Here is a 72,089-nt window from a genome sequence, read left to right as displayed (position 1 = left end):
CGATGCTGTATAGTTTGCAGCAAGTTGTCCTGCACCGTACACTCGTCCCTTTTCTTTCCACCAACGATGTCGATCCAGCACTGTGTCCTACGGATGTCATCTTCTGCATTATTGGCATCATCCGGTGTAGGAGCTGACTCATGTTCAGATCTAACCTGTGAAAGTCTCGTAGAAATCATAAACCAACCCTTACTGTTTCCAATTATGCAGTAAAAATAAACCATCACACCACCAAAATAAAGATTCAAAGTAAGTGAGGGACATCAACAAAACCAATTCAGACTTTAGACAATGTACTTATTAGCTTCTAATCTTATCAAAATCATTTTAGAGATTAGAAAATTCAAACAAAACCACTTGTTTCATAAATTAACCAGTTGAGTAGTTTTAAGTATGGCACTATTGTATCAGCACCTTGAGAAGTTCACTGAACTTAAAGTAGTTATCCTACCAAACAAAGAGGTTCACATATAAGGGTAATGTATTATTACTATACCATGAACTGGATATATTTTCCCTAAAAGCCACAGTCAAATATGTGACTTAATATTTGTGTTTATTTAATAAACAAATCGGATGTCCTTAAGGGGAATTCTCTATAATTGGCACTTTTCATAGTTCTGGGTTTTGTTATGTATAACTAATTGACGATTTGCATACTCTATAGGTATTAACCATGTGTGTGTTTATGTATATAATTCAAAATTATTGTGTACAGGTATTGGGTAGCAGTCAAACAGTAGTAGTACCATTGACTTAGAGAGGCACAAGAGTGAGGTTAGAAGATGCAGAATTCAAATTTACAAATTACATCAACAAGTATGGTATATGATTAAGAACTGATTTGATAAGATAACTCGTGCAGATTTCAAATTACTCACAAAGGCAATGGTCCAAACCTAATTTTACTTCATATATTCAACTTAACCATCCAAATTTTGATTCAGAAATTGAAACAGGTTACAAACCAGGTATTTGACTCAAACATACCACTCAAAAATTACTCAAATAAGCATAATGACAGTATACATGGCTACCAATGGTCTAAATGCTACAGCCAGAAATTTAACACTTTAGAGATTGACCAAATATAAAGCAGATCGCCCAACTGCTATACCAGCAATTTTGAGCTATTTCTCAAGGTGCAACCAACCTCTTGCTTTAGGAAATCATAGCTTAAATGGTCTGCACTTAGTAATGGCTCAAATCACAGTGAAGAAATAAGTTGTAATGTCACTAACTGGTTGAAATTATAACAGCTTATGGGATGAACCAGGAAAGTGATTTTGATGATGTGAATTACACACCCGAGCTCTGTATAAACATATCATTGCTCATTTTTGTGTGCTTACTATTGATCAATCAGTTAGATGCACCAAAACACTATTTCACTCAGCAGAATACTTGGAATTAGAACAAAACAAGTAATATAACGTGACTTTGGACAAAACTGGACAAATTTCAAAATAAAATTACTCAAATCAGAATGAACTGACCGAAAATGGGGAAACCAAAGCAAATCAAGGTTGGCACACAAGAATAGACATAATCAGAACCTAAGAAATCAAAATTCCATGTTCTAATGATGAACAAAAGCAATGAAACAGTGAAGGAAACAGAGTTGACAAATTCCAAAATAGAAGAACTAGACACTTAGTTGGACTGAGTAGCTCCATGGCTCTAAATACCACATGATGTCACGTCCAGTCAAAGATCCTTGGGTGCAAGGCTTCATAGATGACAACTCTTATTCATTGTGCATGACTTTATTAGTGATGGGCTCATGGTTGTCTATTGGGCTTCAGCCCAATTAATCAGTTTTTAGAGAACTTGCCTAGAGAATTAACTGAATTCAACAAATGTTTCTCTCTTTACAAATGGATAACAGAATAGATAGGGTAGCACTTATGGTACAAAAGATGAGTACGAACTCAACTTTGGTGTTGTGGCATGTGTGGAGGGGATTTGTATAAGCTCTAGTAAGGAGAGTAGTTCAAATAGAAGGTACCTTAATTGCTAGACAAAAAGGGAGAGGACAGAAAATTATAGGTCAAACCATTGACAAGGAATTAACAACCAATGATGCGTAAGAAAATACTTAGAATGGGGTCTATGCTAGCTCAACCCACAAAATTTAATTATAACATCATTTTATTATATATCATCTTTTCCTCACTTATATATATATATCATCATTTTATTATATTTTTAATATGAAATCTTAAACACACCTTCTTCTGCTAAAAAATAGGTATCTTGAGTGTGGGACTAGATATTTTAAAAGTGGTTCAATAATAGTTTGATAGCAAGTAATATGATACACCCAATAATAGTTGCAAAGATAGACTCTTATACTATCCTAAAATGTAAGATTGGAACTTAATCAGTTCCAGAAAACTTGCTTGTTTAGGATTGTTCTTCACTTATATAATATAATTTGATATCTCTCTTAACGGTTGAAGACCTCTAGTAGACATGATGTATGGTAAATCATTATGTTGTTTTTTCCATTAAGCAAGCTCACGTATAGGTGGAGAGGAGAGGAAGATGACGTTTTGGAGGAGCAAAGAGGAAGGGTTTTCGAGGAAGGGTTTTGGACGACGAATGTTCAAGCAACTTTGTTTAATGATTTTAATTGTCTTTAAACTCTAAAATGAGTTATAAACAACTTGCAACTCAAAATCACTACTCCACTTCCATTTTAACTCAAAACGTGATGTTTTAGAAAGAAAATCTTCATATAAGGCATTAGCATCAGCATGCCATTGACATGAAGACTTTATATTAAATCCCTGCACAATGCTAGCTAAACCAAATGAGCAATGAAATGAAAAAGCATAGATCGAATACCTAAAACTAGTAGCATATTTTTTCTATTTTGGATTAAGGAGGGCAATTCCTCTACTCACTCTTTCCTTATTTCAGATGTGGGAGCATTATGGAAGGCAATTTCAGTGGGAAATAGCGAATAACTTTGACAGAAAGTTATTTTGGATTAGTTTGGATTGTTATTTATAAAATATAACAATAGCAAAGTAACATGTGTTTCCACTAACTCTGTCCGTGAATTAATTTGGTCCATGAGCCATGTTCATTTGCTTTTGTCATATAATATAATTCTATTGTCCACTCCTGGTCAGATGGTAGACAAAGCTACTTACTTCTTCATCATACACAATTACCACTTCATATTATATATATATACATATATATATATATATATATATATTGAGATTCCATGGTGGCTAATATTACTTGACTGTCATATGCAGAGATTTCTACACCAACAAAATCAGACTTGTACTCCACCATTTCAAATGATAATAAAACTAGTTAAGCTACTTTTTGAAAGGACTCCAATTTGGCTCCTAAAACACTTTAATAATTTGTGGAAGAGAAATAACAAAATAAGGATAAGATGGTCTTTCCTCTAATATTTTGTCCACGAATCATTTACTTAATCATATAACTTCCAATTCACAGACATTAAGTCATTTGCTCTTTTGCTCTTTAACCTATACTGCATTTCCTCATTATTTAATCTAACCACACCTAATTATTTGATTTTTTATACATTATGTCTACCATTTTTCACTTTTTAACATCAGCTCAACAGGATCTTATTGATAAATATTTTCATTGTTTATTTAAAGATTTCTAATTACATTTTAGAATCTAAGTCATACCAAGAGAAGACTTAGTACTCTGGAAAGCTTATTAAAAGGGAGGACATATGATAGCAACGAGGACTCTACACATAGAGGGCATACAACCTTAAATATCTTTGCACATTAGTATGTTAACTATTTTGGCCAAGGTAAACCTTTACGGTTACATGATCATTGTTCTACTTCCAAACCGGTAAATAAGGTTATAATTTGAATGTGATAGGTTGGCTATCAAAGAAGGAACATAACTCTCCCTATTACAACTTTTGTGCAATTATACAATAAGGAAGAGTAACTCATGACCTCAAAGGTCATGAGGCAGATAGTCCAAACAAAAATTCATTTGCATATATCTGATTATTAAAAATCAAAACCAGATTCAAGTGTTGCAATACTAAAACGTTTAACAGGGGAACTTTTTTTAGTTTCCATTGGATTAAACTACTGATTTCATGAGCTATTATGTTCTTCATGGATTTAAAATGACTGAGGGTAATAACTCTGCATCTCAAGGCTAAAAACAAGTCTGCTCATTAAGGAAAACCCTAAAAAATCCACACTAAAAGAGAAGAAGGATTTTAATAGAACAAATTCACTCTCGGCTACTAAAGATTTGTAATTTCTGATTCAAATCTCATAAATTTCTTTTGGCTTCATTCACCCTCATCAGATTGGAATACAATTTAATGACCAAAGGTGTCTTTGGTGCCAACTAATTCCTACGTATATTCATGCTCACAAGGCCAAGATTTTAAAGAAAAGATAAATGAAGTAAAGCTTGGTTTTCCTTATGAAAATATCTGAAAAAATACAGACTAAGGAGGCTCCTTCACACAACTGAACCAACTAATAAGAGTGACAAATGAGGAAGGTCACCAGACATGTTTGAGTGGAGACAAAACCAAGGACAAAGTTATCCCAAACTTCAACCATGTAACGTGAAAACCAGAATAGGAGGCCACACTTCTCTAGCTCATGAGCCCACTTTGAAATGGGTCCATCTATAATCAGGGATCAATCATAAAATAAATATTCATTATAAGGAATAATGAAAGCCAAGCCAACACCGTGACTAGAGGGATGACCAACATTGGTTAGTTTGAAGTCTTCAAATAAATATTAAGAGAAGGAAGGACGGCCCACTAGCCCAGCCAAGCAACGTCAATAATTGACACAAAAACTAGTTACATTGGAAGACAAACTTTGTTCTAATCGACATCTGCCAAAGGGGAATCAGGTAGAAGAATACTACCCTACCTATGCTTATCTTATAATACAATTACGAAATTATTACTCCAATCCATGCTTATTTAAGACAGAAAACACAAACAATGAAAAATTCCTGACAGTAGTAAACTATTCTGCACATCTACGACAATCGCTTCATCCAATCTAATTGTAAAAATAAACATAAGGCTTAGACAGACACAGAGAACATACCTAAACACAATGGTCTCCCAACAGCCTCCCTTGACGAACACAAGCACCCTCCTCACAGCAATGCCCACACACCGTGATGTTAACGGACCACCCACCTGACGGCAACACCAACGCACTGGTGGAAGAAACACTCGAACACCACTACAGTGGAGGTTCGGCAACTGAACCCTAGCAACACAATGCCACCGGACGTAAGGGAGAGGGAGAGGGAGAGGGAGACAAACGTTAAACAGAAGTGAGAGAGAGAGAATGGGAAGCACAATGGGACGAGAAGGAGCGAAACACAACAAAGAGGGAAAGAATGAGAAACAAGACGAGAAGGTAAGGGTAGGGTTCTGTCTAACAAAATTGGGGACGACCTTTGTTTAAGAGGTCGAGCCTCTTACCGAAGGTCATAAACCCTTCGATAATTCTCTTTTGACCTTCAGTAACTATATTTCACTATGTCCGTCTGTAATGCTCATTTTGGCCGTCGAAAATACACTTTTACCGAAGGCTTACAGGCCTTCAATAATAATCCGCCGGTATTAAGCCAAAATCTGGTAGTGATATGAGAGTGGATAAGATGAAATTGATAACCCCAACAACATACTCATCCATATATTCCATTGAAGTGTTTGTATTTTGTTTTAGCCATTGATAAAATTCATGCATACATGTTTATTTTCTGTTTTGCATATTAAACTTCACTTACTTCGTTCTTAAGTCTTAAATAATCAACAAATCAAATAGCTAAACTAGGTCGTGAGTCCTTTGGGAAAACGATACTTGGTCTTACCGAGTTTTATTACTTGAACGATTCGGTCACACTTGCCGATTGTAAAACAAGTTTGTGGCGCCGTTTTCGGTGTTCATAAATTTGTCATCAGCTTACTATTTAGATTAGTTGGGTATTAATTTTTAGTCCTTGTAGTATAGTGTATATATAGTGGTTGTTTTTAAGTGTACTTATAGGTTCTTGATAGCCAGACATTGTAGCTTTTGCTATTTTTTGACTAAAACTTACTTTGTACCTTTGTTTTAGTATTCAAAATTTGTGTACATCTTTTCTTGATAGTTCTAATTAGTAGTCTACTTAAGTTTACATTTTTAGCATTTTTAGGGTATTCTAGTTGCTACTTTTGGGTCTTAGGTAGTCATCTTTTGAGTTTTAGGTATTTTTTTTCCACTTTGAATTGTTTCTTACGTCAAATTTTCTATTTTAAACTTGTTAGGATTTCATATTTACATATTCTTAGGCTAATTTAGTACAATTTCCAATTTTTTACATCTTTAGTTGAGATTTTAAGGTTTTTAGTAGTCAAAATTTGAGTTTGCTATACATTTTAATTTTTAAGTTTATTATTCATTTCTTTAGTCAATTTAAACTTCAAAGAAGTAGTTTGGTTACTTTTTAATTGTTGATTCTAGGACTAGTTAATGGTTGTCTTGTTTTGACTAAGTTTTAGGTTGTCTTCTAGGTTCATATAGTAAACATTTCTAACTTTTATATTTGGTCATTTTCATATGCCTAGTGAACATCATGGTTTTATAACTTTATAAGGGCATATACAGCATAAACTATACCTTTAATCATCCAATACTCATTATGTAATGCAACATGACATTTTGACACGTCAACTACAATTCTAAACTAAAACACAATGTAAACTGAGGAAACAATGCAGTACAATTTTCACAAACACTTTAATTGTGCAAAATTTGATTTTAGAGATTGATACAACAAACTAATTGACTCAACAAATGCAAAATTAAATGGACTCAACAAACGCAAAATTAAATGAACTCAACATAAAACTTCTGCCAAGCATGATTGATTCACTCAAAAGAAATTAAGGAAAGCTCTCTGTCACATAACTCTGCAAAATTAATGTGGAAAGCTCCCCATGAGCTTGCTGCATCAGTTCATAGAGCATTTGGCATAGACAGTGTTCAGAACATAACCAGCCATCTAAATGCAATCTAATTGAAGATTCTGGCCTCATCAAGACCAAAACACCAGCGAATACATGTTGTAGTAACATTATTTTGGTCTAAAAGCTTTAGAAAACAAGGTTTAAAGGTTGAAAGATCAAAGCCATCAAGATAGCAGTTGGACAAGTCTCAATGCAGAGTTAGGCCTACTTAGGTGTATCACAAATAATTTTATTGTTCACAAAAATTGGAGTTGGAGTCTTTGTTTCACAACACCTCATTCTTAGTTGCACTTGTAGAAAATAATAACTTCTTCAAAGACTACTTTGTTAGCTTTTCAATCATTAAACATCACACATGTTTTTATGTATTGAATGATAGTTAAGACTTAGGTTATGGTGTGGTCTACAACCTTCACATTTAGTGTGTACAATATGTTCCAAATGAATCAAATGACTTAACACTGACTTTCTTCCATTCATGGAATGGTTTTGTCTTGGTTCTTATTTCCTCATGTGTTTTGTCTATACAAGGCCAAAATTTCATCGATGTTGATAAATTGATGTTTGTTAAGATTGTTCTTTCAATTTTGACTTAGGGTTTAACTCGGTCTTTAGAAAAATCTTATTAACTTACAATTGGTCAATCTTATAAACATTATCTAAGTTTCATTCTTAAGTGATGGAAGAGTAAATAAATTTTGTATTAGGCTGTAATTAAGACAATTCTCAAACAACGTAAAGTGTCTTTACAACACTCTTCTCTTAAACTTCAACTTAGGTAGTTTCTTAAGTGGCTTAGGGATGGATTTCAGTAAGAAATAAGTAACAAAGAATTCATATATAATACTTTCAAATTAAGACAATTCATATACAATTTTCGTTTAGAAAATAAACAAATTTTAAAAAAATTACATAAATAAACAAATTGTGTTTTGGAAATACGACTTGAGAGTGTAAGAATACTTTCAAATACTTCTCCTTTTAATTATTCTGCATTACTATAGAGGAAAACGACAAACACGTCATGACATGAATAAATAATAATATTTTGATTATTATATTATATTTTTAATTTAAAATCATTATTATATTATTAAAAATCATGTCAAATGATTTTTTTTAAGTATTCTAAACTAACTTTTTCCTTCTTTTATAGAAGTCCTGTTATTTTTTAAGTAATGCCGAACATAACATTTGCAACTTCATCTTTTTATTTTATTTTTAGAGTTATTTCATGATTATCATAAAAAGACACTGAAATCTAATTAACGTTATCAAACTCAACCAAAGAAAGGAGTCAAAAGTCAAAAGAAACATATAGAACACATGTTGAGATTTTAGGGTTTAGAATTAACACGAAGACATGTACACAAAATACAAGCATGAAGTGCACTACTCCAATTTGAATGTTTCTTTCTTCCCTGCCTCTAAATATATAGATCATATATACTTCTAATAGCACATCAAGTTACACTAAAAATAAAATATCAATAACTTTTTCAAATTGAAATTTATTAAATATGCTATTCACAGACCAAAATATACATGGCGACACTCATACGTGGATTACAAACCATTCGTATATAATATAGGGTATTAGTAACCAAGAGACAGTTCTTCAAAATTCAAATTTTGACAAGAGCAGAAATTTAGGTTTTATCCTTTGAAAAAAATCTTTATCTAATGGCATGTTTAATATTAGTCTATGAAGGACCAAAGGTCCATAGTATGTAGTGGTTTTCTTTACATTTTATTTCTTGAAGCACATATTGTATTTTAAAAAAAAAATGGACTTTGAATTTAATTTAACCTTATAAAATTGGTTTATAAGATAAGGTTTTTATTCACTCATACATTCTAGAACTAAACTTATCTACAGTGGATGTGAAACTTTTCGACATAGACCCCTTATGTCAAGGGATGTACATCTCAAGTATGAAACTAGGCATCGATAAATGGTCTTTTAGTGAGTAAATTAATATACTCAACAAACAACAAATATTGTTAAGATAGACTCTAATATTCCATGACTTAGTTATCATGTTAAGATGTAGACTTTAAGTCTAACTCAACCTTACAAAACTAACTTGTAAAAGATGAGGTTTTTGTCCACTTATATACACTAAATTGACCTTATTTATAGTTTATGTGAAACTTTCAACACACTTTTTCAATAGGTCCAACAAATTCACTACAAGTCAACAAGCCTTTCGTTTTCTCTGATAAATTGATTCAAAGATGACTTCTTAGTTTGTGGGCGTGATTTGGATTTAAGTCTGTGTTGAAAGTTTCATTTGAGTCACAAACTTTACCTCACATCCATTAAGTTCTTCAACCTTTTCTTAAAATTGTCTCCAAATAAGTCACGTGATTCATGATTTTCTTCTTGTCGTCATTTGCACCTCCATTGTTTCTCAAGTTATGCTTCTTTTTAAGTAAATCTTATTCCCTTCCACATGCACCAACAAATATTCAAACTTTGATTTGCTACAACAACCAACAGGTATTATCGACGATCAAAATTTATTGCTAATGACTTTTTCTAACACACTAAAATTCAGTAACATTTACAAATGAAAATTTATATTTTTCAGTAATTTCTGAAGGAAAAATCTTTTGGAAATCGAAGGAAATATTCGTTGATAATTACTTGACGAACTTTCTCTTGTACAAGATATAATCATTTGGGCATGCATGGATTTTTTTTTTATTTTCCATATCCATGGGACATAATATCTTCTTCGCGTCATAATTGCATGTTGATAATGTGTTACCTTCAGGAAGCATGTCACTCGTCAATTCTTGCATTTCTGTAAATCTTTTAACAGTCCCCCTATTCACTATAGAAAATGCACGAATTACCGGCGAATCATTATCGACAGTATGGCATCCGTCGGTAAATTTCCATTACCGACGACATTACAAGCGGAACCCACTGCATGATTTATCACTAGTATAAAGCCTTCAGTAATGTAGGGTGGTGACATAACTTTGAAATTTGAGGTATTCCTTCCCTCTGTCAATTACAATTTCAAGTTACCATTTCCCCCAAATTGCTCTCGTCCCTTTTCCCCAGAAATCAAACTTTCGTTGTGAGGCTTCTTTATTTCGTTTGCTTCCCTTTTTTTCTCGTCTTTCGCTATGAGGCTTCCATCTTCCATCTTTCATTTGGTTCGTTGTGAAGAGCGTGGGCATTTGCAGTGGTGGACCATGGTTAGTGCAATCGTAGAGCGGAGGCTGCCTTCTTTCAGTTCACAATCATTCTCCATTTTGAGGTTGTCTCCCTTATTATTACGGTAAGTACCGTGATAGATGCTTTGGGGCTAGAGTTTCCTTGACCTGCATTGGTTCATTTGTGTTGAAATTGTTGATAGGGGGAACACTGGTTTAGCTGAACCCACAATCTCAGTAATATCTGAGTTTTTTTATGATGACAACACATAATTAATAACACATGTATATTTTGTGTTACATGTTATATGTGTATATGAGAACATGATTGTGTTGTTGTTGTGTTGTTCATTGCATTTCACTGTGTTATATATGTGATTTAATACATGAATGCATGACACATGATTCTGGATGAGAAAAACCACAAGCACTAATGTTGAATTTTAATTGTGTGGCAAAACAACAGTTTTAAGTCGATTTCATTATCGGGTGAGTCGATTAAAACTCGTGTCTTTGCACAAACCTTTTTCAAAGTATGCTGTGAGATTTTTCAAAGAGAAATTTTTTCAAAACTAGATTTACACTGTTACATAGTCGATTATATGCGTGTTTCATTTGACTAAGTCTATTATTGTTTTAAAATTTTGTTAATGCTTGATATAATTGTTGAAAGGTCATATTAGGTTGTTTTAAATATGTTGACCAAGCATTAAATGTCATTCGACTGCATTAATTGTGAATTCAATTAATTGTTTTGACTGTTGCTAACTGCTATAACAGAATTGTTATATTCGACTACATTAGTAGCACAATGATAAACGGATGTTGTTTAATATGAGATGAGTATGTTGTTGGGGTTAGATTTTGCCAAGTTCCCTCTCATGTATGTAAGAATTCTTCTTTATGCATTAATGTTAACGTCACTCACTAAATCACTTAAACCTGATCCCTCGGTGAAATAAGCATGTCCTTAATCACTAGTTCATGCAATTCCTAGCATTCCTAGTAATTAAATGTGAAGATCAAGAGCTTTAAGACGATCAAGACTCATACCCTCATCCTTGAGAAATATTACTCTTGAGAATAATTCAACAAGAACCTGAATTGTAAGGAACCTCCCGGCACTCATGCAATTCATAAATCATGCTATTAAATGAGTTAAACAAAGCAAGCGTTGTAATAGATGAATTACTCTAACAATTAATGAAAAAGAATATATTATTAAGAATCAATTCAAATATATGAGAGTTCACAAGGTTAAATCATCCCCCAACAACAAATAGAGTTTAGTTCACCATAGACATGGTGAAACTAGATGAATAATGGAGAAGAATGAGATAGAAAAACCCTAAAAATAGAAGATGGAAGCTCCCGCATCCAAATCCGCCTCTAGAGGGTGAAAGAGTGTGTTGTTGCGCTCCTCCTGGCAAAGATACAAAACCTAGGACGTTTGGGTCCTTTCAATAGAGTCGATTAAAAACAGAAACAAGGTACGACCCATGTTGTTGTGGCTCAAGCGCCCTAAGTGGGGTGCCTGGGCGTCAAACGGTACTTTCTGGCGCTTAAGCGCCCAAAAGGGGCGGCCAGGCGTGTGCGGTGCACTTTTGGCACTCAAGCCCCCCTGAGGGGCGCCCAAGCCTCGCAGATTTTTTCAGCATAGTGCTTGTTTCTCTTTTTCTGCAGTTCTGCTTGCTCCTTGAGTTCTTACTCCTTCATACTTTGACTCCTCTTCCAAATCACTTCATTAACCTACCAAAACAAGGGAATTTAATCATAAAATCATTAAGTTCAACCTCAACTCCCTTATCCACACAACTTAATAGAAAATCAAGATTTCAAGCAAGTTTCTAAGTAGAAATGGGTGCAGTTAGTATCAAAATTACATCACAGATAACGGTATTTTCAACCGTTATCAATGGTTCTATTGGATAGTTTGGTGGAGGACGAGTGTCGTTGGCGTTCTTGTGGTGATTTGACGGTGGTTTGGGGATTTCATAGGTTCTGTTTTGGGTAAGATGGAGGTGAAAAGGGTGATGACGTGTGTTAACACATTGGCAAGTGTACCTAATGAGTGCATATTTATGCCTACATTTATGCTTTAAAATTCAAATTTTTGATGGGATAATTGTGCTTAAATGGTTGATTTTCAGTGAATTTGTAATGATTGGATATATTGGGTTTGGGAATAAAAGGGACTTAAAAAGTGAATTTTAGTTGCATAAATTATTCTTGGAAATTCTTATGTTTATTTGTGCAGTTGAGAATATAAGTTATATTAGTCCAAATGGCAATTCAAGGCCAAAAATCAGATTTTGTTTGGAAAATAATATACAAATGGACCAAGCAGACAGACTTTACCTTTGCACCTCCTAAAATTCCTACATACACACCTATTTCTAAAACAGGCCAACGACCAAGCCCAAACACTAAGTCATTTCTCCTACACCTCCCTAAGTTTCCTACTCTTACCCCTCCTAAATCAGACTCCACTAGATTCTGCCACGTGTCCAAATCCTCACACACATATCTGACCATCTAGAATCTGCCACGTCATTAATCCTCTACACACCAAATTGACCTATCAGCTTTTGACACATCATCATCTTCCATCCAAACAGAAACCCTAATTTCATGATCCTAACCTAACCCTAGCCGCCACTGTCGTGCCGTCGTCACCACCGCCGCACATCCACAACTGCCGCTGGTCACCATGTGCCGCCGTAACCGTCCTCAACACCGGCCAACTTCCTCTTTCTCGCAAGTTCCCGCTGCCACACCATCCGCAACCATGTTGCACCACCTTCGCCGGACCATGCCGCCGTGAAGCTGCCGCCATCGCGAGACCAGACGCGAGTTCTCCGCCTTCGTCAAATCGCGAAGCCTTCTTCCTTCCTTCTTCGTCGCGACAACATCATGCTTCTCCTATGTCTTCATCCACCTAAAAAATCCCAAACAGTAGAGAACCCAAACCTCCATTGAAATCCATAATCGCATCATCCTTCCCATCGCCGGAGCACCGCGAGCAGCCTCTCCATCGCGCCACCACCAAGGCGCGACCTTCTTGTCGCCGTGAAACTCCATCTCGCGCCAGCAATGTCGCCGCTGCTTTGACCCAGCAACCTCCATAGCCACCATCACCGCATCTGAAACCGCGAAACCGCCGCTCCCCATCATCAACACGCACTTGCATTCAGAAAACCCAGAGACAGAAGCATCATCACCACCGCGAAGGTGCAAGCATAGAGAACAACGCATTCTCGCAGCGGCACAGAAGCTTTCCCCAATCTGAAACCCTAATTTTGGGTGGGAAAGGGGCTGACACGTGTCAGTCCCTCATTGGGCACGTTTCTTTGCTTAAAAGTGGTCAATGCTGTTTGAATATGGTCAAGGGTGGTCAACTGTAGGGCTTTCTTGCAATTTCAGAAATTCAGAAGGGGCTAAAGTGTAGATAGAGGAAATTTTAGGGTATTTGTGCAATTTTGGAAAGTTAGAAAAGATCAAAAAATAAAATTCAGTTGTTGAATTAATTTAATTTGGGAATATCAACAAAAAATATGTTCCAAATAATGTTATAATTATTTAAATCTTTTAGTTATTTGGAAGATATAAGATAAAATATTCTATCAATTGAATATTCAGAGTCCAAGCCCAATCAAGCCTATATAAAGAGATCTAGGGGACTTTATTCTTTCTCTCATACTTCTCTCTCTTATTTCATCTTGTATTCAACTCCATTCATGGAGAGCTAAGCATCTAGGGTTATTCTGCTATAATTCCATTATGGATTCTGAGGTTAGATTGAGTTAATGCAATTGTTTATTTTGATCATTGATTTAAGTTGTACTCTCTCTATGTCTTTCATCTCTCTATCAAATTAAAAGCAAATATTTTTGCATCATAATGTGTTTGAATCTACATGCATATTGATTATATGAGTTTTAGGGTTTCTAGGTTTAATTGAGAATCTACTTTGATTTAATTTAGGAACTTTCATATGATTAAATGGTTTTTACTATTAATTGAGAATGTACTTTGATTGATTAATAATAATTTCAACTATAATCAGTTGAGAATTTACTTTGATTGATTAGCTTTTAATTTGGTTTGGAGATTTAAGAATAGACATGATTAAACACAATAGAATTTGATTGAGAATGTACTTTGGTTGAATTTATTGTGAGTAATCTAGAAATGTTTTGCATTTGATTGAGAATTTACTTTGGTTAAATTCACGATCGCCCTCAAATTAATTAAGAATGTACTTTAATTAATTTGAAACTTAAACAATAATTAATTGAACAATTATTCGTGAATAACCGATGACCAATCTATCTTGGAAAAGCAGTGGAATTAGCCTATTTAATCATAATTGTTTTTAAGTTTCTTATTTATTCTTTAAACATTCTTCAACCATTACTTTTATTCATAAGCATTGCATAACATTCATAAGAGTCAGATATTCGAAAACAATTCCGTGTTCGTAGGGAGACGACTCAGGGTTACTTTAGCCCTATCTACTTTCTTGGATACTACTTGGCAATACTGAAGTTTCCTTGAAAAATAGTATTAATTTGATAGCTTCAACGACAGCGTATTAGTACCAAATCGTATCAAGTAATATAAAATGGTAAGACCAACTATCATATCCTAGAAGACTCATGGCACTAGACAGTCATGTAATACCTTAACTAATTAAGACTTGAGAACAATTTCATTAGTTTAGAATGCAAAATGTAGAAAAAGTAAATATGAATGCAATTTGATCAATTGGGGCAAAACACAAAAGTGAATGCGTGACATCCTACGTTGAAGGCCCTTTAAAGGGAAAATCAGGCACCCTACGACCTTCTTCAACCTTCTTCTTTGGTACTTTATCTGTCCCTCTTGAGTTCCAACTCCTTGATACTTTTGCTCTTCTTCCAAATCATACCAATAACCTACAAAATTAAGGGAATTTAGTGATAAAATCATTAATTATACCCTCTACTCACTTATTCACAAAACTAAACTAAAAACATGAGTTCAAGCAAGCTTCTAAGTCAAAAAGGGTTGATTTAATATCAAAATTGCATCATTGATAAGGGTATTTTAACCCGTTGTCACAACCCCAAACTTGAAACTTTGCTTGTCCTCAAGCAAAATGTAACTTGGCTTAAACAAAATAATCATACTACAATGGTCTAGCACACCAAAAAGCGTTTTTCTCTAGGACAAGTAAATCACTCATGTTTTCTAATCATAGAAAGATTAGTTAAGATATAATGATGCTTTAGCCAATCAAGCTTCAACTATGGTTCTCACATAATCAAGACATACACAATAGATGCAAACCTCATGAATAATCAACAACCAAGCAAGAATGTTATCATAAAGTGCATAGAACAATTCCTCACCCAGGATAGTGTTTCACTCAAACTTAAAGGTGTATAGTAAGGTGACACTCTTACACTCTACCATCACAATGTCACATGAATCAACTTTGCCTTTCATTTAAATACCATCAAACACACTCACAAGCAAGTTATCATCACAAGGGCTTTCAAGGCTTGTAACATGGTCAGGCTAAGAAGAAAATTGGTTTTTCTAGACAACAAAATTCCTTGAGTTAAGGGAGTTCATAATTCATTTATTTAATTAACAATAATCTCTCTTTCTCCTTTTTTGTGAGAAACCAATCTTCAACTCATTCCCAACTTTCCTTTCATTGAGCTTAACCTTTCTTTTCTTTCTTTTCTTTTGCTTTTTCTTTTGCTCAATGCTCTTTAAAGATTTTCACAAAGTTCTTTCCGGTTTCCCACAACCCCAAACTTGAATCATTCTCCATTACCATATAAACATACTCTACTCAACTCAAGGCAAGTATTTCAAAAAGGTTTTTCATATTTAGGCTCAAGGTTCAAAGGATAGAACAAACATTGTTCTTTGTTGGGTTCACATATTGGCATTGGTTTATATGCGAGAAGAACAAATGGCCTTGATCATGTGTAACAAGCAAGAGGTTTAATCATAAAAACTTAGGCAAAATCAATCATGCTTCAAAAGCAATAGCATTCAATCAATGAAAGACTCTAGAGTCCAACCTGTCACAGGTTAACTCAAGTTCCACAATTTGATAACATCCTGCACAGCAAAGTAATCACAATTGAAATCATGCATCTGTTTTTAAAACAAATATGAGCAACCACCAACTGTGCTTAAAAGCTAAATCAATCATTAACTTCATATGCATCTCAAAATAATAAAGCAAACACAAGAATATTACTCATCACAAACAACAGTTTATCACATCATACCAAACCATTGCAGCACAATTCATTAAACCAAGTACATAAGAGAGCTAAAATAAAAACACAATAATAAAGTTAAAAAAAACATAAACTAAAGAAAACGAAAAATCTTGATCTAGTAGCATAGCATCCATCAGTAGATGCTCTCATCTGAATCTTCATCGTCATAGCATCCATCAGTAGATGCTTTAATCTAGTAGCATCCATCAGTAGATGCTCCTCTTCATAGAAGCATTCATCAGTAGATGTTATCGTCTAAATCATCCTAGCATCCATCATTAGATGCTATCATTTGAGTCCTCGTAGCATCCCTCAGTAGATGTTGTCCAGCATCCATTAGTAGATGTTGTCATTACTGCAAAGAAAAATCAAATCCAACCCACACAAATAATCAATTAAAAAGAAAAAGTAAGAAACTGGGTTGCCTCCCAACAAGCGCTTATTTAACGTCACGAGCCTGACACTAATGTCTCAATCCGGATTTTTACTGTTAGTGTTGTTCTCTCCTTCATCACACCAACATAACTTCAACAACTTCATTTTCACCAACTTGACTCTTCTAGAATATGGAGCTTCAATCTCAATAACTCCATTCGCTTTAATCGCCTTCACAACTCATAACCTGTCCCTATATATGACTGGTTTGCCAGGTTTGAGCCCTTCATCTTCACACACCAAGTCTTGGTGAACTATCTTCTCTTTAATCTCTTTCTCCTCTTCCTTTACCTATGACAAGAAACAATTTTTACATCCCTTGACTAAGTCAGCAGCTTGGTTAGATACACTAGTCTTTGGTAGATCTTCATCTGCCGCTTTTGGAGTAGTCTTCTTCACTTGAATCGGCTGCTCATCATTAAAAACATTGAAAATCACCTCCTATTCCTAGTCTTTAAGTGTCAGAACTCCATCATCTACATTAATGATAGCCTTAGTTGTCTTCATGAATGGTCTTCCAAGAATGATAGGAATCTTCAAATCTTCCCTCATCTCCATCACTACAAAGTCCATCGGGAATTTCAGTTTATCAATTTGAACCACTACATCATCCACCACACCATAGTTTCCAATTGTTGAGTCATGTAATACCTTAACTAATTAAGACTTAAGAACAATTTGAATGGTTTAGAATGCACAACGCAGAAAAAGTAAATATGAATGCAATTTGATCAATTGGGGCAAAACACAAAAGTGAATGGATGATTTTGATAATATGAGATGAGTATGTTGTTGGGGTTTAGATTTCACCATCCTTACTCTCATGCAGATGAGAATTCATCTTCTTTATTCAATTGTTAACGTCACTATCTAAATTACTTAAAACTCGATCCCTCGGCGAAGAAACTCTGTCCTTAATTATTAGACCACAATCCCTTGCATCCTTAATAATTAATTTTGCATTACGAACAGAATCTTAAGACAACTAAACCTCCTATCCCTATCCTTGGGCAATATTGCTTTTGGGAGAAATTCTCTAGATCTTGGTCTCTAGGGATTTCCCAATAACAAAGAATACCATAAAATCATGCCATGAATGATCAAAACATAACAAGCATAGAGCAAAGGAGAAAATCCCTAACAATTAATGAAAGAAGCATATAATAATTTAGAACAAATTCAAATACATGAGAGTTTAGAGGTTATGATAACAGTTGAAAAACTATTATTTTTATACTTAAAATTGACTTCAATTACAACCTTTATGACTTAGAAATTAGCTTGAACTCATGATTTTGTTGAATTGTTGGAACTGAAAGAGTTGGACAGGTTTTATGCTTGATTTCCTTGATTTTTGCAGGTTTAAAGATGAATTTGATGAAAGAAGTGAAGTAGGAAAGAGATGGAGGCAGAAAAGGACACAAAAAGTGCAAAAGAAGAGAATCAACAAGTATCGCTCAGCGCCAATTACCGCTGAGTGGCACTCTCAAAGACCCGTTGGCACCGCTGAGGGGAAGAATTGACCACGTGCTATTACCGTTGAGCGGCACTTTTATGGGCTTGGGCCTAATTTTCTGTAATTTTTAAAATAGTATATAAGCTTTAGGACGTCCTAGGGTTTGTATTTTTGGTTGCAACGAAGCATAAACACATTTTTTTCCCCTTGGGGGTAGAATTAGAGATGGTGACGACTCTCCTCTTCTCTTTCTCGGGTTTTTCTATCTCTTCCATTCTTTCATTCCATTGTTCATCTAGTTCTTCCATGACAATGGAGAACTAAATTTTTATTTTGTTGTTGGGGAATCATTGTAAATCCTTAGAAACTCTCTTGTATGGAATTTGTTCTTCAAGATCATTTTTATGATACATGCTTTCTTTCATTAATAGTTAGGGTTTTTCCTCTTTGCCCAAAGCATGCATTGTTTAAATTGTTTGATGTCATGATTATTGGTTTTGTCGATATGGACACATACGGGGAAATCTAGATCTGGGGAATCTCTCCCAACAGTATATTACAAACCTAGACATAGGAGTATGATGGTTGGTTGCCTTTAAGCTTCTGTTCACTATAATGCATGATTAATTGCTAGGGAGACAAGACATTGTAAACTAGTGATTATGATTAGGCTTTCTTCGCCGAGACATCGGGTTTAAGGTAATTTAGAGAGTGGCATTAACATTAATGAAAAGAATGATGAATTCCTAAATACAAGAGAGTGGATAACATGAAATTGATAAACCCCAACAACATATTCATCCATATATTTCAATTCACATGTTTTGTTTCTTCTTGCCCATTGATCATCACATGCATACATATTTACTTTTCAGTCTTTTGCATTTGAAACTTACAACAATTTGTTCACAAGTCTTAATTAATCAATAAACCACATAACTGTCTAGGACGTGAGTCCTTTGCGAGAATGATACTTGGTCTTACCAGGTTTATTACTTGATACGATTCGGTTACACTTGTCGAGGGTTAACAAGTTTTTGACTCCGTTTTCGGGGATTGAAAATTTGTTCATCAGATTAAATCTTCCCCATTAACAAATGAGTTTAGTTCTCCATAATCATGGAGAAACTACGTATACAATGGAATGAAAGTGATAGAAAAACCCTAGAAACTAAATAGGAGAGCTCCCTCATTCAATTCTGCCTCTAGAGAGTGGAAAAGTCTATTTTTGCGTCTTTGCTGCCCAAAGATACAATCCCTAGGGCGTGCAAGTTCTTAAATAGAGAAAAAATAAAGTCCAAGCCCAATAACGCTCAGCGCCCCTACTTAGGGGAACCGGGCGAGCTTGCGAGAGAATTGGCGCTCAGGGCCCCTCAGAGGGCGCCCAGGCAGTGTGTGGCACAAAGAAGATGGCACTCAGCGTCCTGAAAGGGGCACTCAGGTGGTGATGAATGACATCCTTCACTGAGATCCCTTTAAAAGGAAAACCAAGCGCCCTGCGACCTTCATCAGCCTTCTTCTCTGGTACTTTATCTGTCCCTCTTGAGTTCCAACTCCTTGATACTTTTACTCTTCTTCCAAATCATACCAATAACCTACAAAATTAAGGAAATTTAGTGATAAAATCATTAAGTATACCCTGTACTCACTTATTCACATAACTAAACTAAAAACATGAGTTCAAGCAAGCTTCTAAGTCAAAAAGGGTTGATTTAATATCAAAATTGCATCACAGATAACCGTATTTTCAACCGTTATCAATGTGTCAACATATCATTGGGCAAATTGGTGTATGGAGGATCATGGACACATGGCAACATGTTGGCCAGATTCATAAGTGGAGGATTGCCATGTCGCAAAATCTTGTTGATTCTGATCTTATGAGTGGTAGGAGGGGTGTGTATAGGAAAATTAGAGGGTGTAGAACAGATTTTGTGGCGCCATGCTGAAAAGAAAAACTGTATAAGTGAGAACTAGGAGTGCATTTAACTCCATGTATATTTCTTTCTAGAATAAATTAATTTTGGCCTTATTTTGTAACTCGGGCCATTTAATTTCATGCTTCGAATGAATCCAACTTTAACTTTAGTTGCATCAACAAAAATTAGAATATTCAAAATTAATTTATGCAACTAAAATCACTTTTAAAGACCTTTTAATTTCCAATTATTACAAATCCTGTTCAAACCAATCATTTAAACACAAAATTTTCATAAAAAATTCATAATAAACCTAAAATGTGGGCATAAATATGCACTCATCAATCACCAAATCAAACTTGTTCCAAAGTAAGATTTGTCTTATGAGTCTAGGCTTTAAGTCTTACTTTTTCATCAAGTATTTAAGAACTACATGGTCTGTATAGACTGTGATCTCAGAGCCAATATGGTATGAACTTTTCTAATCCGTAGGTAAGGGCTAGAATTTCCTTTTTAGTTTTGCGATAATTGACTTGGGCCTCATTAAGAGCCTTATTGTCCTTTCTCTGCCCCAAAATAGCACCAATAGTGTATTGGCTCCTATGTTACCTTCATAAATGATCTTCAACGATCCTTACACACCTTGGTCATGGAGCTTCAAGCACTCTACTATTGATGCATAGTTGCATTCTCTACACAAAGTGTTGTAAGCTTTTCCTCGTATTTGCATTGCATTTTCTCTAACTATCGTTGCATGTTTATGATCATTGCATTTTTTATTTCCTCAACAACTACGCTACTCCTCATATTTCTTGTTGTCACCATAAGGTTATAACACTAATCACTTGGCCCCACGATGGACACCAAAATGATTTAGATGTGGGATCAAGGTCAATTGTTCAGGCTCTGTTGTGTTGTTTGAGGTCCAAACTCTATCCTGGACGGTCTCTTGTGCATCATGTGAGTGGTCTTCTTATGAGTTAATATATAACCTATCTTCTAACCTCAAACTTTCCTTTATAGGTTTTTTGGTGAGCTTTTGATTAAAGTTGACCTAATTATGCCCCAAATGTGTGATAAACAAATTTTTAATCCCCGAAAACGGAGTCAAAAACAAGTTAAGACCTCGGCAAGTGTACCGAATCGTATCAAGTAATAATAAATGGTAAGACCAAGTATCGTTTCACAAGAGACTCACGACACTAAACAGTTATGTGATTACTCAACTAATTAAGACTCTAAATAACAAATTTTGGGGTTTTTTGGATGCAAATGCAATAAAATAAACATGAATGCAATTGGATCAATTTTAAACACAAGAATGAATGGATGAAGTTGATGATATTGTTGTTAGGTTTAGATTTCACCTAATTTACTCTGATGCATATATGAATTCATCTTCTTCATTAATGTTAATGCCACTTTCTAATTTACCTTAAACCCGATGTCTCAGTGAAGAAAGCCTACTCTTAATTAATAGTTCACAATGTCTTGTCTTCCTAGCAATTAATCATGCATTACATTCACACAGAAGCTTAAAGGAAATCGATCCTCCTATTCCTGTGTCTAGGTAATATTGCTTCCAGGAGAATTTTCCTAGCTCTAGATTTCCCTGTATGTGTCCATATCGACAAAATCAAAGATCATGCAATTGAATGAGTTAAACAAAGCATGCAAAGAGTAAACAGGAAAAACCCTAACAATTAAATAAGTAAAGAATTTATAATAAGAATCAATTCAATACATGAGAGTTTAAGAGGTTACATTTTTCCCAATAACAAATAAGGTTTAGTTCCCCATGATCATAGAGAAACTAGATGAACAATGGAGTGAAAGAATGAATGAGATAGAAAAACCCTAAAAAGAGAATAGGAGAGCTGTCACATCCCCAAATCTACCCCCAAGGGGTGAAAAGTGTGTTTCTATCTCAAGCCATCAAAAGATACAATCCCTAGGACGTCCAAGTCCTTAAATAGAGCCGAAAAATAACAGAACACAAGTCCAAGCCCAAAATATATAAGAAAAATAACATAAAACGGGTCCAAGCCCACGTCGGCGGCGCTTAACGGTAGCTGCGGCACTCAAATGACGCTCATCGGTGGCGCTCAGCGCATGACCGTTCGGTTTCACTTTTGACCGATCGCTCTTACACTGTTGACCGTTCGACATGCCTTCAACCACTTCATTCAGCTTGTCCTCTCACAAATCGTTCGGTTTGTCTATTTTTTTCTGCAGTCGTTCAGTCCTCAGTTACACCGTTCAGCAGTTGTCTTTCTTGCTCACACTGTTCGGCCTAGTTCCACCACCTTCACACCGTTCGGTCTCTGTTATGAACAGTTCGGTCTCTGTCTTCTCCTCTATCTGACCGTTCGGTCAGTCTGAGTAACCGTTCGGTCTGGGTTCTTAACCGTTCGGTTTGGATTCTCCTGCATCCTATCATTCGGTTTAGTACTGTTTCTGTCCTTTCTGGGTTCCAACTCCTTGGTACTTTTGCTCTTCTTCCAAATCATATCAATAACCTATAAAATTAAGGAAATTTAGTGATAAAATCATTAAGTATATCCTCTACTCACTTATTCACAAAACTATAGCAAAAATATGAGTTCAAGCAAGCTTCTAAGTCAAAAAAGGTGTGTTTAGTATCAAAATTAAGTATAAAAATAACGATTTTTCAACCGTTACCAACGTGAATAATAATACTCTAACCTTGAGTTAATCAAATTTAAAATTAATCTGCTCCGGTACGTCCATTCCAATTCAGGCCAAATCTATTAGGTGAAAGTCTGAGCTTAATGATTTGTTGATCGGATTAGTGGTTGACTATCTAGTCTGATGCATAGTTCATCTATTTGGTGATTGTTCGGACTTAATAACTTCCTTTTTCGAGACAGTGGTCGACTATCAACCATCTTCGCTCAATCTCATTTCACGTGGACGGCTTGGTCTTTCATCGAAACTTGTAATTTACCATCAATTTAATAGTTGACCCTATGAAATATAATTGTCTTGTCTGGACTTATAATTGACTAGAGAATCATACGTACACTTTATTTGCAAATATTAATCACTTGCCCTTCCACCTAGTTTTATCTTTATTCACCACTTTTTTACACGTAGCTTGTTTTTTAGGATTCTCACTCACTAAGACCTAAATATATGAATGAAATTATCATAATACTACAATTTAAATCCGGTAAATACTCTCCACCTCGTACATGTCACTCCAGCCCCCTCCACTTTTTCAGTTTAAAAAATGTTTGCAAAAGTATTTATCATCTTTAAAACAAAAATATTAGTAATAAAATTATTTATGTCCTCATAGAAACAATAATACTATTAGTGTAAGTGTTATATAATATAATATATGTGTGTGTGTGAGTGGGTGGGGGGTCAAGAAATGGATCAGGGAAGATAGGAAACGTTAGCAACAAGACAGTTCACTTTAAATTCGAAAATGAAGGGAGCATGTGGTTGCTGCAGAGTATATTCAGTCACATTTTTAACGCGACACAAATCGCAAATATCTCACCTACATTCTCTTTGGCTATCATTGAAAGACGTTGATGATAGTGAATGTATTCTAAATATATCTATTGAAAGTAATATATAAATATGATAAAATAGTTGGATGAACAAAAGTAATAATATACTAGAAAAGCCATCATTCCTGTGATATATTCTCTCCACATAAAATAATTTTTGTGATTACTAATTAAAACATATTAGCTTTATCATAGTTGATCTGCACCCTATTTTCACTAAATCATATTTTAAATCTTGCGACAAATTTATGTTACTGTCTGTTTCTACCAGATTTGAACCAGAAGATTTTGACAGATGACAAGATTTATGTAATTTTGAATTGTACTCTTGTTGAAACACTAGGGATGATCTACTTAAAAAATCTTTGATGTTCAAAGTAAAAAGAAATAATATAATAATAATAAAGTAATTTCTTATCATAAATAATAATAATAATATTAGTTATCATTATTGTTAATATATTCAAATATATAAATATTTTTCAACAAATGTATTTTGTGATATTTTCAAGATTTATTAAACCTTAATAGTGGTAATTTTTTATTTGACCAAAATATCTCATTTTTTTCCCACAATTTTATTTATAATTTAAAGATACTTATGTTATAGTATTTCGAGTTTGGTAGAAATTGAAAATTAAGTGGTACATTAGGAAATTATTTAATTTTAACTTATTCAACATTAACAATAAAATTATCTTAAAAATGTTTTTCATTATTATGATTTGACGATAACCATTAATTATAAAAAATTAATATTACTAAAAAAGATTTGAGTAATGTGACATCTGTTTAAATGAGAAAGGAGGTTATATGAATAAAATACTCTTAAATTTTGAATATATTGTAAATAAATAAAAAAAGCTTCGAGCATGCCTTATTTGGAATATTCTGTAGCTGAGTTTTGAAATCAGTTGTGGATTAAGTACTTTTTAAATTCTTTATATAATTCATAAAAAGCCCGACAAGAATATCTTTAAAATAATATAAAAAGTTAGTTTGGCGCATGATAATTTCATAGCAACAACACCATTGTCTCCTATAAATTATAAATTAAAGGGTCCACGTTGGTGTTTATCATAGCAACAACAAGCCATCCACAGAAATGAAGCATCTTAGATCCTATTTTACATTCGCTACTGCCATTGCTCTTTTATTTTCATTTGAACCTCCTTCATATGATATTCGTGAAAAGTTTGTTCAATGTGTTTACAACTATCCCCATGTCTCTAACTCAATCTCCAACGTTGTTTACACACAAACCAACTCTTTATACTCCTCTGTACTAGACTTCTCTATTCGAAATGCTAGGTTCTTCAACATAAGCTCAAAACCCCAAGTCATTGTCACACCACTCGACGTTTCCCACATTCAAGCCACCATAATCTGTTCCTAACGCCATGGCCTGCAAATTCGAACCCGAAGTGGAGGCCATGATTACGAGGGTCTCTCGTACGTTGCTGAGGTTCCATTTGTCGTCCTTGACCTCATAAACCTTCGACAAATCACAGTTGACGTAGAAAACCGAACCGCGTGGGTTCAAGCTGGAGCAACTCTTGGTGAACTTTACTACACGATTAGTCAGAAAAGCAAAACATTAGCATTCCCAGGGGGTGTGGGTGCCACTGTAGGCACTGGTGGCCTCATCAGTGGAGGTGGTTATGGATTATTGATGCGTTCGCATGGTCTTGCCGCAGATAATATCATAGATGCTCACATAATAGACGTGAATGGTAATCTTCTTGACAGAAAAGCCATGGGTGAGGATCTGTTTTGGGCCATTAGAGGAGGTGGGGGAGCAAGCTGTAGAATAAACTCAGAGGGTAGTGATTCGAGTAGATAATAGATCAGCAATCGAGCTAGCAAAAAATCCAGTCTATCATGAAAGAAACAAGCATATTGATGTTCGTTTTCACTTTATCCGGGAAAAGATAAAAGAAGGAAGTGTTGAGTTAGAACATGTGGGAACTAAACAACAAATTGCAGATATATTCACAAAACCGCTCCCTGCAGTAATATTTCATGAATACAGAAAGCTTATTGGGATGAAGGATAGAAGCATTTGAGTTTATGGGGGAGTTTTGTAGAATAAACTCAAATGGTGCCCACATGTCTTCCACTGCACCAAAAACCTTGTCTGGTTATGAAAAAAATCTGCCGAAAGAAATAAAATTATTGAAGGGAGAAATGATAAACCCACCGAAAGTTTTTGTTGGCTTATGATTATTAAATCACCGTTAGCACCTACCATACAAATGCACCGAAAGTGGAATTATTACATTTGCTTTTCCCTTCTATAAATAGATATCCCTATGGGAGACCAAACTCAGACCTCCAAAAACAGAAAATTAGTATTGTATAAGAAGAAGAAAAATAAGTGTGTGTGTCGTGAGGGAGTGTGCAAGTGGAGTGAGAAAATAATATTGTGAGTTCCTAAGAGAAGGAAGTGTTGTCTCTGTACCCTGTATTTCCAACTTTTAAAATAATAAAATTATCTTTGATACCAGCAAATTGGTATCAGAGCTCTGAGAGTCTGAGTGTCCGAGTGAAAAAGAGAGTAGAAATGGCAAACCTTGTAAACAGTGTGTCCCTTCCTCAGTTGACAAAGAAAGTCAACTTTGATAATTGGAGTGTGCAGATGAGAGCTCTTCTTGGATCCCAAGACGTATGGGATGTAGTGGAGAGTGGGTACGAAGAACCCACAGACGACGAAGGACTGACGGCTGCCCAACTTGTAGCGTTGAAGAAAACGCGTGTGAAGGATAAATCAGCTCTATACATTTTGTACCGAGCTGTGGACGAATCTGGCTTTGAGAAGATAGTGAATGCTAAATCTTCAAAAGAAGCATGGCAGATTCTGGAGAAAGTCTATAAAGGAGACAGTCGAGTTAAACAAGTCAGGCTTCAAACTCTCAGAGGCGAATTTGAAAGCTTGAGAATGGAGGAGAAAGAACGAGTAACCGAGTATATATCTCGAGTAGAGGCAGTGGCAAATCAGATCCGCAAAAACGGAGAGGAGTTGCCAGTCAGTCGGGTGGTAGAGAAAATTCTGAGATCATTAACAGATGATTTTGAAAGTATAGTTTGCGCTATCGAGGAATCGAAGGACCTGTCAGCACTCTCAGTTGAAGAGCTCACTGGGTCACTTGAAGCCCACGAACAAAGGAGAAGGAAAAAGAAGGAACCTCTTGACCAAGCACTACAAGCACAACTTGACCTGAAGGGAACTCGAAACACTCAAGACCGAGGTCCTGGAGGCAGAGGAAGAGGAGGTCGAGGACGAGGTGGTAGAGGACGAGGTGGACGTGGCAGAGGTAACATTGAAGCCTTTACAGAACATACCGGACAACAAAATTGGCGTGGTCGTGGTCAAGGAAGGGGTCGAGGAGGTCGGTCCAAGTCTGAAGTGGAATGTTTCAAGTGTGGTAAGAATGGTCACTACGCAAATGAGTGTAGATCAGAAAGTTGCTACAACTGTGGGAAGCCAGGCCACATAGCGAAATATTGTCGGTCCGAAAAGAAAAGGGAAACAAATTTGCTTACTGAGGAAACCAATGAAGAATTAGGAGTCTTGTTGATGTCAAAAGGCCCAGAAGCCGAGCTTAAGCCAAACTGTTCAAACAACACAGTTTGGTACTTAGACACAGGAGCAAGTAACCACATGTGTGGAGATGAGAATCTGTTCAATGTACTCACCAAGATTGAGGCCGGACATGTTTCATTTGGAGATAATTCCAAGGTGGCTGTAAAAGGACGTGGGACAATCCGATACATTCAGAAGGATGGACGGGTTGGAGAAATAAGAGATGTTTACTATGTTCCTGAGCTGAAAAATAATATATTGAGCATGGGACAAATGATGGAGAAAGGTAACTCAGTTCACATGAAGGATCGTGTACTATACTTGAAAGATAAAATTGGTCGTCTGGTTGCACGAGTAGAGATGAAGAAAAATCGAATGTATAAGTTGGAGTTAAATATTCTAAAAAATAAGTGCCTGAAGCTTGACGTAAATGATGAAGCCATGGTATGGCATTTCCGGTTTGGTCACTTGAACTTCGGAGGCCTAGCCGAGCTGTCAAAGAAGCAGTTGGTACGTGGATTACCAGGCATAGAGTTTGAGAAAAAGTTTTGTGAAGAATGTGTACTCGGAAAACATTCAAGGACTAGGTTTCCAAAGTCAGTTGAGTTCAAGGCAGAAAAACAACTCGATCTGATACACACCGATCTGTGTGGACCAATCTCTCCTGATTCATTCAGTGGTAAGAAATACTTTATTTCATTCATAGATGATTTCTCTCGGAAGACTTGGGTATATTTCTTAGAGGAGAAATCGAAAGCATTTGAGGTATTTAAGAAGTTCAAGCTGATGGTGGAGAAGGAGACTGGCAAGCAGATAAAAGGTATACGATCTGACAGAGGAGGTGAATTCACTTCAACAAAGTTTAAAGAATATTGTGAAGAGCATGGAATAAGGCAATTTCTTACAGCTCCATATTCACCACAACAGAATGGCGTGGCTGAGAGGAAGAATCGAACCATTCTTGATATGGTTCGAACTATGCTTAAAGGAAAAAATATGCCAAAGAAGTTCTGGGCGGAAGCAGTACAATGTGCAGTCTATGTGCAAAACAGGTGTCCACATACTAAACTGGATGGAGTGACGCCACAAGAAGCATGGAGTGGGAAGAAACCGAGTGTCAGCCATTTCAGGGTTTTTGGTAGCGTGGCTTATGGCCATGTTCCAACTCAGAACAGAACAAAACTTGAAGACAAAAGCAAGAAATATGTTTTTATTGGATACGATGAAAAATCAAAAGCATACAAACTGTATAACCCAATTACAGGAAAAATTGTTGTAAGTCGGGATGTTCAGGTTGATGAGGAAAGTGAATGGAGCTGGGACAACATGAAGGAGAAGTCCTCATGGAGCTCGGAGTCTGGGGGAGAAAATTCAACAGTAGGTCACAGAAGCTCGAAAGCTACTGGGAGGAACCTAGAAAACATAACTGAGAGAATCAATGATTTTTCGGAAGAAGAAGATGAACCTATGCAATCTAGATCTCGAAGTTTACAAGACATTTATAACTCCACTGATGAAGTACATGTAGTATGTTTGTTAGCAGGAGCAGAAGATCTTAAATTTGAAGAGGCCGTGCTTGATGACAGATGGAAGAAAGCAATGGATGAGGAGATCGACTCAATTGAAAAGAATGAAACATGGGAGCTGACAGATATACCCAAAGGAGCTCAACCAATTGGCTTGAAATGGGTATATAAGAAGAAAATCAACGCAGACGGAGATGTGGAACGTTACAAAGCTCGACTCGTGGTGAAGGGTTATAAACAACAGAAAGGTATTGATTATAATGAAGTGTTTGCCCCTGTAACAAGGATGGAGACAATCCGACTGCTATTTTCTTTGGCAGCACAACATGGTTGGACGATACAACAAATGGATGTGAAATCTGCATTTTTGAATGGAGTTCTAAAAGAAGAAGTCTATGTGGAGCAACCTCTCGGTTACATGCGAAGAGGAGAAGAAAAGAAGGTGTTGAAGTTAAAGAAGGCGTTGTACGGCTTGAAACAGGCTCCTCGAACCTGGAATGAAAGGATTGACACCTACTTCAAGAATAATGGTTATGAGCAGTGTCCGTATGAACATGCTCTATACCTAAAAAAGAAGAAAGGAGAAATGTTGTTTGTTGCCCTATACGTAGATGATTTAATTTTCATGGGAAGCAAAATTGAGCTAATCAACGAGTTTAAGGAGGTAATGAAAAAGGAGTTTGAAATGACTGATCTAGGTGTGATGAAATACTTTCTAGGTTTGGAGGTGGATCAAAGCTCGAAAGGGATTTTTGTATCCCAAAAGAGATATGCTGAGGAGATACTGAAGAAGGCGAAGATGATGAAGTGCAATCCAGTTTCTACTCCTATGGAACCCGGAACGAAGCTAACCAAATACGGAGATGGATATCGAGTCGACCCAAGCAAGTATCGTAGCCTAATCGGAAGCCTAAGATACTTGACCAACACGAGGCCAGACTTAATGCTAAGCGTGGGGATTACAAGTCGTTTTATGGAGGAACCAAGATATTCTCATTGGAAAGCAGTAAAGCGGATATTAAGATAGTGATTGGTGTGGAGATATTGATGATCGAAAAAGCACGACTGGCTATGTTTTCTTTATGGGAGATACAGCATTTACTTGGCTTTCCAAGAAACAACCCATTGTGACGCTATCGTCATGTGAGGCTGAGTATGTGGCAGCATCCTGGAGTGTTCGACACGCAATTTGGCTAAGAAACCTACTAAAAAGTTTGGAGATGATGCAAGAAGAGAGGGTAGTGATTCGAGTAGATAATAGATCAACAATCGAGCTAGCAAAAAATCCAGTCTATCATGAAAGAAACAAGCATATTGATGTTCGTTTTCACTTTATCCGGGAAAAGATAAAAGAAGGAAGTGTTGAGTTAGAACATGTGGGAACTAAACAACAAATTGCAGATATATTCACAAAACCGCTCCCTGCAGTAATATTTCATGAATACAGAAAGCTTATTGGGATGAAGGATAGAAGCATTTGAGTTTATGGGGGAGTTTTGTAGAATAAACTCAAATGGTGCCCACATGTCTTCCACTGCACCAAAAACCTTGTCTGGTTATGAAAAAAATCTGCCGAAAGAAATAAAATTATTGAAGGGAGAAATGATAAACCCACCGAAAGTTTTTGTTGGCTTGTGATTATTAAATCACCGTTAGCACCTACCATACAAATGCACCGAAAGTGGAATTATTACATTTGCTTTTCCCTTCTATAAATAGATATCCCTATGGGAGACCAAACTCAGACCTCCAAAAACAGAAAATTAGTATTGTATAAGAAGAAGAAAAATAAGTGTGTGTGTCGTGAGGGAGTGTGCAAGTGGAGTGAGAAAATAATATTTGTTGGTATCAAAGATAATTTTATTATCTCAGAGGCGAATTTGAAAGCTTGAGAATGGAGGAGAAAGAACGAGTAACCGAGTATATATCTCGAGTAGAGGCAGTGGCAAATCAGATCCGCAAAAACGGAGAGGAGTTGCCAGTCAGTCGGGTGGTAGAGAAAATTCTGAGATCATTAACAGATGATTTCGAAAGTATAGTTTGCGCTATCGAGGAATCGAAGGACCTGTCAGCACTCTCAGTTGAAGAGCTCACTGGGTCACTTGAAGCCCACGAACAAAGGAGAAGGAAAAAGAAGGAACCTCTTGACCAAGCACTACAAGCACAACTTGACTTGAAGGGAACTCGGAACACTCAAGACCGAGGTCCTGGAGGCAGAGGAAGAGGAGGTCGAGGACGAGGTGGTAGAGGACGAGGTGGACGTGGCAGAGGTAACATTGAAGCCTTTACAGAACATACCGGACAACAAAATTGGCGTGGTCGTGGTCAAGGAAGGGGTCGAGGAGGTCGGTCCAAGTCTGAAGTGGAATGTTTCAAGTGTGGTAAGAATGGTCACTACGCAAATGAGTGTAGATCAGAAAGTTGCTACAACTGTGGGAAGCCAGGCCACATAGCGAAATATTGTCGGTCCGAAAAGAAAAGGGAAACAAATTTGCTTACTGAGGAAACCAATGAAGAATTAGGAGTCTTGTTGATGTCAAAAGGCCCAGAAGCCGAGCTTAAACCAACTGTTCAAACAACACAGTTTGGTACTTAGACACAGGAGCAAGTAACCACATGTGTGGAGATGAGAATCTGTTCAATGTACTCACCAAGATTGAGGCCGGACATGTTTCATTTGGAGATAATTCCAAGGTGGCTGTAAAAGGACGTGGGACAATCCGATACATTCAGAAGGATGGACGGGTTGGAGAAATAAGAGATGTTTACTATGTTCCTGAGCTGAAAAATAATATATTGAGCATGGGACAAATGATGGAGAAAGGTAACTCAGTTCACATGAAGGATCGTGTACTATACTTGAAAGATAAAATTGGTCGTCTGGTTGCACGAGTAGAGATGAAGAAAAATCGAATGTATAAGTTGGAGTTAAATATTCTAAAAAATAAGTGCCTGAAGCTTGACGTAAATGATGAAGCCATGGTATGGCATTTCCGGTTTGGTCACTTGAACTTCGGAGGCCTAGCCGAGCTGTCAAAGAAGCAGTTGGTACGTGGATTACCAGGCATAGAGTTTGAGAAAAAGTTTTGTGAAGAATGTGTACTCGGAAAACATTCAAGGACTAGGTTTCCAAAGTCAGTTGAGTTCAAGGCAGAAAAACAACTCGATCTGATACACACCGATCTGTGTGGACCAATCTCTCCTGATTCATTCAGTGGTAAGAAATACTTTATTTCATTCATAGATGATTTCTCTCGGAAGACTTGGGTATATTTCTTAGAGGAGAAATCGAAAGCATTTGAGGTATTTAAGAAGTTCAAGCTGATGGTGGAGAAGGAGACTGGCAAGCAGATAAAAGGTATACGATCTGACAGAGGAGGTGAATTCACTTCAACAAAGTTTAAAGAATATTGTGAAGAGCATGGAATAAGGCAATTTCTTACAGCTCCATATTCACCACAACAGAATGGCGTGGCTGAGAGGAAGAATCGAACCATTCTTGATATGGTTCGAACTATGCTTAAAGGAAAAAATATGCCAAAGAAGTTCTGGGCGGAAGCAGTACAATGTGCAGTCTATGTGCAAAACAGGTGTCCACATACTAAACTGGATGGAGTGACGCCACAAGAAGCATGGAGTGGGAAGAAACCGAGTGTCAGCCATTTCAGGGTTTTTGGTAGCGTGGCTTATGGCCATGTTCCAACTCAGAACAGAACAAAACTTGAAGACAAAAGCAAGAAATATGTTTTTATTGGATACGATGAAAAATCAAAAGCATACAAACTGTATAACCCAATTACAGGAAAAATTGTTGTAAGTCGGGATGTTCAGGTTGATGAGGAAAGTGAATGGAGCTGGGACAACATGAAGGAGAAGTCCTCATGGAGCTCGGAGTCTGGGGGAGAAAATTCAACAGTAGGTCACAGAAGCTCGAAAGCTACTGGGAGGAACCTAGAAAACATAACTGAGAGAATCAATGATTTTTCGGAAGAAGAAGATGAACCTATGCAATCTAGATCTCGAAGTTTACAAGACATTTATAACTCCACTGATGAAGTACATGTAGTATGTTTGTTAGCAGGAGCAGAAGATCTTAAATTTGAAGAGGCCGTGCTTGATGACAGATGGAAGAAAGCAATGGATGAGGAGATCGACTCAATTGAAAAGAATGAAACATGGGAGCTGACAGATATACCCAAAGGAGCTCAACCAATTGGCTTGAAATGGGTATATAAGAAGAAAATCAACGCAGACGGAGATGTGGAACGTTACAAAGCTCGACTCGTGGTGAAGGGTTATAAACAACAGAAAGGTATTGATTATAATGAAGTGTTTGCCCCTGTAACAAGGATGGAGACAATCCGACTGCTATTTTCTTTGGCAGCACAACATGGTTGGACGATACAACAAATGGATGTGAAATCTGCATTTTTGAATGGAGTTCTAAAAGAAGAAGTCTATGTGGAGCAACCTCTCGGTTACATGCGAAGAGGAGAAGAAAAGAAGGTGTTGAAGTTAAAGAAGGCGTTGTACGGCTTGAAACAGGCTCCTCGAACCTGGAATGAAAGGATTGACACCTACTTCAAGAATAATGGTTATGAGCAGTGTCCGTATGAACATGCTCTATACCTAAAAAAGAAGAAAGGAGAAATGTTGTTTGTTGCCCTATACGTAGATGATTTAATTTTCATGGGAAGCAAAATTGAGCTAATCAACGAGTTTAAGGAGGTAATGAAAAAGGAGTTTGAAATGACTGATCTAGGTGTGATGAAATACTTTCTAGGTTTGGAGGTGGATCAAAGCTCGAAAGGGATTTTTGTATCCCAAAAGAGATATGCTGAGGAGATACTGAAGAAGGCGAAGATGATGAAGTGCAATCCAGTTTCTACTCCTATGGAACCCGGAACGAAGCTAACCAAATACGGAGATGGATATCGAGTCGACCCAAGCAAGTATCGTAGCCTAATCGGAAGCCTAAGATACTTGACCAACACGAGGCCAGACTTAATGCTAAGCGTGGGGATTACAAGTCGTTTTATGGAGGAACCAAGATATTCTCATTGGAAAGCAGTAAAGCGGATATTAAGATAGTGATTGGTGTGGAGATATTGATGATCGAAAAAGCACGACTGGCTATGTTTTCTTTATGGGAGATACAGCATTTACTTGGCTTTCCAAGAAACAACCCATTGTGACGCTATCGTCATGTGAGGCTGAGTATGTGGCAGCATCCTGGAGTGTTCGACACGCAATTTGGCTAAGAAACCTACTAAAAAGTTTGGAGATGATGCAAGAAGAGAGGGTAGTGATTCGAGTAGATAATAGATCAGCAATCGAGCTAGCAAAAAATCCAGTCTATCATGAAAGAAACAAGCATATTGATGTTCGTTTTCACTTTATCCGGGAAAAGATAAAAGAAGGAAGTGTTGAGTTAGAACATGTGGGAACTAAACAACAAATTGCAGATATATTCACAAAACCGCTCCCTGCAGTAATATTTCATGAATACAGAAAGCTTATTGGGATGAAGGATAGAAGCATTTGAGTTTATGGGGGAGTTTTGTAGAATAAACTCAAATGGTGCCCACATGTCTTCCACTGCACCAAAAACCTTGTCTGGTTATGAAAAAAATCTGCCGAAAGAAATAAAATTATTGAAGGGAGAAATGATAAACCCACCGAAAGTTTTTGTTGGCTTGTGATTATTAAATCACCGTTAGCACCTACCATACAAATGCACCGAAAGTGGAATTATTACATTTGCTTTTCCCTTCTATAAATAGATATCCCTATGGGAGACCAAACTCAGACCTCCAAAAACAGAAAATTAGTATTGTATAAGAAGAAGAAAAATAAGTGTGTGTGTCGTGAGGGAGTGTGCAAGTGGAGTGAGAAAATAATATTTGTTGGTATCAAAGATAATTTTATTATCTCAGAGGCGAATTTGAAAGCTTGAGAATGGAGGAGAAAGAACGAGTAACCGAGTATATATCTCGAGTAGAGGCAGTGGCAAATCAGATCCGCAAAAACGGAGAGGAGTTGCCAGTCAGTCGGGTGGTAGAGAAAATTCTGAGATCATTAACAGATGATTTCGAAAGTATAGTTTGCGCTATCGAGGAATCGAAGGACCTGTCAGCACTCTCAGTTGAAGAGCTCACTGGGTCACTTGAAGCCCACGAACAAAGGAGAAGGAAAAAGAAGGAACCTCTTGACCAAGCACTACAAGCACAACTTGACTTGAAGGGAACTCGGAACACTCAAGACCGAGGTCCTGGAGGCAGAGGAAGAGGAGGTCGAGGACGAGGTGGTAGAGGACGAGGTGGACGTGGCAGAGGTAACATTGAAGCCTTTACAGAACATACCGGACAACAAAATTGGCGTGGTCGTGGTCAAGGAAGGGGTCGAGGAGGTCGGTCCAAGTCTGAAGTGGAATGTTTCAAGTGTGGTAAGAATGGTCACTACGCAAATGAGTGTAGATCAGAAAGTTGCTACAACTGTGGGAAGCCAGGCCACATAGCGAAATATTGTCGGTCCGAAAAGAAAAGGGAAACAAATTTGCTTACTGAGGAAACCAATGAAGAATTAGGAGTCTTGTTGATGTCAAAAGGCCCAGAAGCCGAGCTTAAACCAACTGTTCAAACAACACAGTTTGGTACTTAGACACAGGAGCAAGTAACCACATGTGTGGAGATGAGAATCTGTTCAATGTACTCACCAAGATTGAGGCCGGACATGTTTCATTTGGAGATAATTCCAAGGTGGCTGTAAAAGGACGTGGGACAATCCGATACATTCAGAAGGATGGACGGGTTGGAGAAATAAGAGATGTTTACTATGTTCCTGAGCTGAAAAATAATATATTGAGCATGGGACAAATGATGGAGAAAGGTAACTCAGTTCACATGAAGGATCGTGTACTATACTTGAAAGATAAAATTGGTCGTCTGGTTGCACGAGTAGAGATGAAGAAAAATCGAATGTATAAGTTGGAGTTAAATATTCTAAAAAATAAGTGCCTGAAGCTTGACGTAAATGATGAAGCCATGGTATGGCATTTCCGGTTTGGTCACTTGAACTTCGGAGGCCTAGCCGAGCTGTCAAAGAAGCAGTTGGTACGTGGATTACCAGGCATAGAGTTTGAGAAAAAGTTTTGTGAAGAATGTGTACTCGGAAAACATTCAAGGACTAGGTTTCCAAAGTCAGTTGAGTTCAAGGCAGAAAAACAACTCGATCTGATACACACCGATCTGTGTGGACCAATCTCTCCTGATTCATTCAGTGGTAAGAAATACTTTATTTCATTCATAGATGATTTCTCTCGGAAGACTTGGGTATATTTCTTAGAGGAGAAATCGAAAGCATTTGAGGTATTTAAGAAGTTCAAGCTGATGGTGGAGAAGGAGACTGGCAAGCAGATAAAAGGTATACGATCTGACAGAGGAGGTGAATTCACTTCAACAAAGTTTAAAGAATATTGTGAAGAGCATGGAATAAGGCAATTTCTTACAGCTCCATATTCACCACAACAGAATGGCGTGGCTGAGAGGAAGAATCGAACCATTCTTGATATGGTTCGAACTATGCTTAAAGGAAAAAATATGCCAAAGAAGTTCTGGGCGGAAGCAGTACAATGTGCAGTCTATGTGCAAAACAGGTGTCCACATACTAAACTGGATGGAGTGACGCCACAAGAAGCATGGAGTGGGAAGAAACCGAGTGTCAGCCATTTCAGGGTTTTTGGTAGCGTGGCTTATGGCCATGTTCCAACTCAGAACAGAACAAAACTTGAAGACAAAAGCAAGAAATATGTTTTTATTGGATACGATGAAAAATCAAAAGCATACAAACTGTATAACCCAATTACAGGAAAAATTGTTGTAAGTCGGGATGTTCAGGTTGATGAGGAAAGTGAATGGAGCTGGGACAACATGAAGGAGAAGTCCTCATGGAGCTCGGAGTCTGGGGGAGAAAATTCAACAGTAGGTCACAGAAGCTCGAAAGCTACTGGGAGGAACCTAGAAAACATAACTGAGAGAATCAATGATTTTTCGGAAGAAGAAGATGAACCTATGCAATCTAGATCTCGAAGTTTACAAGACATTTATAACTCCACTGATGAAGTACATGTAGTATGTTTGTTAGCAGGAGCAGAAGATCTTAAATTTGAAGAGGCCGTGCTTGATGACAGATGGAAGAAAGCAATGGATGAGGAGATCGACTCAATTGAAAAGAATGAAACATGGGAGCTGACAGATATACCCAAAGGAGCTCAACCAATTGGCTTGAAATGGGTATATAAGAAGAAAATCAACGCAGACGGAGATGTGGAACGTTACAAAGCTCGACTCGTGGTGAAGGGTTATAAACAACAGAAAGGTATTGATTATAATGAAGTGTTTGCCCCTGTAACAAGGATGGAGACAATCCGACTGCTATTTTCTTTGGCAGCACAACATGGTTGGACGATACAACAAATGGATGTGAAATCTGCATTTTTGAATGGAGTTCTAAAAGAAGAAGTCTATGTGGAGCAACCTCTCGGTTACATGCGAAGAGGAGAAGAAAAGAAGGTGTTGAAGTTAAAGAAGGCGTTGTACGGCTTGAAACAGGCTCCTCGAACCTGGAATGAAAGGATTGACACCTACTTCAAGAATAATGGTTATGAGCAGTGTCCGTATGAACATGCTCTATACCTAAAAAAGAAGAAAGGAGAAATGTTGTTTGTTGCCCTATACGTAGATGATTTAATTTTCATGGGAAGCAAAATTGAGCTAATCAACGAGTTTAAGGAGGTAATGAAAAAGGAGTTTGAAATGACTGATCTAGGTGTGATGAAATACTTTCTAGGTTTGGAGGTGGATCAAAGCTCGAAAGGGATTTTTGTATCCCAAAAGAGATATGCTGAGGAGATACTGAAGAAGGCGAAGATGATGAAGTGCAATCCAGTTTCTACTCCTATGGAACCCGGAACGAAGCTAACCAAATATGGAGACGGACATCGAGTCGACCCAAGCAAGTATCGTAGCCTAATCGGAAGCCTAAGATACTTGACCAACACGAGGCCAGACTTAATGCTAAGCGTGGGGATTACAAGTCGTTTTATGGAGGAACCAAGATATTCTCATTGGAAAGCAGTAAAGCGGATATTGAGGTATGTAAAGGGTACAATATCTTTTGGATTAATGTATACTATGTCAGACAACTACCAACTTAGTGGATATTCAGATAGTGATTGGTGTGGAGATATTGATGATCGAAAAAGCACGACTGGCTATGTTTTCTTTATGGGAGATACAGCATTTACTTGGCTTTCCAAGAAACAACCCATTGTGACGCTATCGTCATGTGAGGCTGAGTATGTGGCAGCATCCTGGAGTGTCCGACACGCAATTTGGCTAAGAAACCTACTAAAAAGTTTGGAGATGATGCAAGAAGAGAGGGTAGTGATTCGAGTAGATAATAGATCAGCAATCGAGCTAGCAAAAAATCCAGTCTATCATGAAAGAAGCAAGCATATTGATGTTCGTTTTCACTTTATCCGGGAAAAGATAAAAGAAGGAAGTGTTGAGTTAGAACATGTGGGAACTAAACAACAAATTGCAGATATATTCACAAAACCGCTCCCTGCAGTAATATTTCATGAATACAGAAAGCTTATTGGGATGAAGGATAGAAGCATTTGAGTTTATGGGGGAGTTTTGTAGAATAAACTCAAATGGTGCCCACATGTCTTCCACTGCACCAAAAACCTTGTCTGGTTATGAAAAAAATCTGCCGAAAGAAATAAAATTATTGAAGGGAGAAATGATAAACCCACCGAAAGTTTTTGTTGGCTTGTGATTATTAAATCACCGTTAGCACCTACCATACAAATGCACCGAAAGTGGAATTATTACATTTGTTTTTCCCTTCTATAAATAGATATCCCTATGGGAGACCAAACTCAGACCTCCAAAAACAGAAAATTAGTATTGTATAAGAAGAAGAAAAATAAGTGTGTGTGTCGTGAGGGAGTGTGCAAGTGGAGTGAGAAAATAATATTGTGAGTTCCTAAGAGAAGGAAGTGTTGTCTCTGTACCCTGTATTTCCAACTTTTAAAATAATAAAATTATCTTTGATACCAACACAAGCTTCGGTGTCATCGTGGCTTGGAAGATAAAACTAGTTCCGGTTCCATCAACTGTGACAGTGTTCAATGTTGCAAGGACGTTGGAAGAGAATGCAATCGAGGTCCTTTATAAATGGCAGCTTGTGGCCGATAAATTGGACAAGCGTTTATTCATCAGGGTGGACGTGACTAAAGATTCACGTAAACATGGAAAGCAAATAATACAAGCCAATTTTGTGTCCATGTTTCAAGGAGGTGTAGACGAACTTATTCCACTGATGCAAAAGAGCTTACCAGAGTTGGGTTTGGACAGAAAAGACTGTACCGAAACGAGTTGGATTGGCTCAGCTGTCTTCGCGAATGGTGTGTTGAATGGATCTGTAATTAGCAATGAACCCCCAGAAGTTTTGTTGAATAGATATCAAAGTGATTTAGTGAAATACAAAGGAAAATCTGATTGTGTTGTGAAACCCATTCCTGTTGATGGATTACGAGGGTTATGGCGCATGCTTTTTGACAATGAGATTGAAATAGCTCAGTTCGAATTGGTTCCTCATGGAGGCAGAATGGATGAGATTTCGGAATCCGAAATTGCATTCCCATTCAGATCTGGATACAGATTTCATATTCACTATGTGGTCGTTTGGGAAGAGGAAGGGGACGAGGCTGCTCAAAGGCATATAAATTGGATTAGAAGAGTGTATAACTATATGGAACCTTACGTTTCAAACTCTCCTAGAGCTGCATATGTGAATTACAGAGACCTTGACTTTGGGGTGAATAACAATGGCTACACAAGCTACGACCAAGCCAACAAATGGGGTGTCAAGTATTTCGGTAACAATTTTAGGAGATTGGCTATAGTGAAGACCAGGGTTGATCCTAACAACTTTTTTAGAAACGAACAAAGCATTCCTACGCTGTTCGAGGAAGGAGATTAAATTAACTCTAAACCATCCAGTATCTACAATTCAAGTAAAATAGATGCTGCATGTTTTTAATTTACGTTTTAGGAATAATTGAAATGTTTTCAACTTACCATTCTGTTACAAATTTGGTCTTCGTTACAATATCGGGTACATGTTTTTCCTGTGGATTTGATACAATTTTTTAAAATTGTACGTAGCTGGTTAAGCACAATCGCATAGCTATTGTTACTTACTTCTTATGGATGATTTAGAGGATGAGATACTCTCTTAGATTTCAACAAAGTATAAGATGAGACCCTCACATTCATATTATCAAAGGTTCTATTAGACTATTTGGTCATACTACTTAATATATAACTTAATATATAGTAGGTATCAGAGGTATCGTGCAGCGAAATAACAAATGATTAAAGAGTGGAAAAACATGTTACAGTCAATAGCCAAGTTAAAATGATTTCTTTTTAAAATCGTGATTTTTTTGTAAGACTTTTAACAAACAGTTTGTATACTAAAGAGTAAGGGTTCAAGTTCTTCCAATTTGATTGTTCCTTTTATGCACACTTTTGTTTTTATAAACCCTTTTAACAAATATAGATGTTTCAACATTATTATTTGTGGTTGTCACTTCAAGAAGATTTTCTAGAATATCAATATTAAGCATGTGACTCTTACATGAAAGACATTCAACAAGATGTTCAACATTTGAAGATTCTTTCCTTTCTAAATTACAGATTTTATTTCTTAAAATAATTTCCTCATCTAATGCCTTCTCATATTTAATTTTCAAATCCTTCAACTCATTTTTCAAATTTTTATGAGTAGCATCCAATTTTTCAGATTCATTTAGCAATTCAAGAAAAGCTTTTTGCAAGTCAATTTCAGAAGTTTCAGAACTAGAAGAACTTACTTGGCTTGTAGTGTCATCAATATTAACCGTCAAACATAAGTTGGCTTCTTCATTAGAAACACTTGAACTAGTTGAGCTTGAGTCATTTTCTTCCCAAGTAGCGTAAGCATTCTTCTTCTTGAAAGACTTCTTTTCTTCACCCTTTTTGAGGTTTGGACAATCCGCATTAACGTGTTATTTTTCTCCGCAACCATAACACTTGTAATTTGAAGAAGATCGTTTTTTCTTCTTCCAATCATTTTTAAATTTTTCCTTACCTTTAGATTTCATGAACTTTAGAATTTTCTAATCATGCGATTCATATTTTCGTCATTTGAGTCTTCATCTTCAGATTCCTCATCCTTTTGTAAACTTTTGCCTTTTAAAATTTCAGTTTTGAAGGCCAACGTTTTCTGCTTTCCTTAGACTTCCTCAACACTCAATCTATTCAAGTCGAGCTCGTGCTCTCTCAATTTTCCAAAAAGTATAGGCATGGACGTCAAGGCCTAAGACTCAGTTATCACAGTAACTTTTGGCTACCATGTCCCGTTCAAAGATTTCAAAATTTTAACATTTAATTTGTTAGTGTCAAATTTCTTACCTAAACCAAAAAGATGGTTCACGATATGTATGAAGCGTTTTTGCATATCAGCGATAGTTTCACCTTATTGCATCTTGAACAGCTCATATTCCTGTATCAGGGTGTTCTTCCTAACACGCTTCACATCGTCAGTTCCTTCATGAGTTACTTGAAGAACTTCCCACATCTCTTGAGCCGTTTTGCATACTAAAATCCTGTAAAATTCATCTAATACCAAGGAAGAGGATATTATATTGCGAGCTTTTATATCAAATTGGACTCGTCTATTTTCTTCAGCAGTCCATTGAAAATATGGTTTTTCTTTATCTACACCATTCAAATTTACAATAGCAATAAAAGGACCATTTAAAATAACTTCCCAAATACCCCTGTCAATTAACTCTAAAAATATTTGCATTCTTATTTTCCAAAACACACAATTTTCCCCCGTAAACAAAGGAGGTCTATCAATAGAAGCACCCTCAACATACATTTGGTTATGACCGCCCATTTTCGAAAAATTTGAAAAACTAACAAAGTAAGCTCTGATACCAAATGTAGGTTTCAGAGGTATCGTGCAGCGGAATAAAAAGCGATTAAAGAGCGGAAAGCGTGTTACGGTCAATAGCCAAGTTAAAATGGTTTCTTTTTAAAATCATGATTTTCTTTTAAGACTTTTAACAAATAGTTTGTATGCTAAAGAGTAAGGGTTCAAGAAAATCAACACAGAAATTTTATCCTGGTTCGAATCAAAAGATCTTACGTCTAGTCGTTAATCACTATGAATAATGATTAACTTTTTTCAATAAAATATGGTTTGCAGATTACAATCAGATAATCAAAATAAGCAAAGAATAGAAAACACCTTCCTTCGACAAACGAACGAAAGAAACTACTCAGCCAACTTGAAGAGAACTGCTCTGACCTTAGAAACACTAAGCACGAGCTTCTCCTATTCACAAGACTTGACTTAAGCAACTCTATCACTTGAGAACTTCCTCAAACAACTTATGTATTCTCAAATGGCATAGATAATTTTTACTCACAGAGAGCTTCCCTTAGGCACACAACTCTAATACTCTCATGTCTGTTATGGGGTTTTCAAAAAGTGATAATCGATTATCTTGAGGAATAATCGATTATTTGCGCGACTTAGCAAAACTGACTTAGACTGAATTAATCGATAATTTTGAGCAATAATCGTTTATTTATGCGAGCAACTCTTTTCCAATTTGGCTCGTGATAATCGATTATTAAACCAAATAATCGATTATCTGCGTAAACATCTTCTAAGCAGGAAATTTCTAATTGTTCTTACATAAATAGAGTTATTCCTAGACAATTATTTCTACAAAATGCTTTTAAAGAAACTACAAGAGTTTTCAAGTCTTCATCTTATAACATGATCAAAACTATAATATTTAGATATCAATGCTCCTCATTGGTAACATATATGATTAATGTTCTTGTGAGTACTACTTAATATTTTATTAATAACATTTTTTTGTGTGTGGACAAGATATTCCCGAAAGACCTTCACTTTTTCTACCTTATTTTCCAAGATTTCTTATATCTTATTGTCCAAGATGTCTTTTTCCTTCTTGTTTGAAATTTTTTTTTGTCTCTTTTATCCATTCGACTTGAGGTGACATATCTATAAAAATTCTAACATTTAAGTCTACAAGTGATATTAGATATTGAATATATGTAATATAAAAATAGTAACCCTCCTTCTTTATATACTTTCTCTCATGGATCATTTTCTAAATGAGCTTGACTTAAACATGTTGTCTCTATTTTAGGAATGTGTCATACATAAATATGGCATTAAAATCCTTATCATATTTTTACATTAATGTCGGTTAGGTGAATACAACATGATCGCTAATAATGCACCATATTCATAACTATATATTGTACACTGGTCCCTCAGACTCATAGTTGCATCTCTAGTTACACACTAGTACAAAATAACCTACAACGTCAAATATTTTTTGCCTTTCATGTTGAATTCGAGAATGACGTCATATCAGGAGACATTAAATTGACGTCGAATTTAAAAAATTCGATGTTAATTTAACGTCGAATTTTGTCAATATACGACGTTAATCAATTTTTTTTATTTTTTTTAATTAATTGTAATCCTTTTTATAACTCTACGAGACCTGAAAAGCATAACTATGAACGGTAATATAGGATCAACAAAAAATAACAATAACAAGCAACAAACAAGTTCAATCAAACAACAACAATAAACAAGTTTAATCAAACAACAACAACAAACAAATTCAACCAAACAACAACAACAACAAACAAGTTCAACAAAAAAAAACAACAAACAAGTTTTTCAAAATGAAAATGAAAACTAACCTTCAAAAGGTGGGTTCATCGGAATAAAGTGTTGTCACCAGTGAGAGAGAAAGCAGAATATTCCTATGAAGGACAAGAACACGAAAATAATCAGTGAAAACAAACAAAAATCATACCTAAAGTAGTTAATTAACATACATTTGTATCAAATGAAAGAAAGATTAGATGTTGTCAACACCCAACTTTGTCCGGGTTGAAAAAATGTGTTTTTATTATTTTTCTTTTATTTTATCTTTTTATTTTATTTTTTTATGTATCTAGATATTTGCTTTTAATTCAATTTCTATTTTATTTCTTATTTTCAATTTTTTTTAATAAAGTTAATTAAATAAAATAGTTAAAAAAAATTGAAAAATAAAATTTAAATTAAAAATAATTAAAAATAAAATTGAAAAAAATAATAAAATAAAAATAAAATAAAATAAAAAAACAAACAAACAAAAAACGTGGAAAAGGGGTACGTAGGAGGCGTGTCTCAACAGGGGGGACCAGGTGGTTAGAATAGGATAATTCCAAGATTTTGGGGAGAGAATTTGGTGGGATCAGAGAGAGAAAAAAGGGAGAAAGAGCACGCAGGGAACCATCATCTGGAATCATCATCCAGAGTCAGCATTGGCACCGGCACCGGCGAGAAGAGATCACCAGCTACACAGCTAGCAGTAGCAGCAGCCATCACAGCAGGTAGGTCTTTTGTTCACCTGTACATTCAGATTCATCATATATGCTTACTGCATAAGCTCCATTCACCCTTATCTCGTCAGCCCATGCACCATTATCAGAATCATCTATCCCCTTCACGCTCAAATGCACACAACACACTCATCTCTTCCAATACCAAATTAACGAGGTTCAACCAACATTAAACCCATCAGTAAACATTAAAAATTATGGGAGGAAGAGAGTAGCTGATTGTTTCGTGGTTGGCGGTTTGGAAGTAGTAGTTTGCTGTGTGGTGGTGGCAGTGGCGTCGCTAAGGTCGTCCTGGTAGGTGATGGTGACCGTGTGGGTGGCCGAGGAGGTGGACGAGTATAGGCACGGGGAGGGACATTATCGTGACAGTGGTCGTGTTCGTCGTGGAGGTTTTAGCAATGGTGAAGTTGATGTTGATGGATGATGATGGCACGAGCGGATCGGAGATGAAGACGGAGGAAAACCATCCCTGAGAATCGCTGGTTTTCGAAGAGAGAGAAGTGGAGACGGTGGTGTCTTGGCTGACGGTGGTTCTGGTGGCGCGAGGTATCGCCGGTGAGGCCAAGGAACGTTCTGTTTGAGGCGACGGTGGCCGGCTATGGCAGAGGCGGTGGTGAGCTTGTGGTGTCGAGAAGGAAACCTTGGGTCTCTGGAGAAGGCGTGAGCTGGGGAGTGGGAATGAGGATGAACCTCCTGAACCCCTAGAAAATTCTAGGTTAGAAATTGACCATGTGGGCCGGGCCCAGAAATGAGCGTACGTCCGGGAGCCTTGGGCCTCTTTTGGAACGCTCGTTATATAGCGTTCGTTCACCATCTCCCAACACGAACGCTCGTTATGAAAACCAACGAGTGCTAGTTATCCAAACGAGCGAACGCTCGTTATCCTTAAGCCTTTTTGACCGTTCGCTCAACATTCTTACCAATGAGCGCTCGTTCGCCATCTCCCCACAGCGAACGCTCGTTACTTAGCGCTCGTTCGCCACTTCCACAGCGAACGCTCGTTACTTAGCGCTCGTTCGCCACTTCCACAGCGAACGCTCGTATTTTAGCGTCCGTTCACCATCTGCCCAATGAGCGCTCGTCATTCAGCTCACATTTCTAAGCGTCCGTCCGTTATGTTCCCCAATGGACGTTCGTCCTCTCCCCCAACGAACGTTCGTTGTTCTGAATCTCTTCCCAGCGTCCGTTCGGCATTTCCATTTCTTTTGTTTGTTCATTTTATTTTCTTTTATTTTTTTATTGTATTTTGTTTTATCTATTTTTTTTAGACATTTACTTATCCTAAAATATATATTTAATAATACAATATTGATAGTTTAAATAAAAAGAATTTACAAGAATATTTTGAAAAGGTTTAAGCACACGTGCGACCGCTCGCGTAGGCCTTGTGCTGAAAATCTTTTCCTTTTCTTTTATAAAAATTAAAAATCAAATAAAAATATTTTGAAAAGGTTTAAGCACACGTGCGACCGCTCGCGTAGGCCTTGTGCTGAAAATCTTTTCCTTTTCTTTTATAAAAAATTAAAAATCAAATAAAAATATTTTGAAAAGGTTTTAAGCACACGTGCGACCGCTCGCGTAGGCCTTGTGCTAAAAGAACCTTTTCCTTTTCTTTTACAAAAGTTAAAAATCAAATAAAAATATTTGAAAAGGTTTTAAGCACACGTGCGACCGCTCGCGTAGGCCTTGTGCTAGAAAACCTTTTCCTTCTTTATTAAAAGTACTAAAATATTCCCAGCTACAAGTAATCTATTAGCAAGAACTACGTAACCCTGATTTCTCATTTTGAATGAGAATACGTAGGAGCAAGGTCAATCCTTGTCGGGCCCAAAAAACTAAAAAATATATTTTGTTTATTTAGAATTTTATTTTAGGGACTAGTTAAACATTTTGAAAACCACATCATATTCGTGCATTTAGTTAAAGGTACTGCCTTCGGGCAGGCGTTGTAGGGTGCTAATACCTTCCCTACACGTAACCGACTCCCGAATCCAAAATCTGGTTTTCGTGGACCGTGTCTTATTATTTTATGGTTTTTCCGTAGTTTTCCAGAATAAACTATGGTGGCGACTCCAAATCTCTTTTCCAAACCCGTTTCTTTTTTGGATCGTCGTCCCGTCGCGATTCCGGTTGCGACAGATGGCGACTCCACTGGGGACTTTAGAGAGTCGAGCCATTTAATTAAATGCGCGAATTCGATGTGGTTTTGCTTATGTGTTTTTCTTTCTCTTTGCTCTATCTATGTTTGATATTTAGAATAACTGCAATAACTGTTGAATATTGAACCCTAGGGTAGACAATATGTTTATATCTGCCTGGGAATTTCTCTGGTTGTTTTGCAGGTGAGGGTTTGGGTGTGCATAATTTCCTCCCTTCACACACACACTTCTAGCATATCATGAGTGGGGCCCTACACCCGGGTCTGAGCGTAGCTTAGAATTAGAGGAGTTGTGTAGCGGTGTCACTCTAGGATGTACTTCCTGTTTGGCTATCGTGAGAACTCCAGCTAGAGTCTGTTCTCTTCATATGTGTTTCCACACCTAGTTGATTACTCGACTATTGTGGAGATGCTATGAAGGGGGCCATAGCTCTAGTGACCTTTGACCTTTAGGTTCAGGGAATCATCCTTGTGAGATTGCATATACTTGACCTTGAACTCCAAGCAGTGAACCTTTGGTAGGGCACGATGGGAGGAATATGTACTTCTGTAACCCTCACGCTGTTCATTTTTTTGTGACATTCCATTTTATACCATGCATGTGCTTTGTTTCGTCATGTTGTTTTATTATCATGCATCATATTCATACATCATTTAGTAACATGTTAATTTTAAAGGAAATCACAGGTACCTACTTGACTTCATACAAGATGGATGTTAACACAAGATCCGATGCTACACGGCACACCGATTCTTCCGATTTAAGAAAGAAGTATAGTCTAAGGACCCATGTTGGAAATTTGACCGGGCTGATAAACTTGGGCAAGAGGCTTAAAACTATGAAGAGGGAAACCTTTCAGAGAAGATATGGAAATTTGTTGAATTTAATGGAGGTTGAAGTACAAATACCCGCTATCACAGCCTTGGCACAATATTATGATTCTCCGCTTCGATGTTTCACATTTCAAGACTTTCAGTTGGCGCCAACCATAGAAGAGTTCGAGCATATCTTGGGTTTGCCACTGGAGGGCACCACTCCCTATCAACATTTAGAGCATCATGCCTCTATACCCACCATTGCTACCATTATGAAATTACATCCCAAGGAGCTTGAAGACAGGATGATGATGAGGAATCAATTGCATGGGTTATCACAAGGATATCTAGAGCAGTATTTACATCACCTGGCTGATAAAGAGGATTGGGAAACTTTCATGGATGTATTAGCCCTCACCATATATGGTATTGTCTTGTTTCCCAAAATAGAAGAATTCGTGGATTACACCGCGATAGACGTCTTCGTGGCGAGTAAAACCAGATCAGAGAATCCTGTAACAGCAGTCCTTGCGGATGTTTATGGGTCCTTAAGTTTTTGCCATGAGAGAAAGGGAAAGAAGATTCTTTGTTGCTTACCGGCGTTGTATATATGGATGACAGCGCGCGTGTTTAAGGAGATGGTCGATGTCAAGAGTCTATTGGAGACTTTGTCACACCAAGGGCTTAAAGGTAAAGGAGGAAACGATTGGGCCCGATTCCTTGCTGGTTTGAGCGAAAGAAGTATAAAATGACGCCTTCCTTGGCTCGGAAATAAACTGGCTATCCAGCATTGTGGTAGTTTTCCTAACGTGCCTCTCATAGGTGCCCGGTACTGTATAAATTACAACCCTCTTTTGGGGCAAAGACAATTTGAGCATCCCATGAAAGGGGCACCTTCATCAGATTACCTTGCTACCCTATTCATTTATTACGAAGACGGGCATTTCATCGAACTGTTAAGAAAGGTTAAAAGTGCCTGGGAAAATGTTGTTCGAGCAGAGAAGGACTTGAGGGATGGAGTAGCGGATAGCAGGGTTAGTTATCACACCTGGATTCTGGAGAGAGTGAAAGTAGTCAAGCTGCCTTTCAAGCCAATCAAGGATCAATCAGTTAGTGAAGGACCATCCCAAGCTCCAGAAAGTGAAGAGGTGCAACAATTAAAAGCTGAGATGGAGAAATTGAAAATGAGGAATGCTAGGTTGGAAAACGAATTACAAAGGGCGCGTAATGATCTTGTGGATATGAAAAATGATAATGAAGAAAAGTCGCGGGCTTATGAAAACCTTGTCAAAAGCCAGAAGGCTGAGAGGGATTACACATTTCGAGTGAAACAGGATCTAGCTGCCGCGAGTAAGGAATTATCCATGAGGGTAAATGAGAAGAAGGTGGCTTTAGAAGAGGGAAAGGAGTGGAAGCACCTCTACGAAGAAGCCAAAAGAGATAAGCGAGAAGCCCTGAAGAGATTAAGAGAAGCGCAGATTCAGATAGAAAAAGCGGGGCATGAGATGAAAGAGATGGCCATGTCGTTTGAGGCGGATATGAATCGGGAGCGTTGGAAGCTAACAGAAGCAGAGGAAGAGCATCGAACTCTGATAAAACAAATGGAGGAATATATCGAGGAACAGGAGGAGCGATGGAGGTCGATAGAATTTGAAGAAAGGCATCAGGCCTTGATAAAGCAAATGGAAGAGCACATCGCCGAACAAGAAATGGTTGTAAAGCACTGGAAGGAAAGATTCTCTCAGTTGGCTGCTTTGGCAAACGGGGAAATTGAAGACATCCCCAGGATGGTGTCGAATGCTGAAGCAAGCACTCATTTTTGTAACTCATCAGCGGAAATAGAATTGTTTATTAATCATTGTAAATGGTTGGTGCGAGAGATGAAATCTTTCATTGCTCGGGCGCGGGATTGATGTACATCAGAGTTATGTGTTTTGTTCCTTAGACGATGTAATGGATCAAATCTCTTGAAATGAAAGATAGGGGATGTTTGTTTGGTATCGGCTTGTGTTAATTTTCCATCAGTATTGTCATTGTTATCTTGTGATTTCCACTTATCACTAGCATGCATCATGTTTTCTTTTTGCATTTTTCATCCTTATCTAATTTAATTTAATAAAAAAATAATCACCAGTACAAGTGAAAAAACAACGGCAAGTTTTCCAAGACATCCGTACAGGACCAGAGCTAATTCGAAGGTCATGGAGAATTGGGAGCAGTCACATGAATCTATTAAGGCCGATGTCAGCCAGTTGAAGGATCAGATGGCCCAGATTTTGGCGGCTCTCGAAGCCCTGAAGACTACGGGAGGGGTGACCCCTGCGCAAGTTGAGGGAAGTGCTCAATATTACCCTCCGTTGTTCAATGCTGGGAGCCAATCTGTTTCATTCCCAATGTATGGATTGCCTCCAGGTTACACCCCACCTGTGGGAGAATACACAGAAGGGGAGCAGACTTCATTCTCTTTCCCTACCACTGCTAACGTACCGCCAATCAGTACTCAAGGACCTGTTGTAATGTCTGCACCTATGGTAAATGAAGGGATGTATGCAAGCATGACTGATGGAGTACGAGTAACCCCGGTGCCACCTGTGATTACCGGAGAAGGCTTTTCTACAAGGGCTGCGCCATATACTTTGTTTCAGGGGGTAACTAGTAATGTTGATGGGGCGAAGGATAAACTGGAGAGCCTAGAGGCAAGGTTGAGGGCTGTTGAGGGGTATGAAAGTTATGGATTTGGGGATGTTTCTAGATTGAGCTTGGTTCCTGGCGTCAAAATACCACATAAGTTTAAAGCGCCAGATTTTGAGAAGTATAAGGGAAATACATGCCCAAAGAGCCATCTAACCATGTTTTGTAGAAAGATGGCTGCATATGCTTATGATGAGCAGCTGCTCATCCATGTTTTTCAAGATAGTTTGGCTGGAGTGGCGTTAAACTGGTATACCCATTTAGAGCCGACTCGAATTCGTTGTTGGGCGGACTTGGCTGATGCTTTTGTGAAGCAGTATATATATAATACACATGTTGCGCCAGATCGTTTACAGCTGCAAAACATGTCAAAGAAAGACAACGAAACTTTTAAGGAGTATGCTCAACGGTGGAGGGAATTGGCTGCACAAGTTGAGCCACCTTTGTATGATAGAGAAATGGTGGCAATGTTTGTTAATACGCTCCAACCACCATTCTATGAACATATGGTGGGAAATGTATCTTCAAATTTTGCCGATATCATTGTGATAGGCGAGCGGATAGAGATCGGGTTGAAGAATGGGAAAATTGCATATGGCTCATCGGTGGTTGCACATTCCAAAAAACCCAACTTCAACTCAGGAAAAAGAAAGGAAGGAGATGTGCATGCAACATCTGCAACCCCGGTGTGCAGAGGTCAGGTTCCCACTCATAACTATCGACCATACTGGGGTCAACATCCACATGCAGCCAATGCGTCATTTGGTCATCAAATTAGGCCTCAACAACAACCAGGGTACTATCAACCACAATACATTCCGACGAATAATTGGAGGGGAGGGTCGAACGTAGGTTCCAATATGAATGTGGGCCCAAATACTTATCCAAGAAGGAACCAAGAAAGAAATTATGTTAATTTTACCCCAATTCCTACTACTTATACGGAATTATTACCTCATCTTATCAAACAAGGTCTGGTTGTCGTTTGTCCCCTGAAGCCTTTGCAGCCTCCATACCCAAGAGGTTATGATGCAGATGCAAAGTGTAGTTATCATGGAGGGGCCGCTGGTCATTCCACTGAGAGGTGTCTGGCTTTCAAGCATAAAGTGCAGACTCTAATTGATTCTGGGTGGCTAAAGTTCCAAGAGGATAAGCCTAATATTGAGGCCAATCCTTTATCTGGGCATGGAAGTGCTTCGACGAATGCTATCGAAGTGAAAGAGCATGAGCTGGTGAAGAATGTGAAAGAAGTCAGGAGCTCTAGGAGGTTTATTTTGGAGGCGTTGCTGAAAGTGGGTATCTTGAAGGGTGATTATAATGAGAGTATGGCATGCGCGCTCCACCCAGATGCTGAGCACTCTATTGAGGAGTGTGTTAGGTTTGAAGAAATTCTGCAAGACCTGTTAGATCGTGGCCTGATGCAGATATGCTACAAGAAGGAGGAGGGAAATGTATTTGCACAAACTGGTGATGAATCCGGCATGAGTTTACCAGAACCATTGGTGATTCGTTTCACTAAGACTACCTCTATCCCACCAACTCAAGGAAGGTCGTCTGTTGTTTTCCGTATACCAGCTCCTTTTCCTTACAAGAACGAAAAAGCCGTCCCATGGAGATATGGAACACATGTGTCAAGCGAAGCACAAAGCGTTGACCCTGTCGTCAAAAATATATCAGGGATAGGTGGAATAACTAAGAGTGGTCGAATTTTCACATCACCAGAGTTGGCTCAAGAAAGAGTCAATGATAAGGAAACAACGATGGCTGCGAAGGCAAAAGAATTCTTAAAGGGGAAGGGTGCACAGACAGAGGAGATCCCCGACAAGGAAGAGAGGAGAGAAGTTTCTGAAGAGGAGGCTTGTGAATTTTTAAAAATTCATACAACAAAGTGAATATAAGGTGGTGGAACAGTTAAACCGTATGCCCGCTCGTATATCCTTGTTAGACTTGCTCATGCATTCAGCATCACACAGAAAGTTGCTAATGAAGATACTCAGTGAGGCTCACGTAGAGCAAGGTATTTCGTTAAATAAATTCGAGGGTATTGTTGGCAATATTGTTGCTAATAATTATCTCACCTTTACGGATGAAGAGATACCAGCTGAGGGAAGAGGGCATAACAAGGCTCTTCACGTCTCTGTGAAATGCTTGGATCATGTTATAGCACGTGTTTTAGTGGACAATGGGTCCTCTTTGAATGTCATGCCGAAAGCAACCTTGGAAAAGCTACCTTGCGAGGGAATGCATATGAGGCCGAGTTCAATGATTGTAAGGGCGTTTGATGGTAGCAAACGAGAGGTGATGGGAGAGGTGGATTTACCAATGCAAGTTGGCCCTTGTGTCTTTCAAATAACGTTCCAGGTTATGGATATCCTGCCAGCTTATAGTTGTCTGTTGGGGCGCCCATGGATCCATTCGGCTGGGGTTGTGCCTTCTACACTACACCAGAAGTTGAAGTATGTGATGGGAGATAAGCTGGTGATAGTATCAGGAGAAGAAAATCTTCTTGTGAGTGGGCCATCATCCACACGCTACATCGAGGCGGCTGAAGAAGCTCTCGAAACAGCCTTCCAGTCGTTGGAGATTGTGGGAAATGCTTGTGTGGAACCGTTTCCAGTAAATCCTCGTCTATCATGTGCTTCTATTATGATGGCCAAGATTATGATAAAAGGGGGCTATGTATATGGGGAAGGTTTGGGCAAATATCGGCAAGGGCGAGCATTCCCTATAGAAATCGTTGAAAACAAGAACAGATATGGCTTGGGATACAAACCTACCAAGGAAGGCAGGAAAAGGATGATTGAAGAAAGAAAAGAACGCAGTTTGGCCCGTGCAGAAAGACGAGGGCCCAAAGAGAGCAAAATTCACATTGTTGACATCAAGGAAAGCTTCCGCAGTGCAGGGTGGATCAACACTGGCCAGATAGCAGCTCTGGAGGATGAAGAAAGGACTCAAAGTTTGAGCTTTGTGTGGGCTTGCTCCCCTGATACTCATCTCAACAATTGGGAAACACTGGATTTACCTGTGATGCTTAATGTGAACAAAATGTAATAGTTTTAATTAAGCTTATAGTTTCGATTGGGGCTTTAGAACTGAGATTTTGCGGATTGATTCTTTTTTACTTTTCACTCAGCGTGATAATAAAGATGCATTTCATCATCATTTGGCATTTTTCTTTGTTTATCTTATTTATTTATACTTTTTCATAAATTTAAATGATGCAGATGTGACAATGATTGTTTTGAAAATAACGATATCAATGTTCCTAATTTTGAGCACCCTATCAATAATACGGAAGATGATTTCGAAGATGATGTGGAACCCTCTCCAGAATTGTTGAGATTAGTGGAACAAGAATCTAAGGAGATTAAACCCCATCAGGAGGAAATTGAAATACTCAACTTGGGAGAGAAGGATGAGATAAAGGAGGTGAAAATCGGTACTAGTATGAAAACGGAAGTGAGGGAAAGATTGCGTGTACTGTTGAAGGAATTCAAAGATGTGTTCGCGTGGTCTTACAATGACATGCCGGGTCTAGATACCGATATTGTGCAGCATAGGCTCCCACTCAAGCCGGAATGCCCTCCAGTCAAGCAAAAACTGAGAAGAATGAAGCCGGAAATGTCCTTAAAAATTAAAGAAGAGGTCCAAAAGCAATTTGACGCAGGATTTTTGGCTGTGGCAAGATACCCACAATGGGTAGCGAATGTTGTACCAGTGCCTAAGAAGGATGGGAAGGTTCGAATGTGTGTTGACTATCGTGATTTAAATCGTGCAAGTCCGAAAGATAATTTCCCGTTACCACACATCGATACTCTGGTTGATAATACGGCCAAATTTTCGTTATTTTCGTTCATGGACGGATTCTCGGGGTATAATCAAATTAAAATGACACCGGAAGATATGGAAAAAACGACCTTTATCACGTTATGGGTAACATTCTGTTATAAGGTGATGTCTTTTGGACTCAAGAATGCTGGGGCAACATACCAAAGGGCAATGGTGACACTCTTTCATGATATGATGCATAAGGAAATTGAAGTTTATGTGGATGACATGATTGCAAAGTCGGAGTCAGAAGAGGAGCATATTTTCAATCTAAGGAAATTATTTGAGAGACTGAGAAAATACAAACTCAGGTTAAATCCCACCAAATGCACGTTTGGAGTAAAGTCTGGAAAATTGTTGGGCTTTATTGTCAGCCAAAGAGGGGTAGAAGTTGATCCTGACAAAGTAAGAGCGATAACGGAAATGCCTGCGCCCAGAACAGAAAAAGAGGTTCGAGGTTTTCTGGGAAGGCTGAACTACATTGCTAGGTTCATCTCCCAATTAACTGCTACTTGTGAACCAATGTTCAAGTTGCTACGAAAAAATCAGGCTGTAGTCTGGAATGAAGATTGTCAAGTTGCTTTCGAAAAGATCAAACAATACCTGCAGGACCCTCCTGTATTGCGTCCACCTATGCCAGGAAGACCGCTCATTTTGTATTTGACCGTACTGGATAATTCAATGGGTTGTGTATTGGGTCAGCATGATGAAGACGGGAAAAGAGAGCATGCCATATATTACTTGAGCAAGAGGTTCACAGATTGCGAACAACGATATTCGTCGTTAGAGCGAACTTGTTGTGCACTGGCGTGGGCTGCTCATCGTTTAAGGCAATACATGTTGAGTCACTCTACTTGGTTGATATCTAAAATGGATCCTATCAAGTACATATTCGAAAAGCCCGCTCTCACTGGAAGGATAGCTCGATGGCAGATGCTATTATCAGAGTACGACATTGTATATGTTACTCAGAAATCTATCAAGGGTAGCTCTTTAGCAGAATTTTTAGCCCATCAACCCATTAGTGATTATCAGCCGATGCAACCTGAGTTTCCTGATGAAGATATCATGGTTTTATTTGCTGAGAGCAGAGATGACAAAAATGAAAAAGCCTGGACGGTATTATTCGATGGGGCATCGAATGTAATGGGGCATGGAATAGGGGCAGTGCTTATCTCTCCTAAGAATCAATACATTCCAATGACGGCAAGGTTGTGTTTTAATTGCACAAATAATATCGCAGAATACGAAGCCTGTGCTATGGGTATTCGAGCAGCAATAGAGTCTAAAGCAAAAATTCTGGATGTATACGGAGATTCAACTTTGGTTATCCATCAATTGAAAGGAGAATGGGAGACTAGGGATGCTAAATTAATTCCATACCAAGCTTACATCAGGGGATTATTTGAGTATTTCGATTCCATCACGTTTAATCATATACCGCGAGAAGATAATCAATTAGCAGACGCGTTGGCTACTTTGTCATCGATGTTTGAAGTTGATCAAGATGCAGAATTGCCAATGATTGAAATGAAGAGTCATGCGGGGCCAGTGTATTGTCATTTCATCGAGGAGGAAGTAGATGGTAAACCTTGGTACTTTGATATCAAGCATTATCTTAAGACTCGAGAATATCCAGAGAAGGCATCCGAAAACGATAAAAGGGCGTTAAGGAGGTTGGTTGCCAGTTTCATTTTGAGTGGGGATATTCTATATAAGAGGAATCATGACATGGTTCTCCTCAGATGCGTAGATGCAAAAGAAGCCGAGCTGATACTAAAAGAAGTACACGAGGGTACATTTGGCACGCACATGAATGGGCACTCAATGGCCAGGAAGATACTGAGAGCGGGGTATTTTTGGTTGACTATGGAAAATGATTGTTGTACACATGTGAGAAAGTGTGAGAAATGCCAGGTATACGCAAGTAATATTAATATGCCACCCACGACCTTGAACGTGTTGTCTGCACCATGGCCCTTTTCGATGTGGGGAATAGATGTCATCGGAGCTATAGAGCCAAAGGCGTCAAATGGACACCGTTTCATATTAGTCGCAATCGATTACTTCACCAAATGGGTTGAAGCCGCTTCTTACGCTAATGTGACTAGAAAGGTGGTGACCAAGTTCATAAAAAGGGAGTTGATTTGCAGATACGGGCTCCCTAACAAGATCATCACTGATAATGCTACTAACTTGAATAACCAGATGATGACAGAGTTATGTGAGGAGTTCAAAATTCATCATCTTAATTCTTCTCCTTATCGTCCAAAGATGAATGGGGCAGTAGAGGCTGCTAACAAAAATATCAAGAAGATTGTGCAGAAGATGGTGGTCACATATAAAGACTAGCATGAAATGCTTCCTTTTACTTTACATGGTTACCGCACTTCGGTACGAACATCGACTGGGGCAACGCCTTTCTCGCTTGTATATGGAATGGAAGCAGTACTTCCGTTTGAAGTAGAAATTCTGTCCTTACGAGTTTTAATGGAAACTCAATTAGAAGAGGCTGAGTGGGTTCAAGCTCGTTTCGACCAGCTCAATCTCATCGATGAAAAAAGATTAACAGCAGTATGCCATGGACAATTGTACCAAAGAAGAATGAAGAAGGCATTTGATAAAAAGGTACACACAAGAGAATTTCATGAAGGTGAGCTGGTGTTGAAGAAGATTCTACCTATACAAAAGGATCATAGAGGCAAATGGACTCCAAATTATGAAGGGCCATTTGTAGTGAAAAAAGCATTTTCTGGTGGGGCACTAATTCTCACGAGAATGGACGGAGAGGAGTTACCATTGCCAGTTAATTCTGATGCAGTAAAAAAGTTTTACGCATGATGATTCCGTGATAGTGGTTGCTATTAAGGGGATGTTGATATTATCGTTAAAGATTATTGTACTCTGTGTTTTTTTTTTAATAAAGGAAGTTTGCGTAGTTCATTCATATTTTGGTTGTTTGCATTCCATCTGAAATATTGCATGTCACGCTGAGCTGTTAAGTAATCAAGGAAAAATGAAAATGAAAATAAGTAAACGCATGTCGATAAAAGCATCACAGGTATATCAGGTTGGTGAGCTCGGTCCTGGAGGATGTCGAAAAAAGGAAAACGAAAAAAAAGAAGGTCACATGTTGAGTTTGTTGTTAATAAAGTTGTCAAGGACATAGTATTTTCACACACAAAAAAAAAAAAAAAAAAAAAAAAAAGAGGGTTTTGAAAAAATACCGTTGGAGAGCCCTTTCTTGATTCAAGGTTTTGGGTGTAACCGGTGTTCTTTTCTTGATAAAGCGTCTGCATTCACATTACTTGAACCCTATTTTTTTCCGTTTCCCACAAGACGAAGGATTTCGCCATATGCCTAATATTGGGGCAGTTTTCATCATGTTACATATCACCGATAATCCGTTGATTAGAGAGATGAGATAAAATAAAAAAAAAAATAATAATAAAAAAAAAGAAAGAAGAAGAAGGAGAAAACAAAGGAAACAAAACAAAGGAAAAATGAAGTTGATGTGTCAAGTACTACATAGTTTAGTTTCAGGGTTAAACTCAAGAGAAAGTCAGACAAACAAGATTCGGAGTGACGTGTGGCCGTTTTTCGTTACCCAATCGTCAAAAGCAGTTCAACCAATTGCACCCCTTTTGAGCCAAAATGCATAATTGTTTTCATCACCCTAGACAAGAATCATTAGCAGGTCGACGTCAATTTAAAAGGGTACATCATAAGCATCCAAAGAAAAAGAAAAAAATGAATGAAAAGGAAAGTATCATAAAAGATCACAACAGGGGCAACGAAAAGAATGATCCGAAGGGAAAGAAAAAAAAAAACAACAATAAATATGCCTGAAGTTCAAATCCCTAAAGACAGTTGACTGGGCACCTTGCAAATGATTCTTGTCTAAAGACTTTAAGCGTCAAACACTTATTTGGGCCTGTGTTATCCTTTCTTTCAAAACCCTTTGACCTTTAGCCACGGTACAAGCCGATAAAAGTCCACGCTGACTGAAGACTGTTGGTCCTAATCTTTCTCACGAATTTAACTTTGAAACAGAATAATGTGGTGAATGACACAATTCAGTGGAATTTTCAAAAAAAAAAAAAAAAAAAAAAAAAAAAAGAGAGGTCTCCCTGTCAATCGACGATCATCCAATTTGGGGGATCCTTCATACCCAAATCTTTTCGCTTTTCCATTGTGCAAAATTGGGGCAGTATGGGAGCACAACACGTTAATAGCACTTTCCCCCAAATGAGGAACACACATACGTTAATTTTTGCTCACAGAAAATCATTATTCATTTGTTTTTCATAACCATCCTCCCACATCATACAGGGTTCAAGTTAATTTGGATTGCAAAAAGCGATAAAAAGAATTTTAACTCGGGGTTACACTTTCTTCCAGCTCATTAAAGGGTTCTATACCTATCAACGTTGTTTTTAAGGAATGCGTTTTGAACATACATTGTGTTTGATGACAATATTAACAATGGATTCCAAGCATGGAATTTTCAAAAAAAAAAAAAAAAAAAAAATGAATGAAAAAATGAAGGTCTCATGTGTCTATGCATCCATGCATCATCATGACATAACATCATCTCAGAGGAAGCGAGGAAAATTGTTTGCAAAATCTTCATGTTTTACTCGGCATTTATCAACTTTTCAAAGCTGCAAGTCAGGTTTTAGTTTTTTGTTATCGGCCCTCTGCGAGGCAATGGTCAAATCCAGGTTTTAATTTTCTGTTATCAACCCTCTGCATGGCAATGGTCGGGTTTAAATTTCTGTTCTGTGAGTTTGGCCCTCTGCGAGGCAATGGTCAAATCCAGGTTTTAATTTTCTGTTATCGACCCTCTGCATGGCAATGGTCGGGTTTAAATTTCTGTTCTGTGAGTTTGGCCCTCTGCGAGGCAATGGTCAAATCCAGGTTGTAGTTTTTTGTTATCGGCCCTTTGCATGGCAATGGTCGGATTTAAATTTCTGTTCTGTGAGTTTGGCCCTCTGCGAGGCAATGGTCAAATCCAGGTTTTAGTTTTTTTGTTATTACTTGACATTGGTCATTTGGCATCGTGATTTGAATTGTTTTGTTCGTTTTCTTTCATGATTGAAACCCGGACAAAATTAGTGTCTTTATCTTTACTTAGCTTTACTTAAATAATACGAAAAGATTAATTTTTCATATTATTTAGTAATATCTAAGTAAAGAGGGGCAGCTGTCAACACCCAACTTTGTCCGGGTTGAAAAAATGTGTTTTTATTATTTTTCTTTTATTTTATCTTTTTATTTTATTTTTTTATGTATCTAGATATTTGCTTTTAATTCAATTTCTATTTTATTTCTTATTTTCAATTTGTTTTAATAAAGTTAATTAAATAAAATAGTTAAAAAAAATTGAAAAATAAAATTTAAATTAAAAATAATTAAAAATAAAATTGAAAAAAATAATAAAATAAAAATAAAATAAAATAAAAAAACAAACAAACAAAAAACGTGGAAAAAGGGTACGTAGGAGGCGTGTCTCAACAGGGGGGACCAGGTGGTTAGAATAGGATAATTCCAAGATTTTGGGGAGAGAATTTGGTGGGATCAGAGAGAGAAAAAAGGGAGAAAGAGCACGCAGGGAACCATCATCTGGAATCATCATCCAGAGTCAGCATTGGCACCGGCACCGGCGAGAAGAGATCACCAGCTACACAGCTAGCAGTAGCAGCAGCCATCACAGCAGGTAGGTCTTTTGTTCACCTGTACATTCAGATTCATCATATATGCTTACTGCATAAGCTCCATTCACCCTTATCTCGTCAGCCCATGCACCATTATCAGAATCATCTATCCCCTTCACGCTCAAATGCACACAACACACTCATCTCTTCCAATACCAAATTAACGAGGTTCAACCAACATTAAACCCATCAGTAAACATTAAAAATTATGGGAGGAAGAGAGTAGCTGATTGTTTCGTGGTTGGCGGTTTGGAAGTAGTAGTTTGCTGTGTGGTGGTGGCAGTGGCGTCGCTAAGGTCGTCCTGGTAGGTGATGGTGACCGTGTGGGTGGCCGAGGAGGTGGACGAGTATAGGCACGGGGAGGGACATTATCGTGACAGTGGTCGTGTTCGTCGTGGAGGTTTTAGCAATGGTGAAGTTGATGTTGATGGATGATGATGGCACGAGCGGATCGGAGATGAAGACGGAGGAAAACCATCCCTGAGAATCGCTGGTTTTCGAAGAGAGAGAAGTGGAGACGGTGGTGTCTTGGCTGACGGTGGTTCTGGTGGCGCGAGGTATCGCCGGTGAGGCCAAGGAACGTTCTGTTTGAGGCGACGGTGGCCGGCTATGGCAGAGGCGGTGGTGAGCTTGTGGTGTCGAGAAGGAAACCTTGGGTCTCTGGAGAAGGCGTGAGCTGGGGAGTGGGAATGAGGATGAACCTCCTGAACCCCTAGAAAATTCTAGGTTAGAAATTGACCATGTGGGCCGGGCCCAGAAATGAGCGTACGTCCGGGAGCCTTGGGCCTCTTTTGGAACGCTCGTTATATAGCGTTCGTTCACCATCTCCCAACACGAACGCTCGTTATGAAAACCAACGAGTGCTAGTTATCCAAACGAGCGAACGCTCGTTATCCTTAAGCCTTTTTGACCGTTCGCTCAACATTCTTACCAATGAGCGCTCGTTCGCCGTCTCCCCACAGCGACCGCTCGTTACTTAGCGCTCGTTCGCCACTTCCACAGCGAACGCTCGTTACTTAGCGCTCGTTCGCCACTTCCACAGCGAACGCTCGTATTTTAGCGTCCGTTCACCATCTGCCCAATGAGCGCTCGTCATTCAGCTCACATTTCTAAGCGTCCGTCCGTTATGTTCCCCAATGGACGTTCGTCCTCTCCCCCAACGAACGTTCGTTGTTCTGAATCTCTTCCCAGCGTCCGTTCGGCATTTCCATTTCTTTTGTTTGTTCATTTTATTTTCTTTTATTTTTTTATTGTATTTTGTTTTATCTATTTTTTTTAGACATTTACTTATCCTAAAATATATATTTAATAATACAATATTGATAGTTTAAATAAAAAGAATTTACAAGAATATTTTGAAAAGGTTTAAGCACACGTGCGACCGCTCGCGTAGGCCTTGTGCTGAAAATCTTTTCCTTTTCTTTTATAAAAATTAAAAATCAAATAAAAATATTTTGAAAAGGTTTAAGCACACGTGCGACCGCTCGCGTAGGCCTTGTGCTGAAAATCTTTTCCTTTTCTTTTATAAAAAATTAAAAATCAAATAAAAATATTTTGAAAAGGTTTTAAGCACACGTGCGACCGCTCGCGTAGGCCTTGTGCTAAAAAAACCTTTTCCTTTTCTTTTACAAAAGTTAAAAATCAAATAAAAATATTTGAAAAGGTTTTAAGCACACGTGCGACCGCTCGCGTAGGCCTTGTGCTAGAAAACCTTTTCCTTCTTTATTAAAAGTACTAAAATATTCCCAGCTACAAGTAATCTATTAGCAAGAACTACGTAACCCTGATTTCTCATTTTGAATGAGAATACGTAGGAGCAAGGTCAATCCTTGTCGGGCCCAAAAAACTAAAAAATATATTTTGTTTATTTAGAATTTTATTTTAGGGACTAGTTAAACATTTTGAAAACCACATCATATTCGTGCATTTAGTTAAAGGTACTGCCTTCGGGCAGGCGTTGTAGGGTGCTAATACCTTCCCTACACGTAACCGACTCCCGAATCCAAAATCTGGTTTTCGTGGACCGTGTCTTATTATTTTATGGTTTTTCCGTAGTTTTCCAGAATAAACTATGGTGGCGACTCCAAATCTCTTTTCCAAACCCGTTTCTTTTTTGGATCGTCGTCCCGTCGCGATTCCGGTTGCGACAGATGTGATGGTCGTCAAACTTCGTTCGAGAAAAGTTTGAGTAGAGAAGAGGGTATCGCGCGCTAAGATAAAGTAAATGAATTTTCAATCTCCCACTCAAATTTTTGTTGAATTCACTAACCTTTTGACGTCTAACGCTAAGGCATTCGACGTTTTATATCCTTTTTCATCAAATTATAATTATAAACGACGTTTAATAATTGAATTTATTTATAAAATTGCCACCGGTCATTTTTAACGTTGGCTATTGAGTGGTTAGACGTTGAACGCGTGACGTTATACGCTGTGTTTGCACTAGTGACATCAAGAATTTTGTTGTGGTTATATGCCAATATAATGCATGCACCATGCCATGAGGATAATACACTCATTAAAGAAATTTCTTTTCTTTATTTAACATGTAACATGTCGTCTAGCACACTAACACGCCGAGTCTTATAGAATGTAAAAAGACAAAGACTAAAACACATCATAATGATAAAAGTGACGACTAATAAATTTAGGGTAGAGTGTGTGTCCTCTTGTTCGTAAATTCAACACCGATGGTGGCAGAGAACTTGTTCTGGTCGTAAATCCAACACCTATGTCCGATGGTGGCACAAAGGGCGTTCTGATAGCACTGGCACGGGACGGTTGCACATATGCAAAAAGAGACAAAGAGGCAAAACAATAAAACCTAATTTAAATCTAAGGATAAAAATGTAATTTCAATTTTTTAGCGGGTAACAGGTACTGATAACAGTTGAAAAACTGTTATTTTCATGCTTAAATTTGATACTAAAAGCAATCTTTAACACTTAGAAACTAGCTTGAAATCATGCTTTTGGTTATATTTTTAGAAATAAGAGAGCTGGACAGGTTTATGCTTGATTTTAGTGTTTTATGCAGGTTTTAAGGTAAATTTGGTGAAAGAAGTGAAGAAGGATAGGAATGGAATCAGAAAAGACATTAAAAAGTGCAAAAGGAGCAGCCGCAACCACCGCTCAGGGGCAGTTTACCGCTGAGCGGCACTTAGAAACCCACGTTGGCTCCGCTGAGGGGTGAAAAGGCCGCTGAGGGGAAGAAACGAACTCGCGCACTTACCGCTGAGCGGTACTTTACCGCTGAGCGGTACTATTTTAGGCTTGGGCCTAATTTTCTGTAATTTTACGAATAGTATATAAGCTTTAGGGTTTCCTGAGGTTTGTATCTTTGGCTGGGACGAAGCAAACACTCTCTTTTTCACCCCTTTGAAGGAAGATCTTGGATGCTCAGGCTACCTCTCTACCTTTCTAGGGTTTTATCTTTCATTCTCTCATTATTGTTCATCTAGATTCACCATTAATATGGTGAACTAAACCTTGTATTGTTGTTGGGGCATCAATGTAATCTTGTGAAACTCTCATATATGGAATTTGTGTTAAAAAATCTTATTTGAGATACATGCTTTCTTTCATTAATTGTTAGGGTTTTTCCTCTTTGCTCAAAGCATGCATTGTTTAACTCATTCGATGTCATGATTATTGATTTTGTCGATATGGGAACGTACGGGGAAGTCTAGATCCGGGGAATTTCTTCCAATAGCATATTGGTTGCCTTTAAGCTCCTGCACTTTAGAACTAATTACTAGGAATGCTAGGAATTGTATGAACTCGTAATTAAGGATAGGCCTTCTTGACAAGGTAATTTAGAGAGTGGCATTAACATTGATGAAAAGATTGATGAATTCCTAAAGTATATGAGAGTGGATAAGATGAAATTGATAACCCCAACAACATACTCATCTATATAATTCATCCCGTGTTTGTTTTACTCTTTTTGTCATTGATCACATTCATGCATACATGTTTAATTACTGTCTTTTGCATCAAAAACCTACAATCAATCGTTCACAAGTCTTAAATAATCAACAAATCAAATAACTAACTAGGCCGTGAGTCCTTTGGGAGAACGATACTTGGTCTTACCGAGTTTATTACTTGATACGATTCGGTCACACTTGCCGATTGTTAAACGAGTTTGTGGCACCGTTTTCGGTGTTCATAAATTTGTCATCAAGTTTTTGGCGCCGTTGCCGGGGACTCGTGGTTTAACTAGTTTATTTGTTTGATTATTGATTATCTTTGACTTGAATTTTGAAATTTGAATTTCTGTTTTTATTTTTTCTGTTTTTATTTTCAGTTTTTATTTTATTTTATTTTATTTTTCAGTTTTTATTTTATTTCATTTTATTTTTCAGTTTTTATTTTATCTTCTTATCTTTGATCTTATTTCTTCTATATCTTTTTGTGCTAACCAATTCTTTTAGGGATTTGTTTTCTTGTGTATGTAGGAAGCAATCCGAACTAGGAGCAAGAAAACTGCAGAACCTCTTGTTGAAGGTTTAGACGAGAGTAGACGGAGGAGAAGAATCCGTACATCTAGAGAACTCTTTCCTTCTCCGGAAACTCTGTTACAACCATCACCACAAAGTTCTGACCATAGCATTGAGGAGATAGAGAATAATAATAACAGACGAACTCTTGCTGACTATACTAATGTAGCTGGACCTCAGCATTTCAACAGCATAACAAGACCAAGAGTCAATGCGGCTAATATGGAGGTGAAACCAGCATTAATCCAATTGGTTAAGAGTAACCAGTTTAACGGGCTGTCTCATGAAAGCCCATATGAGCACCTCACTACATTTAACGAGATTTGCAACACAGTCAAGATAAATGGGGTGTTGGACGAAGCGATCAAACTTAGCTTGTTTCCATTCTCACTAGGAGGCAACGCTAAGATTTGGTTGAACTCATTTTCAGAGGGAAGCTTTACAGAGTGGGAAGAGGTGGTAACAAAGTTCCTAAACAAATACTTTCCACAATCAAAAGTAAATAAAGGAAAGCAAGAGATTACATCTTTCAGGCAAGGTATGGAGGAATCACTAGGACATGCATGGGACAGATATAAAAGCTTACTGAGAAAAACTCTCACACATGGTTTTGACGAAGGGAAAGTAGTCTTGGCTTTCCTTACAGGTCTTGGTTCCCAAACCAAGATGATGCTTGACACCACAACTGGAGGAAACATCAAATGGAAAACTCCAGAGGAAGCTACAGAAATCATTGATAATATGGCTACTAGTGATAATGATCTGAATAGTGAAAGAGGAGCTCCTAGTCAACAAAAAGGAGTTCTACAGCTGCAAACCCATGATGCCTTGCTAGCACAAAATAAGATACTAACTCAACAACTTGAAGCTCTTACGAAAACACTTGCACAATTGCCGAAAGAGTTACAGAATGTTGCACAGGTTCAATCACAGTTGTGTGAATTGTGTGGAGGTGACCATATAAATGGTCAGTGTGCCTTTCCAGCAGAAGCTTTGGAAGATGTAAACTTCATGGCCAATCAGTTTCCGTACCGTCAAGGGAACTTCAATCAAGGGTGGAAACCACACCCAAGCATTGGTCAAGGACAGAGTGGGCAGGCTGGACAAACTGGGCAATTCAACAAGCAACAGCAACAACCAACTTTATGGCAACAGATTTCTGCACTTAATGAAAGGTCCATAAGGATGGAAGAAACTCTTAATCAATTTATACAGAAAACTGAATCTTCTCAAAAGAGTACTGATGCTGCTATTAAGAATTTGGAGATTCAAATGGGTCAGATTACCAAGCAAGTGGAAGAAAGGCCTAATAGAAATTTTGGGGCTAATACTGAGGTTCACCCCAGGGAAGAATGTAGAGTGGTGGAGAGTACAATTGATGAAATAGTTGAGTTAGATAAAGAGAAGGAGAAAGGAGAGGAAGAAAAAGAAAAGAGAGAAAAGAGAGAAAAAGAAAAAGAAGAGAGAAAAGAGAAGAGAGAGAGAAAAGAGATAAAGAGTAATGATATGTTTCCTTTTCCAATAAATCATGAGAAACAATTTGATTTTAAAGAATTATTCAGTATGGTGGATAATGATGCACCTTGGAAGGAGATACTACAGCAAATTGCAGTTTATACTAAACCTAAGGAAGAAATCTCTACAAAGACAAGACGTAGAGATGAAGATACAAAGAAGTATATAACTGTCAAAAAGGAGTCATTCCCTCCAAAAGCCGAGGATCCAGGAGGATTTTCCATTCCATGCACAATAGGGAAGAAAAGAGTCAGAAAAGCTTTACTTGATTTAGGATCAAGTGTCAACTTGATACCTTATTCTTTACTTGAACAAATTGGTGATGTGGATGTGAAACCTAAAAAGGATAACTTAGTAATGGCAGATGGATCTTCGAAGACACCTTATGGAATAGTAGAGGACATTATAGTTTGTGTAGGCAAACTATAGTTCTTGGCAAACTTTGTGGTGATGGAGATGGAGACCGAAAAGATACCCATCATTCTCGGAAGACCGTTTATGAAAACGGCCAAAGCTATCATTGATGTGAACGAAGATATAGTTGCATTCCAAGAATGAGAAGAAAGGGTTGTTGTTGATGTTTTCAAAGAGGAGAGACAGATGCAGGAGGAAGAAGCTAGTCATAAAGCGGCATTTCAAGATGTACTCATGACTAGTCCCAAAGATGAAAAGCTCAAAGTTAAAGGTAAACATTGTTTGTTGTTTCAGGTACATGAAAAAGAGAAGATTGGTAGAGGAAGAAAAGTTCATGATGATGGGATGAAAGAACAACTCGAACTTGGTACACATGTGAGATTCAAAAACAAGTTGTGGGTTGCGAATGGCTATAAAGAAAAGGGGATGATAGAGATAGAGTCTCCATATTCTAGAAGAGTTAAAACAGTACACCGGAAGCAGTTGAGGAGTTGGTGGGGTACGGATATTAATCTTGAAGAAGGAACTTGAACTTTATTAGGTCAAGCTAATGACGTTAAAAGAGCGCTTGCTGGGAGGCAACCCAGTGATTTAAGAACTTTTAATTTTTGATTTGGTGATGTAATTTTGAACTTTTGGATAGTTTATTTTTTGTTTTAGTTATAAGTTTGTTACAGGGTTTACATCTACTGATGGATGTTAGGCGGAAGAGTATCTACTGAAGGATACTATGTTTGTATACACCTATTGATGGGTGTTGGTAAGGAAAATTTGCACCTACTAAAGGGTGCTAGAGCATTTTGGGTCAGGCTCGTGACGTTAAACAAGCGCTACCTGGGAGGCAACCCAGTTGATTGATTTTTCTGTATAATGTTTTGTTTTGATCCTGCTTTAGTTGCATAATAGGGTTGTGCATGAGTGATCTGAGAATTTTATTGCAGGGAGCCAGTGAGGGGTATGTTTAGGACGCATCTAGGTCAAGCTAAGAAGAAGAACACTTCCCGTAAGTGTCGCTGAGCGGTAAACTGCCGCTGAGCGGTAGTGTCGTAGAAGGGGCTTGGGTTGCCCCTTAGCGGGACCCGAACCCATTAGGGGTATTTTTATACTCTAAATTGTGCCTTGGCTTCTCTTTTAGATTCTTCTCTGCATACACACTCCTGCATACTTTTCCAAAGTTATCTACAACTTTTCCCTCACCCTTTTTGAGAAAATTTCTTTTCCACTCACTTTCTTACTTGTTGTTCATTTAAGTTTGGGGTTGGGAGAGAGCATAATTGATGGGGCTGAGTTTTTCAAAGCACTAAAGCAGGATTTGTCTTATTTATTTGTTTTTAGTTTAGGGTTTGATGTACTCAATTGGAAACTTTATCTGTTATGATGGTTTTCTGATAATTGTGAATGTTTGATAAGTAATGCTTGAATGATGCTGTGATATGGATTGATTTTGAGATATGTACATTACATGCTTATACAGGTGGTTCACAAGCTTTGTGAACAAATGCAAGTTATTGTGATTGTGATTGTGATATTGAGCAGGATGTGTATGTCAAATGTGAATGAGCTTATATGTGAGGTTTTGAGCTCTAGAGTTTTTGTGATTGAGTGCTATTACTTTGAAAGCATGAATAACTTTGCCCAGGTTTTCTATGATTGAATTACTTGCTTGTTTGCATTATATGAACAAGGCCATTTGTTGGTAACCCTTGTATTAGCCAATTTCATGAAATTATCCACTAAAAGAGAACACATTGTGTTCTATCCTTTGAACCCTTAGCCTTGAACATGATTTGAAAACCCTTACTGAAAAGCTTTACCTTAAGTTAAGTAGAAAATATTTTGTGGTATTGATAAATGTTCAAGTTTGGGGTTGTTGGAAAATAGAAAGGGAAATTGAAAGCATTGAGCTAAGAGCTAAGAAATAAGAATGTGAAAAGAAAAAGAAAAAGAGGAAGAAAAGAAAAGAAAAGAAAAAGCAAAGCTCAATGCAAAGGAAAGTTGGGAAAAGTAAGAATGATTGTGTTTATATGATTCTCTTAACTCAAGGGTTTTGTGATCTAGAAAAACCAATTTTCTTGTTAGCCCAGCCACATTATAAGCCATTGAAAGTCCTTGTGATGGTGCATGCTGATGGACAAATTTATGAACACCGAAATACGGCGCCACAAACTTGTTTTACAATCGGCAAGTATGACCGAATCGTTTCAAGTAATAAACTTGGTAAGACCAAGTATCGTTCTCCCAAAGGACTCACGGCCTAGTTTAGTTATGTGATTCGTTGATTATTTAAAACTTAAGAACGAAATAATTGGAGTTTAATATGCAAAACAGAAAATAAACATGTATGCATGAATCTGATCAATGGCTAAAACAAAGTACAAATACTTCAATGGAATATATGGATGAGTATGTTGTTGGGGTTATCAATTTCATCTTATCCACTCTCATATATTTTAGGAATTCAACATTCTTTTCATCATTGTTAATGCCACTCTCTAAATTACCTTTCAAGAAGGCTTCTCCCTAATTACGAGTTCATATGATTCCTAGCATTCCTAATAATTAGTTCATTTAGCGCAGGAGCTTAACGGCAACCAATATACTATTGGGAGAAATTCTCCAGATCTAGACTTCCCCGTACGTTTCCGTATCGACAAAATCAATAATCATGCAGTGAATGAGTTAAACAAAGCAAGCATTGAGCAAAGAAGGAAAACCCTAACTAATGATGAAAGAAAGCATAGGTCTTAAATATAAGATGTAAAAACAAATTCCATATATGAGAGTTTCATAAGACTACATTGATTCCCCAACAACAATACAATGTTTAGTTCACCATATTCATGGTGAAACTAGATGAATAATAATGAAAGATAAAACCCTAAAAAGGTGAAGAGGTAGCCTGAGCATCCAAGATCCTCCTTCGAAGGGGTGGAAAAGAGAGTATTTGCTTTGTCACAGCCAAAGATACAAACCCTAGGACGTCCTAAAGCTTATATACTATTCTAAAATTAAAGAAAATTTAGGCCCAAGCCCATAAGTGTGCCGCTCAGCGGTAAGTGCGTGAGTAAGTTTCTTTCCCTCAACGGCCATTTTGCCCCTCAGCGGATCCCCCGTGAGCTCCTGAGTGCCGCTCAGCGGTAAACTACCGCTGAGCGGTAGTTGCGGCTTCTCCTTTTGCACTTTTTGATGTCTTTTCTGATTCCATCTCTCTCCTTCTTCACTTCTTTCACCAAATTCACCTTAAAACCTACACAAAAACACTGAAATCAAGCATAAACCTGTCCAGCTCTCTTATTTCTGAAAATATGAATAAAAGCATGATTTCAAGCTAGTTTCTAAGAGTTAAGGTTGCTTTTAGTATCAATTTCAAGCATAAAAATAACAGTTTTTCAACTGTTATCACATGCTTGTGAATTTATTTGATTGTGGTTAAATGAAAGGCAAAGCTAATTTATGTGACACTGTGATAGTAGAGTGAATGAGTGATCACCTTTTATATACTTGTGTTTGAGTAAAACACTTTACCTAGTGAGGAAAGATTCCATGAGGACATAAACATCTTTGCTTAGATGATTGATCATTCATGAAAAATAGCATTTGTTGGATATTAAGTGATTTTGTGAACACTCAAAGCATGTGCATGTCTTGATTGAAATCTTTGTCATGAGTTTAATTGAAGTTTTTACTTATCTTGAAAAAAGGATTTTTGAATGAGTGAACCATTGTACAAATTGGTAGAAGATGGAGTTACATTTTGTTTGCTTGAGGACAAGCAAAGTTCTAAGTTTGGGGTTGTGATAACAGTTGAAAAACTGTTATTTTATGCTTAAATTTGATACTAAAAGCAACCTTTAACACTTAGAAACTAGCTTGAAATCATGCTTTTGGTTATATTTTTAGAAATAAGAGAGCTGGACAGGTTTATGCTTGATTTCAGTGTTTTATGCAGGTTTTAAGGTGAATTTGGTGAAAGAAGTGAAGAAGGAGAGGAATGGAATCAGAAAACACATTAAAAAGTGCAAAAGGAGCAGCCGTAACCACTGCTCAACGGCAGTTTACCGCTGAGCGCCACTCAAAAACCCATGTTGGCTCCGCTAAGAGGTGAAAAGGCCGCTGAGGGGAAGAAACGAACTCGCGCACTTACCGTTGAGCGGTAGTTTACCGCTAAGCGGTACTATTTTGGGCTTGGGCCTAATTTTCTGTAATTTTACGAATGGTATATAAGCTTTAGGGTTTCCTAGGGTTTGTATCTTTGGTTGGGACGAAGCAAACACTCTCTTTTCCATCCCTTTGAAGGAAGATCTTGGATACTCAGGCTACCTCTCTACCTTTCTAAGGTTTTATCTTTCATTCTTTCATTATTGTTCATCTAGATTCACCATGAATATGGTGAACTAAACCTCGTATTGTTGTTAGGGGATCAATGTAATCTTGTGAAACTCTCATATATGGAATTTGTGTTTAAAAATCTTATTTGAGATACATGCTTTCTTTCATTCATTGTTAGGATTTTTCCTCTTTGCTTAAAGCATGCATTGTTTAACTCATTCGATGTCATGATTATTGATTTTGTCGATATGGGAACGTACGGGGAACTCTAGATCCGGGGAATTTCTCCCAATAGCATATTGGTTGCCTTTAAGCTCCTGCACTTCAGAACTAATTACTAGGAATGCTAGGAATTGTATGAACTCGTAATTAAGGATAGGCCTTCTTGACAAGGTAATTTAGAGAGTGGCATTAACATTGATGAAAAGATTGATGAATTCCTAAAGTATATGAGAGTGGATAAGATGAAATTGATAACCCCAACAACATACTCATCTATATAATTCATCCCGTGTTTGTTTTACTCTTTTTGCCATTGATCACATTCATGCATACATGTTTAATTACTGTCTTTTGCATTAAAAACCTACAATCAATCGTTCACAAGTCTTAAATAATCAACAAATCAAATAACTAACTAGGCCGTGAGTCCTTTGGGAGAACGATACTTGGTCTTACCGAGTTTATTACTTGATACGATTCGGTCACACTTGCCGATTGTTAGACGAGTTTGTGGCGCCATTTTCGGTGTTCATAAATTTGTCATCAGGTACCCGCGGGTCAGATAATATAATATTCACAACCAACCTGTTTATAAGTGGATATTAAAATACCCGTTACCTGTAATCCGCAGATAGTAAATATTCACGGATACCAACTATCCGTCGTAGATTTTATCCATGGATATCCACATACGCAAATTTTTTTTGTCATTCCTAAATCTAACAATGAGGGTTAGAGATGATAAGTTAATTAAATTTGATTTTGAGAAAGTAAAATAAATAATGGGTAGCTTTGGAATCTACTGCGATTTTAAATGTTGATTTGTGTTACGAACAGTGCCTCAAACTAATAAAGGTCCAAACCCAAGCATAACTAATAATTTATGTTTTTTTGCTTTCATAAAAAAGGTATAGAAAGGGGAGTTTAGCAGCTAATTAGTTAGTGGGATGTGATATGTGTATTTTTGTTGTAAGGAATGATGTACTAATGAGGAGGCATCTTTTTGGAGGATCATAATTCGAATAATTGGAGCACAACGCTTCTCTTACTTGGGGGACCCTTAACTCTCATCCGCTCCCATTCCTTGTTTCCTTTATTTCCTTATGTCTGTCATTCTTTTTGCAACTACCTCTATTATAGGCTGTTTCAGTTTGACTTGCAATATAGGTAGTATACTCCTACGTTTCATGGAACTCAATTACTGATTTTTAATAAGTTGAGTTTTATAAATGACTATTAAGGGTTGAGAATTGCTATAACTCAACAAGACAACTGAGAAAATATTCAGCTTGAATATTGAATAACTTGAATACCTAGATGGAGTACTAAATTATTAAACATTTATCATATGTGATTATTTCTTAAATTCTTTTATAACCTTTCTAATAGGTT

General features: G+C 37.6%; 1 protein-coding gene and 1 pseudogene across 1 annotated transcript; both read left to right on the top strand.

The window, feature by feature from the left end:
* Positions 1–39,293: 39,293 nt before the first annotated feature.
* Positions 39,294–39,992, top strand: LOC108344116 (cannabidiolic acid synthase-like 2). Its single transcript, XM_052872168.1, has one exon. It carries the CDS (start codon positions 39,294–39,296, stop codon positions 39,990–39,992), a length of 699 nt encoding a protein of 232 aa, XP_052728128.1.
* Positions 39,993–49,681: 9,689 nt separating this feature from the next.
* LOC128195172 (uncharacterized) lies at positions 49,682–56,351 on the top strand (annotated as a pseudogene).
* The last annotated feature ends 15,738 nt before the right edge of the window (positions 56,352–72,089 follow it).

The sequence above is a fragment of the Vigna angularis genome, chromosome 1 (assembly GCF_016808095.1).
Source record: "Vigna angularis cultivar LongXiaoDou No.4 chromosome 1, ASM1680809v1, whole genome shotgun sequence".
In the NCBI taxonomy this organism is placed as follows: domain Eukaryota; kingdom Viridiplantae; phylum Streptophyta; class Magnoliopsida; order Fabales; family Fabaceae; genus Vigna; species Vigna angularis.
Note: the sequence above shows the minus strand (reverse complement) of the source record. Positions and strands in the feature narration are given on the sequence as shown.

What these genes read in the sequence shown, in the direction of transcription:
- LOC108344116 (XM_052872168.1), top strand. Translation starts at nt 39,294, where the DNA reads ATGTTTCAAGGAGGTGTAGACGAACTTATTCCACTGATGCAAAAGAGC.